The sequence below is a fragment of the Cololabis saira genome, chromosome 10 (assembly GCF_033807715.1).
Source record: "Cololabis saira isolate AMF1-May2022 chromosome 10, fColSai1.1, whole genome shotgun sequence".
Lineage (NCBI taxonomy): Eukaryota > Metazoa > Chordata > Actinopteri > Beloniformes > Belonidae > Cololabis > Cololabis saira.
In genome coordinates, this window is record NC_084596.1 from 1,825,326 (window position 1) to 1,888,669 (window position 63,344).

At 43.9% G+C, this 63,344-nt stretch overlaps 2 protein-coding genes and 8 non-coding genes across 10 annotated transcripts; 5 read left to right on the plus strand and 5 right to left on the minus strand.

Moving 5' to 3' along the window:
- Positions 1-7,892: 7,892 nt before the first annotated feature.
- trnap-ugg (transfer RNA proline (anticodon UGG)) lies at positions 7,893-7,964 on the minus strand. Its single transcript has one exon. It is a non-coding gene; the product is annotated as a tRNA-Pro (tRNA).
- A 603-nt stretch (positions 7,965-8,567) lies between these two features.
- On the plus strand, positions 8,568-8,649 carry trnas-uga (transfer RNA serine (anticodon UGA)). Its single transcript has one exon. It is a non-coding gene; the product is annotated as a tRNA-Ser (tRNA).
- Positions 8,650-18,956: 10,307 nt separating this feature from the next.
- trnap-ugg (transfer RNA proline (anticodon UGG)) lies at positions 18,957-19,028 on the minus strand. The gene has a single exon. It is a non-coding gene; the product is annotated as a tRNA-Pro (tRNA).
- A 602-nt stretch (positions 19,029-19,630) lies between these two features.
- On the plus strand, positions 19,631-19,712 carry trnas-uga (transfer RNA serine (anticodon UGA)). The gene has a single exon. It is a non-coding gene; the product is annotated as a tRNA-Ser (tRNA).
- Positions 19,713-20,979: 1,267 nt separating this feature from the next.
- LOC133452300 (NLR family CARD domain-containing protein 3-like) lies at positions 20,980-30,875 on the minus strand. Its single transcript, XM_061731534.1, has 5 exons — positions 29,392-30,875; positions 28,925-29,098; positions 25,896-26,066; positions 24,257-24,303; positions 20,980-24,153 (listed from the first exon to the last, which is right to left on the minus strand). Exons 1-5 carry the CDS (start codon positions 30,783-30,785, stop codon positions 23,603-23,605), a joined length of 2,337 nt encoding a protein of 778 aa, XP_061587518.1. The 5' UTR covers positions 30,786-30,875; the 3' UTR covers positions 20,980-23,602.
- Positions 30,876-31,625: 750 nt separating this feature from the next.
- LOC133452302 (uncharacterized) lies at positions 31,626-45,143 on the minus strand. Its single transcript, XM_061731538.1, has 7 exons — positions 44,947-45,143; positions 44,109-44,241; positions 42,249-42,476; positions 42,003-42,119; positions 41,259-41,337; positions 34,533-34,743; positions 31,626-32,101 (listed from the first exon to the last, which is right to left on the minus strand). Exons 2-7 carry the CDS (start codon positions 44,195-44,197, stop codon positions 31,701-31,703), a joined length of 1,125 nt encoding a protein of 374 aa, XP_061587522.1. The 5' UTR covers positions 44,198-44,241; positions 44,947-45,143; the 3' UTR covers positions 31,626-31,700.
- A 2,060-nt stretch (positions 45,144-47,203) lies between these two features.
- trnag-acc (transfer RNA glycine (anticodon ACC)) lies at positions 47,204-47,279 on the plus strand. Its single transcript has one exon. It is a non-coding gene; the product is annotated as a tRNA-Gly (tRNA).
- A 680-nt stretch (positions 47,280-47,959) lies between these two features.
- On the minus strand, positions 47,960-48,032 carry trnak-uuu (transfer RNA lysine (anticodon UUU)). Its single transcript has one exon. It is a non-coding gene; the product is annotated as a tRNA-Lys (tRNA).
- Positions 48,033-53,749: 5,717 nt separating this feature from the next.
- Positions 53,750-53,831, plus strand: trnas-uga (transfer RNA serine (anticodon UGA)). Its single transcript has one exon. It is a non-coding gene; the product is annotated as a tRNA-Ser (tRNA).
- A 403-nt stretch (positions 53,832-54,234) lies between these two features.
- On the plus strand, positions 54,235-54,307 carry trnak-uuu (transfer RNA lysine (anticodon UUU)). The gene has a single exon. It is a non-coding gene; the product is annotated as a tRNA-Lys (tRNA).
- The last annotated feature ends 9,037 nt before the right edge of the window (positions 54,308-63,344 follow it).

Genomic DNA, 63,344 nt, shown 5'->3' on the forward strand with positions numbered 1-63,344 from the left:
GCCCCAAGGTCAGAAAGGTTAAGAACCCCTGCTATAGTGGACATATAAGTTACTGCATTTAAATGCATTTTTTTGCCCTCTCGTGGACATAATAATTACTGCATTAAAATTACTTATTTGCCCTGTAGTGGACATATAAGTTACTACAATTAAATGCATTTATTTGCCCTCTAGTGGACATAAAAATACTGCATTTAAATACATGTATTTGCCCTCTAATGGACACATAAATTACTGCATTTAAATGACTTTATTTTGCCTCTAGTGGATATATAAGTTACTGCATTTAAATGCATTTATTTGCCCTCTAGTGGACACATGAATTACTGCATTTAAATATATTTATGTTCCCTCTAGTGGACATACAAGTTACTGCATTTAAATGCATTTATTTGCCCTCTAGTGGACATATAAATTATTGCATTAGAATTACTTATTTTCCCTCTAGTACAGTGGTCCCCAACCTTTTCTGAACCGCGGACCGGTTTAATGTCTGACAATTTTTTCACGGCCCAATCTAAAGGTGTAGTTGATAAAAACTAAATAAAATCACAAGATCAGCATTAAAAACTGTGGTATTTTCTCTATAGTAATAATAATAATGAATAATAATAAAACATAATTTTCGAAAAAATAGAATAAAATAATGGAAATTGTAAATTACCTTTAATATGAGTATTTCTATAAATGTGTTTTTATGTTTTTATGTCTCATTAACGTTATTTAAAGCCAGGCTTTTATTTTATTTATTAAGGAGACCGATATTTAGTGCTTTTATTTTGAAGGCGCCTCGCCGAGACCTTGTAAACATCCGGCGCTTCAGACTTTAATGGTAAAAGTTTAACGGCAGTAGAAAGTGTGTCTGAAAGACTAAACTAGTGTCGGGAAGGCTGAAGTGGAGCCTAACTGACACAAAAAGCACCTTCTGATAAGGATTTGTTTTCTTTGCAAATGTTATGCCGTATTTATGTACATATCTAGTTTGGCTGTCATGGTTATTCATGTATTGTGGTTAGCGGTAGGCCTGATTTATGGTACCGTGTTAAATCGACGGCGTAGCCTACGGCGTAGGCCCTGTGTAGGTGTAACGCGGAACCATAAATCAGCCTGTAGCTGTTATTACCGAGCGAGCGAGCAGCTGTGTCGGTCTGTATTTAAGTTAAATGAAACTTATATGAATGTAGAAAGACTAACTCTATTTTATTTTATTCCTTTATAGCTCTTACGGTGTGTTTGCAGTGTATTTATTGTACATCCAAGGAATAAAAACATCGTGAACCATCAGTTTGAGAGTCATCCATCATCAGGGGATGCTACAGAAATTATTTTTCCTCTCTGTGCGGCCCGGTACCAGATGACCCACGGCCCGGTACCGGGCCGGGTTCCGGGGGTTGGGTAGTGGACACATGAATTACTGAATTTAAATGCATTTATTTGCCTTCTAGCCCCGTGATTCCCAACCCCCGGTCCCCGGACCGGTACCGGGCCGCAGAGCTGTTACTACCGGGCCGTGAAATGGCTTGTGTTCCGATCATAATTAGGGCTGCAACAAAAATAAAAAATTCAGATTTCTATGACTTCTGCAACAGTGTTTCCTCTAAAACGTTCTGGCTGGTTAGGAGGGTGTAGAAACCTCTAGCTCTGAGAGCCTCCTGACTAATGGAACAGGGCCTATTTTGTGTCTTTTTTTGCATAGTTCACTAATGCCTTTAGTTAGGAGTCTGAATTTTTTATATGTTGTTCGGGGGCATCCCCTGATCAGACAGACGTTAGTTTGGTGCAGATCAGACCTGTACTTTTCGATGGGCGGGGCTTTGAAACGTCACCTTTTCCAACATTCGAACGGACACCGTTGCCACAATATTTGACCAAACCAAGTAAAACTTTACCTGTGGCCTCCATATGGGGCTTAAATTGGGCTTACCAAGTCTCAACTCTGTAAACCCTCTGCAATGCCAACTAGCTCTGTGGAAGTCGTACAGCCACAAGACCAAAAGATCCTAGCAAAGGGCCTTCTGCATTGCAACATAGTCAAAAATCAGCCTCCCAGCTCAAAGCGTTAGTGAATTATTCAAAAAACACACAAAAAAGGCCCGAAAAAGGCACCACACACGGTGACCTTTGGCACTTCCGAAGGTCGCACGGGTCTGGACCTCGGCACAGTGGATGAGAGTCACCCCCTGATACAGAGTCTAAAATTTCAGCTTCCTAGCTCAAAGCGTTAGTTAACTATGCAAAAAAAGACACAAAATAGTCTTAGCAGGCCGAAAAGCAACAGACGCGGTGACCTTTGACACTTCCGAAGGTCACAGAGATCTGAAAATCCGCACAGTGGATGAAAGTCACCTCTTGATACAGAGTCTAGAATTTCAGCTTCCTAGCTCAAAGCGTTAGTGAACTGTTCAAAAATAGACACGAAATAGGCCTCATAACAATACATAACAAACCTCCTGTTGTCACGATTAGTTAAACTGGCGGACCCAAAAGCAGAACACAACAAAGTCAAAGTCCAAGGGTGTTTATTAAAAAAAGGCAGGAAAAAAGCAATCCGGAGGGCAGCGGGATTCTAGTGTGCCGATGAGCAGGCTGAGGCTGAGTGGCAGGTAGGCAGGCAGGCAGGCAAGGCAAACGGCTGGCGGAGATTCTCTGAGGATGAGAAGGACAGGAATCAAAAATCACGAGAAGCATAAAATCTGCACTCACTAACTAAAGTTTCCAAAAATGCAAAACTAGGGAATATACTGGACAGGTAGACTAGAAGCGTTACCACACACTAGGGTTGTGAAACGATCTGGCATCGGCGCCGCAGGATCTCCAAACATTTGTAGACTGGGGATGATTAGCTGACGCCATGCAGGTGAGGAGACGAGGGAACTGGAACCAGGTGTGCCAAGGTGAGAGCTGGAGCCAAGCCTATATGCCCACAGAACACACACAAACAAATAGACAAGACACAGACACTGACAGACTGTGACACCTGTGTCTACTGAGCATTAATAACATCTCATAATCGAAGGAGAACTAATTAAAACGGATGTCCTTAACATGAACCTATTGTATTATTGAATTATCAAGGACCCTTTCGTGTTTTTGTGTTTAGAAATGTTAAAATAGTTATATATAAATTAAAGCTGCAAGCAGCGATGAACGGGACCTCGCACGTGCAATTTGACTTGACTGATGATGATGATGATGATGGTGATGGTGATGATGGTGGTAGCGATGATGATGATGATGGTGATGACGATGATGAGGATGATGATGATGATGATGATGATGATGATGATGATGATGGTGATGATGATGATGATGATGATGATGATGATGATGATGATGATGATGATCACATATCGGCCAATCAGCTACTAGTATCACTTCCGCCGTAGGCTCTGCGTTGGTGTAACGCGGAACCATAAATCAGCCTGGAAGTTACACGTGTCATTTGTTGATGTTTTTTCCAGGATTCTGATTGGCTGGCATGATGCTCTCAGCGTGAAACAACTCTTTTTTTTCTCACAATCGAAGGGAAAAACATGAAAATTGGTTTGCTGGAAATTAACCCACTAATGTTGTGTAATTAACAATGATACAGTGGTGTTTCTGCCTTAAGAAATGTTGCAGATATCATTGTGAAAATCGCCGTTAACGTCAAAACGGACAGTTCAACAGTGTGTGTGTGTGTGTGTGTGTGTGTGTGTGTGTGTGTGTGTGTGTGTGTGTGTGTGTGTTTTTTTTCTCTCGCACCGGAGCCACTCATCGTCTGCGCTCCGGGACCTCCCACTTTAGAAATTAAGCACTGGGCCTGGCATATATTTTAATAACGGGGCCATGCAAGAGAATTGGTGGTTTTATTACTCAAAGGAAGTAAAACAAGCACATGGTTCATACATTTCCGTCAATAAGATCCATTAAATGAGGGTAAAATAACCAAAATATATTTCTTGCTATGAATATGATAAAATCTGCTTTTCATGGCGCAACTATCTTAAAATATTGCAATTTAGACCGAGAATCAAAGAAATGGCAGCAATTTTATTTTTCCTTAAATGTAACAGTTATACATTTCAAGGGCTAGAAAAATGTAACAGTTATACATTTCAAGGGCTAATATTGTAACCCCTCTACGTTTTTGCATTTGGACCAACGTAGCCAGGGTATTCTGACGAGATCTGAAAAACCTTGCAACCAGAGCAAGCAAGAGATTATGTACATTTATTGAGTGAATATTATGAAAGTGAAATATGTATTGCTAGAAATGTAATCAAAACGCATTTCTATGCAGAAACTAACTCAAAATATTGATTTTTTCCACAGCGTGTCCAGCAACCAAAAATGTAACCATTTCACGTTATTAAAACGTTCCAGTTTTACATTATTCTGACGAGATCTGAAAAAACCTTGCAACCACGAGCAAGCAAGAGATTATATACATTTACTGAGTGGATATTATGAAAGTGAAATATGTATTGCTAGAAATGTAATCAAAACGCATTTCTATGCAGAAACTAACTCAAAATATTGATTTTCTTCACAGCGTGTACAGCAACCAAAAATGTAACCATTTCACGTTTTTAAAACGTTCCAGATTTACATTATTCTGACGAGATCTGAAAAAACCTTGCAACCACGAGCAAGCAAGAGATTATATACATTTACTGAGTGAATATTATGAAAGTGAAATATGTATTGCTAGAAATGTAATCAAAACGCATTTCTATGCAGAAACTAACTCAAAATATTGATTTTCTTCACAGCGTGTACAGCAACCAAAAATGTAACCATTTCACGTTTTTAAAACGTTCCAGATTTACATTATTCTGACGAGATCTGAAAAAACCTTGCAACCATGAGCAAGCAAGAGATTATATACATTTACTGAGTGAATATTATGAAAGTGAAATATGTATTGCTAGAAATGTAATCAAAACGCATTTCTATGCAGAAACTAACTCAAAATATTGATTTTCTTCACAGCGTGTACAGCAACCAAAAATGTAACCATTTCACGTTTTTAAAACGTTCCAGATTTACATTATTCTGACGAGATCTGAAAAAACCTTGCAACCACGAGCAAGCAAGAGATTATATACATTTACTGAGTGAATATTATGAAAGTGAAATATGTATTGCTAGAAATGTAATCAAAACGCATTTCTATGCAGAAACTAACTCAAAATATTGATTTTCTTCACAGCGTGTACAGCAACCAAAAATGTAACCATTTCACGTTTTTAAAACGTTCCAGATTTACATTATTCTGACGAGATCTGAAAAAACCTTGCAACCACGAGCAAGCAAGAGATTATATACATTTACTGAGTGAATATTATGAAAGTGAAATATGCATTGCTAGAAATGTAATCAAAACGCATTTCTATGCATAAACTAACTCAAAATATTGATTTTCTTCACAGCGTGTACAGCAACCAAAAATGTAACCATTTCACGTTTTTAAAACGTTCCAGATTTACATTATTCCGACGAGATCTGAAAAAACCTTGCAACCACGAGCAAGCAAGAGATTATATACATTTACTGAGTGAATATTATGAAAGTGAAATATGTATTGCTAGAAATGTAATCAAAACGCATTTCTATGCAGAAACTAACTCAAAATATTGATTTTCTTCACAGCGTGTACAGCAACCAAAAATGTAACCATTTCACGTTTTTAAAACGTTCCAGATTTACATTATTCTGACGAGATCTGAAAAAACCTTGCAACCACGAGCAAGCAAGAGATTATATACATTTACTGAGTGAATATTATGAAAGTGAAATATGTATTGCTAGAAATGTAATCAAAACGCATTTCTATGCAGAAACTAACTCAAAATATTGATTTTCTTCACTCAAAAATGAAAAATGTCCACCGTGTTTGTTGGTATCACGGCCAGAATCTTAAAAGTCACGTGACTTGGGCGCAAAACGAATCGGCAGAAAAATGTAACAGTTATACGTTTTAAGGGCTAAAAAAAAACGTAACAGTTATACATTTCAAGGGCTAATATTGTAGCCCCTCTACGTTTTTGCACTTTGGACCAACGTAGGCAGGGTACGTTTTTGTGTGAGACTGGGTTGAGTTTCCAGAAGGGGAGAGGGACACCATCCTCTTCAAGGCCACTAAGGACATTGCTGTGGATGAAGAGATCTTTTTTCACTATGGTGTGAGTAGGATGTCTAACACTGGAGAAGGAACTGGAGTGGTTGGATGACTGATCCAGCATACATGGGCCACACATTGGACTTTTCTGGTCTCCTCTGTCTTTGGGAAAAGAAAGCAAGTGTACCTTAGAGTGGAGACAGTTTGGATTATGTTTCAGGGAGAATTTTACTAAAAAACACCCCTGAGCCCCTCAAACACCCACTCCAGGTAGAAGAGGAACATTACATTCACAATTTGTACAATTGAATAAAGTTGTTTACAGTCAAAAACAATGTCTGTTTCACAGATGTGAACTCTGAAGTCTGAACCTTTGGAATTCATGTTTGTTGGAATGCAATTAGAATTTATTCAAGTTCAGGACTGCCTTTTTATTTGTACAGTAGACACAATTTGTAAATATTTCTGCATTAAAGTGGTTTTAATTTTAACTGCCTTAGTGTCTATGATCTTCCAAGAAATCAGGTCTAATGTAAGTTTTTAAGTGAATCCCACTGCCTGCAGCCTTGTGTCAAACTTTCGCAGTGTAGTAAGTGCTTCCTGTTGGTCCATAATAACATTATCTAAGCATTAAAAAGCAGACTGAAACAGTCGTTGGCTGACCGTCACTGCCAGGGTTCTTGAGAAAGCTTTGATCCAGTCAGGAGTGGGTACAAAGAGAGATCCCTGTTCATTCAAATGTCAATGACAGTTGTCATTATCAAACCTCTCCAAGTCTATGGTCTCTTTCTAAGAGAATGTTGTAATGCAATGGATGACAACACATGTCTAACTGGATATACCTGCAAACATGCAGCTTATACAACAAGAAGTTGATGTATAAGCTAAGGGACAAATGGAGGTAAGTAGCTTGTGATATTGAAGAAACCATCATCAAAGAGTTACTTTCCAATTCAATTTCAATTCAATTTTATTTATATAGCGTCTAATACAACAGAGTTGTCTCTAGACGCTTTCCAGAGACCCATACCCAGAACATGACCCTGACCCTGACCCTGACTTTCCCTGACATGACTGCTCACCTTCTCATGTGGCTGGAAAACTGTGACGTCTCATTCAGCTGTTTCAGGTACTTTCCTGCAGCGTTGGTGGTATAGCAGTCAACATGGCTGCTTGCCAAGCAGTTGACCAGTTTGATTCCCAGCCAATGCAAGAAACATGAGGTCTTCAGAAGTGTAATGCTTTTTGTTTGGGAAGAATATGTTTTGGACATTCAGACGCATATGTGCAAGAAGACAGGTAACATGTATCTTTATGTGGCGGCACGTTCACTATTATTTAAGTTTGGGATCTGAAGATCTTTTTCTGTTTACCGACAACACCACCTTTGATTAAGGCCCAAGGACCCATACTAAAGGTCCATTATCACCTCTACAAAAGGACACGAAGGTTCCTTCACTCAGGGAGGGAGATAGGGGACAGAGTTCAATAATACAAACAATATTTTATTATTTAAAAAAGGCACATTGGTTGGGGCAATAAAACAAAAAAGGAGCCCAATTAAAGAAAGGGGAAAGGGTTTACGGACTACTTATTTTAAACATTGCCACGCTAGATGGGACTCAAAACCACAATCTCTGGCTTAGGAGGCCAGTGCCTTATCCATTAGGCCACTAGAGTTTCAGCATTCACACATCATGCCAATGTTGGTTTTCAGGTAAAGCATTGTACTACAGACTTGAAACTTTGCTACTTGGAGGAGAAAAAACACATATTACATAAATCTCTGGGGCTCGTCCGGGAATTGAACCCGGGACCTCTCGCACCCAAAGCGAGAATCATACTACTAGACCAACGAGCCACAAAACACATATCTGGCAAACAAAAAATCACGGTCACATCATACCTGTCTAGATGGTTTTTTATAACATTAAGGTGGAATAGAAATAGAAACTGAAAGATGATCAATAACCCGTTGCACAGTTTCTGTAGTTTAGTGGCTATCGTGTTTGTCTCACATGAAAAAGGTCCCTTGTCTGGCTGAACTTCTGGATCAGGACCTATCAGTGAACAGAGGATATCATCCACTGGAAGATTTACAGCAATGTTTTGTATCAGAAGAACTTCATCAATGACAGCTTTTTTAGCAGGAAAAGCACAACTGCCTATGGTGTGTGGAAGAGTGATTTTTATCTTATTGACCATTGTTCATATGTATCAGTCATGCATATCCAAAACAGGCTTTCTCCCCGTCGGGGAATCAAACCCCGGTCTTCTGCGTGACAGGCAGAGATACTGTCCACTATACTAACGAGGACATCTGATAATCTGTGATCAATATTTCACAACAAAATTGGTCCCGGCAGGTTAGCTGTGAGATAAGTACGGGAACAAACCTCAGACTAATGTTTCTGATTCAAACAAACACACATTTATTTCAGCCAAATGTTCAAGCATGTGACAAGTTGTTGTGGCAGAGTGGTTAAGGCGATGGACTTGAAATCCATTGGGGATTCCCCGCGCAGGTTCAAATCCTGCCAACAACAGTTAATGTTTGAACATGCAAGAAGACATGCAGTTGTTAACCATAGACTAAAATATCTTTCAAAACTAATCAGTGGGGTTTTTTTGTGTTATCCCCAGCATGCATTAATAGGTAACATCAGCCTACATTAAGTTAGTTTTACATTTCTTTCCAAGCAGTCGGCCCAGGTTCGGTTCCTGGCTATCGTGACTGTGAACGTCTTTACATCTTACCAAACTTAATAGACGGCCTTCTAATGGCCCGCCTGCTGAATAACAGAAGAGTGGTTCTTCATGATCACACCTCCTAATAAAGTGCCTTACACTGCTATTACATTACTATTATTATTATTATTTTGTGTAGACTTATGATACTTCATTTGTTTTTTTGTTTGTTTTTTTGTATATTCTATTCTGTTAAAAGGTGGGCAAGATAAGCTTTATGCTTCAAGCCCAGACCTTTTTGGTCAAATAATCACAATGTTGACCAGGGAAAAACCTGTGTTATCTTGTTCGTTGATTTTTGTTTGTGATTGACCGAAATAAATATTTACTACTACTACTAAACTGCCTTACACTGCCTTACAAGGTAAAGTCTACCTTAAATACTTAAATCCTTTCTTGTTGATGTCACCAGAGTTTCATGCTAATCTAAACTGACAAGTGTAATGTTTGATCAATTGTGTCATTTACATGATGAATTTAAATAAAAAAGACCTACCAAAGAACGTGTTAGTCAGTTCTTCAAAGTGTCAGTTCTTCTCTTCAAACATATAAGTTCATCAGTGGACTCTGAAGTTGAAAACCAGCTCATCTTGGATGAATTGGAGCAATCCAGGATTTCCTTTGTACATGTGCCATCAAGTACTTTCTCTGACAAAACTCAAACATTAAACAAAAGTGTCCATAAAGTGGAAGTACATCAGTTATCCTTTCTTTAAATCTGAAATAAATATGTTTGTTTGATTGAATCACAAACATTAGTCAACAAAATGTAGCAATACAACCCCTTTAAGAGAGCATAACGTGTTTCCCTGGAGGTCTAGTGGGCAGGATTTGCTGCTTTCACTACCATGGCCCAGGTTCAATTTACATTCAGTGTAGAAATATGATCAGTTTCTTCTTCTATTGTATATATGTTTGTGCTTCTGTCTGATTGTTGCGTTGGCTGCCTAACCTCTTCGTAATTATGACCAATTCAACCTTGAGGCGCATGGGCCTCCGCAGCAGAAGTGGCTAAAAGTGAATAAACTTATATTTTAAGTAAGTAAGTAAGCAAGTAAGTAAGTAAGTAAGTTGGTAAGTACATTTTATTTGTACAGCGCCTGAAGTGGCAAAAACAGTGAAAGATGGTTTGTCCATTAACCCCTCTTCTTTCCTTTGTCTGAAATGTTTGCCACATGGAACACAGGTACCGACTTCTAACTGACTCGCAGCATTTCAGCAATAAACCAATGATGACGTATCCATTCCTTGCGGTGTAACAATGATTTATTTTACAAAAACAAATTTTAACACTGGGCTTTATGCCAAAATAATGAATTTGCTGAGCTGAGCATGGCTGAGGTCAATAATGGTGTCCGCCTGGCACCTGCTTCCTCCACCAAGCCCAAGGACAACCCCTATATGGGAGTCAGTGCACCGCACCAGGTCACCTGCAGAGGGTGCACACTGACAAAAGGGATTAGACACTCAAAAAATACAGGGTGAACAGAAAACTTCATTATGGCTCTAACACCCCGGCCCCTAATTGCTCTCCAAAGAGCCAATTACCCAATGAATGTAAATGAAATAGGAGCCATATTAAAAATGGAAAAGTAAAAAATAAAGTATATACATTACTGACAGGCTGGGTGAAGACCAGTCACTCAGTTTCTAGCATGGGGCACAACTTTGTAATGGGCCTCTCCAGGATGGAGGTCTTTGTTTTGAGCCTCACTGAGCGGACCAACCCCTTTGCGTCTGGCCTTGTCTCCAACACCCTACCCAACGGCCAGGATCCCCGTGGAGCCGTGGGGTCCACCACCAGAACTATATCTCCAACATTTAGGTTCCTCTTCACCATACCCCATTTCTTTCTCTCCTGTAGTAGCAAAAGGTACTCTTTTGTCCATCTTTGCCAGAACAAATCAGCCATATACTGGATCTGTTTCCAGCGGCGTCTGGCGTAGAGATCAGATTTCTGAAATGATCCTGGGGGTAGGACGGGTTGTGTTCTAAGTTGGAGTAGGTGGTTTGGGGTTAGCGGCTCTACATCATGAGGATCGGAAGAGACAGTGGAGAGGGGGCGGTTGTTGAGGGTTGCCTCTACCTCACAGAAGATGGTTTGTAGGCCCTCATCATCCATAGTCTGCTCTTTGAGAGTGGAGTTGAGCACCTGGCGGACGGAACGTATCAGTCTTTCCCAGACTCCGCCATGGTGGGATGCCGCTGGGGGATTAAAGCTCCATTGAATCATGTTGGGTAGCAGAGCATTTTGGATTTTCTCTCCATCCAGGGATTTTAAGGCAGTCTTTAGCTCAGCCTGGGCACCCACCAGATTTGTGCCTCGGTCCGAACGAAAGTGGCGTGCCTGTCCTCTCCTGCAACAAAATCTCCTTATAGCATTAATGCAGGAGTCTGTGTCAAGCGAGTATGCAACTTCCAAGTGTACGGCTCTGGTAACCATACATGTGAACAAGACTCCATACCTTTTGACCCTTTTTCTTCCTCTCCTCACCTCTATCGGGCCAAAGTAGTCCACGCCGACATTGGTGAAGGGTGGTAAGTCAGGTAGAATTCGTTCCAGAGGCAAATCTGCCATTTTTTGTTCTCCTGTTTTGCCTCTTACTCGTCGACAAACAACACACTTTGAAATAATTCTCCGTGCTGCTGCGTTTCCTTTTATCATCCAGTAGTGCTTCCGGAGCTCTGAAAGCATGTGGTTTCTGCCACTATGTCCGGAGCGCTGATGAATGTCTCTTAGAATGAGAATTGAGGCATGTGCATCTTTGGGGAGGATGCAAGGATGTTTACTTTCAGCAGGCATAGCGGATCTGTGTAGTCGGCCGCCTACTCTTATGACACCGTCCTCCAAGATTGGGTCTAGCCTCCAGATCTTGCTATTTTTTGGCACACTGGGCGGAGTTGCTGCCAGTGTTTCCATTTCCACTGGGAAATGCTGTTTCTGAACGTAGGCAATGACTGACCTTTCTGACTGCGTCATATCCTCCACTGAAATGGACTGTCCACCAAATGTAGCCTTAAAGGTGTCAAGCTCTGTGTTCAGTTTCCGGTTGACTGAGCGGGTGGGGGCGTGGCCTGTGAAAATCTCTCTACGGTTTTTGGAGATAAGCAACAAAATTTTCATTAGCTTGAGGTACCATGCCACTCCTTTCACCAGCCTTTTCCAGTCAGAGTAGTGGGAAATCAGTTGGTGTGTGGGGGTTTCTTTCACCACTGTGGTGAACACTGAAGTGGTTTTTCTGACCTCTGGGTCATCTTGTAATGACTTACAGACCAAGGCCTTCTCCTCAGGCCAGCTGTCCTCAGGTTTACACAAAAAATCAGGGCCGTAGATCCATCTCCTCTGCACCATGAATTTGACTGCATTTAGCCCCCTGGAGGCATCATCCGCAGGATTTTCCTTTGTGCCTACAAACCTCCATTGGGATAGCTCTGTGTTGTCATGGATTAGTGAAACCCTGTTGGCTACATATGTTTTAAACCTGGCATGATCATTTCCGATGTATTTGAGTACTGTTTGACTATCTGTCCAGAAGACTGAGGGATGTAATTCCAGGTGAACTTCTCTCCTCAGCATCTTATCCACTTTTACTGCTAGTGCTGCAGCTGCTAGCTCTAGTCGTGGCACTGTCATGTGTTTGAGGGGGAGGACTCTGGACTTTCCGAGGGCAAAAGTGACATGAATAAGGCCTTGAGCATTAACTTGCCTTATATAGCTCACCGAGCCATAGCCGCTTTCACTGGCGTCCGCGAAGTGATGTAGCTGGACATGTGTTGGTGCTCCATAGCCTGCGGGCTTCATACAGCGTGCAACCTTAAAGTGCCGCACCTGCTCCAGACTGTCCAGCCATTCCTTCCACTGTAGTGATGCAGCTTTTGGTAGAGGTTCATCCCATCCAAGACCTATCTGGCAAAGCTCCTGTAGCAATTGCTTGGCTGGGAGAATGAGTGGGGCAAAAAAGCCAAGTGGGTCGAAAATTGAACTCATGATGCTGAGAATGCCCCTGCGTGTCTGAGGCTTTTGTGGAAGGTTGATGTTGAACTGGAAGTTGTCATTTTCCACATTCCACTGTAGCCCCAGAGCCCGTTCGATTGGGAGGCTGTCACTGTCCAGATCCAATGACCTCACTTCTTTAGCCCTATGCTCTTGGGGGATGGAGGCCAAAACAGCACGGCTGTTACTCACCCACTGTGTGATTTGGAAACCACCTTTGTGGCACAGTGAGGTTAGGTCCTTGATTAGGTGGATTGCTTCAGACTCTGTGGCTACTGACTTTACACAGTCATCGACGTAAAAGTTGTGCCGTATCGTTTCTGCAGCCTGAGGGAAAAAGCTTTTTTTGTTATCATCAGCCGTTTTTCTGAGTGTGAAATTTGCGCAGGTTGGGGAGGACACAGCACCAAAGATGTGCACCAGCATACGATACTCTTTTGGACTTTGGCTGGTGTCCCCCTGTGGCCACCACAGGAAGCGCAAGTAGTCCACATCAGACCTGTCCACTCTGACCTGATGGAACATGGACTTAATGTCACCCATGATTCCAATGGGTTCATGTCGAAATCGTAAAAGAACCCCTACAAGGGAGTTGGTCAAATCGGGGCCTTGTAATAGCTCACTGTTCAGGGATTTGCCTCGGTATGAGGCTGCACAATCAAAAACAACCCTGAGTTTTTTCTTTTTTGGGTGACGCACGCCATGGTGCGGTAGGTACCAAGTCTTGCCTGGTGACTGTTTCAGTTCATTCTGTGGGACCTCCTCTGCATAGTCATTCTCGAAAATGTCCGTCATGAATGCAACATATTCCTCCTTATAGTTTGGGTCCTTTTCCATTTTCTTTTTAAGACTCTGCAGCCGGTGCTCTGCCATCTGGCGGTTGCAGGGCATCTCACTGCTGTCATTCCTGAAAGGTAGCTTTAGATTGTAGTGTCCATTTTTAAAGACAGCCCCATTGGCAATCTCTACAAATTTTTTGTCTTCCCTTGACATCTCTGTTTTTTCCTGCGATGCTACCTCACTAAAATCCTGGTTGTACTGGGCCTTTAACAGCTCCTCCAGGTTAGCCACTGAGATTCTGTTTGCAGTAACTTTCAGCATACAGTCATCATTGCTCTTTAAAGGGCCACTTACAACCCATCCCAGGAGGGTTTTAACAGCATAGGGACCCCCCTTCTGGCTATTTACAACCTCCCACGGTTCCAATAGATTTGGAGCATTAGTTCCTATTAATAGCTCCACCTTTGCATTGATGTGGGGAAGTTTGACATGGCTTAGATACGCCCATTGCGTTAAGTCATTTTGCCTTGGGATGCTGACTGCAGTGACAGGCATTTCACTCTGGGTTAGGACAGCAGGTAGGGGTAAGAAAGTGTCGCTGTCCAGTGTTGAAATCTCAATTCCTGACACCACCTGAGTTTCAACAGTTTTCTCCTCATTAATTGTGCGTAGCAGGACCTGTTTCTTCCTGCCTCTCAGGCCTAGTTGGGATGTGAGCTTCTCAGAGCAGAATGTGGCTGTGGATCCGGGGTCTAGGAGAGCATACACCTGTATTATCTTGTCACCTTTGGCTGCTTTAACCTTGACTGGAACTATGGACAGCCCACTCTCCTGCTCTATGGCCCCTATGTGGGCACATAACTCTGTTTCGGCACCCCTTGTGGGCGCTGAAGGCTTTACAGCTTGCTTAGCCATTGTAGGGCCAACATCAACTGAGACAGTGGATCCCACACTATTCTGGTTCCCGGCCCCTTTATGGGCATTTGACTCGACAGCACCCCCTATGGGTGCTGCAGGCTCATCATCATTCTTGGCCATCTTTGCTTTGTAGTCTATGTGCAGGGGAGTGGGATGAGAAAACTTGCATATCTTACAGGTGAGTCTATTCTTACATTGTTTACTCATATGATTTGAGCCAAAACAACCATAACACAATGTTTTTGACTTTAAGAAATTAAGTCTATCTTTATGTGTTTTCTTTAGGAACTGTCTACACACCTCCAATGTGTGTTGCTGACTACAAAATATACATGGAGGTTCAGGCTTTGCATTTTGAGTCATAGTAATGCTAGTGGCAAAACTACTACTGGATGACTTATACGGATATGACTTAGTAGGGGGCTTAGCTTTTCCTCTGCCTATTACCTCATCTGCCTTTCCTCTGGCTGTTGGCTTCTCGGAATGGAGGTCACCAAAGACGGGGTCAGCGGCAACACGGGCCTGCTTCTCAATGAAACTAACAAGGTCCAGGATTCGAACCCGTGCGCCTCTGCTTTGGTGCAGCTCATAGGCCTGGAGGCGCCATCTTTCTTTGAGTTTGAATGGTAGTTTCAGTACAAGGTTTCTGATGTTGGATACTGAATCCAACTCCTCCATGTAGTCCATCTGTTGCATGGCATTGCAACAGGACCTGAGAAACATTGCATACTCCTGCAGAGCTCTTGCATCCTCAGGTTTGATTTGGGGCCAGGAGAGGGCCTTGTCCAGGTATGCACATGAAATCTTGTACTCGTTTCCAAAGTTTTCTTTGAGTAACATTTTGGCCTTAGAGTAGCCAGTGTCCGCAGTCATGTATTCACAACTTTTAACAAGCTTCTGAGCCTGGCCTTTAGTATACTGGATCAGAAACTGTAACCGGTCTTTATTATTATCTGTTTTACTTTCAACCATGTTTTCAAATGAATTTATAAATGATTGATACTCTAATACCTGACCATCAAACACTGGGATGGTGCCTTGTGGGAGCGTGGAAAGGAGTTGCTGTTTTATCAGAATCTTTGTTAACTCGTTTTGGCTCTCCAGAATTCTGGTATAGTTAGGATCCTGAACAGAGCCAGGTGAAAGTGGCCATTGTGGCGGGCTTGACTGTGTGCCAAGTGGCTGGGAAACACGAGCAACAGTAGGAGTAGGTCTACCATGGGCCAGGGTCTGTAGCTGTGAATGAACAATAGGGGCTGCAGTAGAAAAAGCACTTGTTGTTTGCTGTAGTTGTGACACCTGGGCACTAGGGGGAGCCAAAGGTGGCTGTGACTGAGCAATGGGAATAAACAAAGGGGGAATATTCTGGTATTGTTTATCTGAACCAGGCCAGGGAAACTGGATCTGAACTCCATCTTTTGGCCTTACTACCTGAGAATCAGATGTAAACAGTGGTGCCGATGCAGACAATACATCAACATTCTCTGATCCCTCAGCCTCAGTTAAATAGTCAATCTTTGCAATAGCCGCCTGTAGCTCAGTGTCAATTTCCAGTTTTTCTCTTCTTTTTCTCAGCTCTTGTTCCTGCTTCTCAATGGCGTGCCTTTCCTTCAATTTTGCAGCTTTGACCATTAAGGCAGCCCTTTCTGCCTCTGCACTGATGCGTAGACTATGCCGTGAGGATGATGATGATGATTTTGTGGAGACTTTGGAGGATGATGATGTGGAGGATCCCTTTTTCTGCCTCCACTCAGCAGCTGGGCCCGGGAGGGTAAAGGACTCCCCCTGGACACCTACTAGTCCTCTCTGTCCATCAGTGTCAATATCACCAGGCTTATCCTGGCTATGGGCTATGTCTCCAGGCTTATCATGGATGGGGCTTAATTCTCCAGGCTTATCCTGGGTATTGCCTATTTCAGGCCTATCTTTACCAATTAAAAGTGAAGCTTCAGGAGTTACCATCTGGGCTTTCTCCAATCTGGCTCCATCCATAGATTTTTCCACCATAGACATCCATTTATTTACATTACTTTGGAAAGCGCCCAATTGCTTGATTCTGGGTTGAAACCATTGTTCATCATCTTCTTTCTTTAAGTCATCATCAAGCATTTCTACATAGGAAGAATTCACTTCATTGAAACTGTCCAGTAACTCATGAAACTTAGTGAGGTTGCCTTTTACTTCCTCTAAGAATTCCTGGCCTGTCATGAGGTTGTTTATAATGTTCATTCTCCTTGTTAAATGAGACATTTTCCCTGCACGGGATGAGCGTAAACGTGCAAGTTCCTGACCTGCATCCATGTTAGCAGGCATATCCTGTTCCTCCAGGCTCTCCAATTCCTCCATTTTGTCACTCATGATTCATGAAAACAGAAAAAAGAGAAAAATGCTCAAAGAATTTGTTTTCCAGTTGCCTTCAAAATGTATTCAGAGCAAAAAGTTTGGTTGAATCATTGCATCAAAAATGTTTGTTTGAAAAGGACTGAAAAATGAACGTACCTCAATCAGTCCGACACACAGTTCAATATATGTGTAGAAAGCGCATCCATGCGAGCTCTTTGATTTCAAACTAAATCCTTAGAGCGCTCACTTTAATTCCACTCCATTCGTGGATCCATGGCGTCATTATTGACATTTGAAGTGGCAAAAACAGTGAAAGATGGTTTGTCCATTAACCCCTCTTCTTTCCTTTGTCTGAAATGTTTGCCACATGGAACACAGGTACCGACTTCTAACTGACTCGCAGCATTTCAGCAATAAACCAATGATGACGTATCCATTCCTTGCGGTGTAACAATGATTTATTTTACAAAAACAAATTTTAACACTGGGCTTTATGCCAAAATAATGAATTTGCTGAGCTGAGCATGGCTGAGGTCAATAATGGTGTCCGCCTGGCACCTGCTTCCTCCACCAAGCCCAAGGACAACCCCTATATGGGAGTCAGTGCACCGCACCAGGTCACCTGCAGAGGGTGCACACTGACAAAAGGGATTAGACACTCAAAAAATACAGGGTGAACAGAAAACTTCATTATGGCTCTAACAGCGCCCTTCACAGACCATGGTCTCAGAGCGCTTTACAGTTACAATAAAAACACAGTTAAAAGATACATACAAATTTAAGTTTAAAAGGCAAAGACAACCCATTGACGATCATTACAGCCCCAACAATTACTAGCTGGGATGTCTACATCGTCCTTTGTTCCTCCAGGTCTGGCAGGAACCCTGCTGGGTTTGTGGGGGCTATACTGCGCCTGACCCCCCTCCTAGGTGTCGTAAACTTACTATCTCGAGCTAGGCCGTGGGGGTCGTAAACGGACTATCTCGGCCGAGATCACCAGGAGGCACATTGCAGCCGGTTTTCAGCTGAGCAGTTTCAAAGTTTCAAATATACACATTCACAAAAATGTTCATACACATTTATAAGTCCAGAGTTCACATGGGCGACGCCCAACAATGGAGACACTGAGGAACCAGAACCAGAGTCCAAGTCCAGGATCCAACAGAGACAGTTTCTCTGACAGGAGACTCTGGAGACTAAACTGGACACAGAGACACTGAGGAACCAGGACTGGACGTGAACCCAGACCTGGACCAGGAGCAGAGTCCAAATCCAGCACAGAGAGGTTCAGTGAAGCTGGTGATGAAGGTGTGGAGGTGGATCAGTCTGTCAGAGACAGAGACTTCATAGAAGGACAGAGTTCCAGCAGGAACGTCCACGTACACTGCTGCTCTGCCAGAGAATGAAGATGGAGATGAGGAGGTGATGGATGTTTCTCTGTTATTGTGACGGACACGGTACTGATCACCTGGATAACAGTCCAGACTCCAGGAATGATCGTTTCCTCCAAACCTACAGTCACCAGACTTTCCTTTCCTGCTGATTCTTCTGTAACTCACTGATACACAAACTGTTCCGCTCCACTGGACCTCCCAGTAACAGCTACCCGTCAGAACTTCTCTACACAGCAGCTGAGGACGATCAAACCTGTCTGGATGATCAGGATATGACTGATCCTCCCCCACAAACATCATCTTCCTTTTGTCATCAGACAGTTTGATGTATTTGTGGACTGTGTTTGTGTCGAAGGTGAGTTGACAGGAATCTGATGGAGAGAACAAACAAGCAGCTGCAGTTATTATTGATCAGTTATTGATCACTGATTGACTCATGAACGAGTGGGGAAGAAAGGGGAAAGGGTTTACGGACTACTTATTTTAAACATTGCCACGCTAGATGGGACTCAAAACCACAATCTCTGGCTTAGGAGGCCAGTGCCTTATCCATTAGGCCACTAGAGTTTCAGCATTCACACATCATGCCAATGTTGGTTTTCAGGTAAAGCATTGTACTACAGACTTGAAACTTTGCTACTTGGAGGAGAAAAAACACATATTACATAAATCTCTGGGGCTCGTCCGGGAATTGAACCCGGGACCTCTCGCACCCAAAGCGAGAATCATACTACTAGACCAACGAGCCACAAAACACATATCTGGCAAACAAAAAATCACGGTCACATCATACCTGTCTAGATGGTTTTTTATAACATTAAGGGGGAATAGAAATAGAAACTGAAAGATGATCAATAACCCGTTGCACAGTTTCTGTAGTTTAGTGGCTATCGTGTTTGTCTCACATGAAAAAGGTCCTTGTCTGGCTGAACTTCTGGATCAGGACCTATCAGTGAACAGAGGATATCATCCACTGGAAGATTTACAGCAATGTTTTGTATCAGAAGAACTTCATCAATGACAGCTTTTTTAGCAGGAAAAGCACAACTGCCTATGGTGTGTGGAAGAGTGATTTTTATCTTATCGACCATTGTTCATATGTATCAGTCATGCATATCCAAAACAGGCTTTCTCCCCGTCGGGGAATCAAACCCCGGTCTTCTGCGTGACAGGCAGAGATACTGTCCACTATACTAACGAGGACATCTGATAATCTGTGATCAATATTTCACACTGAAATTGGTCCCGACAGGTTAGCTGTGAGATAAGTACGGGAACAAACCTCAGACTAATGTTTCTGATTCAAACAAACACACATTTATTTCAGCCAAATGTTCAAGCATGTGACAAGTTGTTGTGGCAGAGTGGTTAAGGCGATGGACTTGAAATCCATTGGGGATTCCCCGCGCAGGTTCAAATCCTGCCAACAACAGTTAATGTTTGAACATGCAAGAAGACATGCAGTTGTTAACCATAGACTAAAATGTCTTTCAAAACTAATCAGTGGGGTTTTTGTGTTATCCCCAGCATGCATTAATAGGTAACATCAGCCTACATTAAGTTAGTTTTACATTTCTTTCCAAGCAGTCGGCCCAGGTTCGGTTCCTGGCTATCGTGACTGTGAACGTCTTTATATCTTACCAAACTTAATAGACGGCCTTCTAATGGCCCGCCTGCTGAATAACAGAAGAGTGGTTCTTCATGATCACACCTCCTAATAAAGTGCCTTACACTGCTATTACATTACTATTATTATTATTATTTTGTGTAGACTTATGATACTTCATTTGTTTTTTTGTTTGTTTTTTTGTATATTCTATTCTGTTAAAAGGTGGGCAAGATAAGCTTTATGCTTCAAGCCCAGACCTTTTTGGTCAAATAATCACAATGTTGACCAGGGAAAAACCTGTGTTATCTTGTTTGTTGATTTTTGTTTGTGATTGACCGAAATAAATATTTACTACTACTACTAAACTGCCTTACACTGCCTTACAAGGTAAAGTCTACCTTAAATACTTCAATACTTTCTTGTTGATGTCACCAGAGTTCCATGCTAATCTAAACTGACAAGTGTAATGTTTGATCAATTGTGTCATTTACATGATGAATTTAAATAAAAAAGACCTATCAAAGAACGTGTTAGTCAGTTCTTCAAAGTGTCAGTTCTTCTCTTCAAACATATAAGTTCATCAGTGGACTCTGAAGTTGAAAACCAGCTCATCCTGGATGAATTGGAGCAATCCAGGATTTCCTTTGTACATGTGCCATCAAGTACTTTCTCTGACAAAACTCAAACATTAAACAAAAGTGTCCATAAAGTGGAAGTACATCAGTTATCCTTTCTTTAAATCTGAAATAAATATGTTTGTTTGATTGAATCACAAACATTAGTCAACAAAATGTAGCAATACAACCCCTTTAAGAGAGCATAACGTGTTTCCCTGGAGGTCTAGTGGGCAGGATTTGCTGCTTTCACTACCATGGCCCAGGTTCAATTTACATTCAGTGTAGAAATATGATCAGTTTCTTCTTCTATTGTATATATGTTTGTGCTTCTGTCTGATTGTTGCGTTGGCTGCCTAACCTCTTCGTAATTATGACCAATTCAACCTTGAGGCGCATGGGCCTCCGCAGCAGAAGTGGCTAAAAGTGAATAAACTTATATTTTAAGTAAGTAAGTAAGCAAGTAAGTAAGTAAGTAAGTTGGTAAGTACATTTTATTTGTACAGCGCCCTTCACAGACCATGGTCTCAGAGCGCTTTACAGTTACAATAAAAACACAGTTAAAAGATACATACAAATTTAAGTTTAAAAGGCAAAGACAACCCATTGACGATCATTACAGCCCCAAGACAAATAAACAAATGGACAAATAAAAAGGTCGTAAGTTTCCTTTTGAAGGAGTCAACAGACTCCATGGAACGCAGAGAGAGCGGAAGATCGTTCCAAAGCCTGGGAGCAACGGCCTGGAAGGATCGGTCTCCTCTGGTCCGGAAACAAGTACGAGGTACCATCAGCACGTTCTGGTCCACAGACCTCAGAGCCCGAGCTGGGGTGTAGCTGGGATGTCTACATCAGCAACATGTAGACATGTTGCTGATGTTTTTACATGTTGGATGTTGCATGAATATTTCCATCTTCTCACTTAATTTTTTACATCAACCACTTTGAAAACTGAACGAATAAAATTAAAACAATCAGATGAAACAATCAAATATTATACAAACTGGAAAGGTTGAACGTAAGATGGAAATGTTTAGATTTGAAGCTCAAACTTTCTTTCAGGGAAGAAAGACTTTAAGAATCTAAACATGAAGTTAAACATGAAAACATCTAGAGACAGAATCAAGAATAAAACAAGAATAATGAGATAAAAATCTAATTTATGATCAAACATCAACAATCCAGTAAATTATTTAATATTTAAATGTGGAAAAAGATCAAATAAAAATACAATAAACCAAAAAACTAAAGATAAACAGTGATCATCTCCTTCTTCTTCATCATCATCATCATCATCATCATCATCATCATCATCATGGTGTTGTGCCACTCGGGTAGCTTGGCTGATTAGTTATCGAAGGGTTATTAATAATTTTATTAATAATTATTAATAATTAATAAAGTTGACTATTTATCAAATTGAATGACCAATATGATAAAATCCTCGGGGCACCACCCTGTTCCTTAAGCAGGGAAATGATAACTTTTACAGCAGAATATCAGTCTCAGAAATTAAGGTTTATGCCTAGTATACAGTAATTGAAGGGTGAAATTCGAGCACTAGGCTCTGCTTAAACAAATCAATTTGTGACCAAATCTTGCATGAAATAACAACAACCACTCGTTAAAAAAAATCAATCAGGATTTATTCACATACGGGTATCAAAAGATGGTAAATAAATACCCAATAAATCCCGATGGCAAAACTACCTTATTACAAAACCATTACCTAACTAGAAAAACAACAATCAATAAAATGCAACATAAACGTTAAATGCATGGAATGAAAAGAAAAGAATCAAATGTAATAATAATAAAGATGATAAAGAACACAATAATGATAACGTACAGTAATACGCATACAGTAATCTCATTAAACATAAGTTCAGCTTTACACCGTTCTAACTGACTGATCGCCCAAACGCCACCTCACGTCTCCTCTGGATTCTGGATCTGCGGGCTCTGTCGGTGGTGACCGGGTTCCTGCCGGGGTTCCCGGTGTCGGAGAGGTCCGGTTCAGCTTTGACCCCACCGCCGATCGCTTCTGGCGGGGATGCTCCGATAGCGAGCGGTCCCTCAGTCTCTGTCCTGCTCCTACTTCAAAGAGAAAAGGGCAACAGTTGCTGCAGCGGCGCCTCACGCCGGCTCTCTGGTCCTGACCGCGGCCTCAACACCGGCCTCGTTGCGACGGGGGGGCCGGTTCCTCCCTCGGAACGTCGGCTCACGTCCCTTGTGTGTCGCAGGGCTGCGGGAGGGGTTCGCGGGTCCAAGGCTGGAGCTTCTACAGCGGGTTCTGGCGGAGCAATCTTCCTGGACGCACGGTCCCTGGTGTGGAGAAAGTGCTCAAAGGAAGAAAGGAGTTAGCAGACAGAAAGAGTTGAGAGCGCCGTGCTCTGGTATCGGATTTTACGCCCGGCCTGTTAATGCAGGTCCGGAACGGCTCCCCCCCCACCCCAGGCTCTCGGGGAGTAGATGCGGCAGCGGCTGCACCGTCGGCAGGCACGTCTTGTCCGGTCCGCTGGCTGAGGGAGAGAGAGTGAGCACTGGGCAGGACGGGAGTTTGAGTTCCGCGGGCTGCGTGATGTCACCAGCCCCTGACAAGTGATTGGGTGCTTCCCGCTTTTGGGCTTGGGGCGGTTTTACTGAGAGGGACAGTCCCCCCCTTCAGGGCTCGCTTCCTGGGGCTCCATTTAGTCTGAACCCCCCCTGGTGTCGTCACCCCAGGGAGTCTGTTCCTGGTCCCTTTGCGTTGTCTTTTCCTTTGTTCCTCCAGGTCTGGCAGGAACCCTGCTGGGTTTGTGGGGGCTATACTGCGCCTGACCCCCCTCCTAGGTGTCGTAAACTTACTATCTCGAGCTAGGCCGTGGGGGTCGTAAACGGACTATCTCGGCCGAGATCACCAGGAGGCACATTGCAGCCGGTTTTCAGCTGAGCAGTTTCAAAGTTTCAAATATACACATTCACAAAAATGTTCATACACATTTATAAGTCCAGAGTTCACATGGGCGACGCCCAACAATGGAGACACTGAGGAACCAGAACCAGAGTCCAAGTCCAGGATCCAACAGAGACAGTTTCTCTGACAGGAGACTCTGGAGACTAAACTGGACACAGAGACGCTGAGGAACCAGACCTGGACCAGGCCCAGAATCCAAATCCAGCACAGAGAGGTTCAGTGAAGCTGGTGTTGAAGGTGTGGAGGTGGATCAGTCTGTCAGAGACAGAGACTTCATAGAAGGACAGAGTTCCAGCAGGAACGTCCACGTACACTGCTGCTCTGCCAGAGAATGAAGATGGAGATGAGGAGGTGATGGATGTTTCTCTGTTATTGTGACGGACACGGTACTGATCACCTGGATAACAGTCCAGACTCCAGGAATGATCGTTTCCTCCAAACCTACAGTCACCAGACTTTCCTTTCCTGCTGATTCTTCTGTAACTCACTGATACACAAACTGTTCCGCTCCACTGGACCTCCCAGTAACAGCTACCCGTCAGAACTTCTCTACACAGCAGCTGAGGACGATCAAACCTGTCTGGATGATCAGGATATGACTGATCCTCCCCCACAAACATCATCTTCCTGTTGTCATCAGACAGTTTGATGTATTTGTGGACTGTGTTTGTGTCGAAGGTGAGTTGACAGGAATCTGATGGAGAGAACAAACAAGCAGCTGCAGTTATTATTGATCAGTTATTGATCACTGATTGACTCATGAACGAGTGAAGATGGTTGAATAAAAACACACTTACACTTCCTCGGACCTGGTGTCAGAAATCGTTGTCCAGCAGGATCCACCCTGGAAGGAGGAGGAGGATCAGACCAGCTCAGTCTCTCTCAGAGGAAGCAGAGATGTCAGAGCCCCCCCCCCATCACCTGTTGGACACTCCTGTATCCACTACACCCCCCCCCCCCCCATCACCTGTTGGACACTCCTGTATCCACTACATCCCCCATCACCTGTTGGACACTCCTGTATCCACTACACCCCCCCATTACCTGTTGGACACTCCTGTGTCCACTACACACACCCCCCCCCCCATCACCTGTTGGACACTCCTGTATCCACTACACCCCCCCATTACCTGTTGGACACTCCTGTATCCACTACACCCCCCCATTACCTGTTGGACACTCCCGTATCCACTACACCCCCCCCCCCCCCCATCACCTGTTGGACACTCCTGTATCCACTACACCCCCCCATCACCTGTTGGACACTCCCGTATCCACTACACCCCCCCCCCCCCCCCCCATCACCTGTTGGACACTCCCGTATCCGCTACACCCCCCCATCACCGTATCCACTACACCCCCCCATTACCTGTTGGACACTCCTGTATCCACTACACCCCCCCATCACCTGTTGGACACTCCCGTATCCACTACACCCCCCCCCCCCCCCCCCATCATCTGTTGGACACTCCCGTATCCGCTACACCCCCCCCCATCACCTGTTGGACACTCCCGCATCCGCTACACCCCCCCCCCCCCATTACCTGTTGGACACTCCTGTATCCACTACACCCCCCATCACCTGTTGGACACTCCCGTATCCACTACACCCCCCCCCCCCATCACCTGTTGGACACTCCTGTATCCACTACACCCCCCATCACCTGTTGGACACTCCTGTATCCACTACACCCCCCCATCACCTGTTGGACACTCCTGTATCCACTACACCCCCCATCACCTGTTGGACACTCCTGTATCCACTACACCCCCCCCCCCCCATCACCTGTTGGACACTCCTGTATCCACTACACCCCCCCCATCACCTGTTGGACACTCCTGTATCCACTACACCCCCCATCACCTGTTGGACACTCCTGTATCCACTACACCCCCCCCATCACCTGTTGGACACTCCCGTATCCACTACACCCCCCCATCACCGTATCCACTACACCCCCCCCATCACCTGTTGGACACTCCTGTATCCACTACACCCCCCCCCCCCCCCCATCACCTGTTGGACACTCCTGTATCCACTACACCCCCCCATCACCTGTTGGACACTCCTGTATCCACTACACCCCCCATCACCTGTTGGACACTCCCGTATCCACTACACCCCCATCACCTGTCGGACACTCCCGTATCCACTACACCCCCCATCACCTGTTGGACACTCCTGTATCCACTACACCCCCCCCTCCACCCAGTAGTGTGTCCTACCTGAGAGTGTCCTACCTGAGAGTGTCCTACCTGAGTATGTCCTACCTGATAGTGTCCTACCTGAGAGTGTCCTACCTGAGGGTGTCCTACCTGAGAGTGTCCTACCTGAGAGTGTCCTACCTGAGTGTGTCCTACCTGAGAGTGTCCTACCTGAGTGTGTCCTACCTGAGAGTGTCCTACCTGAGAGTGTCCTACCTGAGAGTGTCCTACCTGAGAGTGTCCAGTCTCCAGCGGGGATCCTCCAGTCTAGACAGAAGCTTCCCTGCTGACTCCCCTGGATGGTTGTAGCTCAGGTCCAGCTCTCTCAGGTGGGAGGGGTTGGAGCTCAGAGCTGAGACTAGAGAAGAACTTCCTTCCTCTGAGATCAGACAGCCTGACAGCCTGCAGACACACAACACAACACACATGCATGACCTCTCACCACTATTTTCCTTGGCACCAACATGGAAATGGTATAATTCCGTCTGAGCACCACGGATATTGTACTATGCGAAGTCAATGGTCTCCGTTGTCGTGATATATACACGGATTATTACATTATTATTATGTATATATTATATTTTATTTTAGTGGCTAAGTTAGGAGTTTTTGACGCGCAAGTTACTGTTTGTTTGTAAAAACATTTTTTAAAGCTGTTTTAACAGTGTTTTAATGGTGTTTTTATGATTTTTAATGGTATTTTGATGGCGAGTATTAAACCGTGTTTTCTAGTATTTAACGTAAATTCGAGTATTTAACCATGTTGTTTGCTGTCGCCATGACGATGCAGGTGGCGTAAGTGATGTGAAATTATTATTTTTAGCAAAAACCACAAGCGTTTCTTACTTCTAACCAATCACAAGTGGTGCATTAACCTAACCTAACCTAACCTAACCAGACCTTAGCCAGAGCATCGTCCAGCCACAAAATATCATTTTTAATTGCTTTTGAACCAGGAAGTGGAGACAGGCGATATTTAAATTCATTGCTCAAACGGAATTATACCATTTCCAGAGCCCCCCCACCTCCAGCAGACCCCGTCCTTCGTCACACACGTTACCTGTTTAAGTTGAAGTCCATTCAACTTAAACAGGTAACGTGCCACGGAAAATAGTGGTGAGAGGTCGTGGGCATTTCACAGATTTTTGTGAGATCAGGTTGAGTTTTGCTGAATGGGGGTGTTAAAACGTGAAAAGCACAAGATTATTTGTTCTATCTCACACTGTCCAGAAATTTGTTGTGTTGTTAAAACATGGAAAATACTTTTTATTCTTTTTAAATTGAGCTATTCATTTGATTTTTCTTAATATCTTCTTTGAAAGTATGATGAGAAAATGTAAATCATGACTTTAAAAAGAGGAAATGTAGTGAGAATGCCATTGTGCTGATTATAATGTTATTTTTTGTACTTTGAGCAGGTGTCCTAGTCTCTGTTGTCTTGAGTTGTGAGCATTTTGTTTATGTAGCTTATCAGCAGCACAAGCCTGCGCTATCGTGACGGGGATTGAGGAACTCAGATAGAAGCAGCTAGCAGAAGCTAATTAGCAGCAAGATGCCTCACTTTTCCTTTTCAATGGATGATTACCACAAACTGCTCCAGAAGATAGCAGTACTGGAAACAAAAATTCACAGGCTCGAAGTGAATGGGGAGATAAATGGACAATATGGGAATTAATCTACTCTGGCGACTTCCCAAAACAGTGAAATGGAGCAAGCTAACAGAAAGCTAACTAACACCACCAAGACGCAACAGGAGCTGGGAACAAATGGCAATAAATCAACAAGTCCTCCCTGGAACTCTCTTGGTGCGAAGCCAAAGCACTACAAATCGCCTCCCTCAGATCTGAGAAGACGGTTATCAGGCAGAACCCAGCACCTGGTGACCTTGGACGACATTGACTGGCCTGCATTACCATCGCACAGGAATGACTCTTCAACCCCAGTACCCGGCAAGAGGAGGAAGGCTACAACAAAAGCTAAGAGCAAATCGCCCCAAGACACAGGGATTCTACTGGAGAACAGATTTACTCCACTATCTCAAACTCCAGACTCCCTGGGAGAAGGCTCATCTTCTAGCTCCAGAGAAAGGTAACAGGTAACCTTGCTAAAGGGCTACAGGCAGAGCTAATGACTGGGCTTTGTATGCTGATAGTGGGCGACGGAGCTGTGAATGAGATAAAATCATTCTGCAGCAAAAACACAAAAGTACTCTGTTTTACCAACGACATGGTGTCTGATATCACAAAGAAGATTCGGAGCATTGCTGCAGCTAAAGCTGTCGTCATACACACAGGAGCCCTTGATGTTATGAAACAACAATCGGAGATATTAAAGCAAGACTTTACTGATCTGATGAGCACAGTTGCACACCTTTTATCCGATACCACGCACCAATACTTTATTGTTGTTGTATTTACTGGTTAGTGCAGCTAGGGGGAGGCGTTGAGCCGCCCCGCTCATTGTGTAACGGTATTCACCAAATCAATGAGTGGATGTGCCAGAATTTTCTCCAGCTAAATGCAGAAAAGACAGAGGTGATCATTTTTGGACCTAAAACTGAAAGGGAAAAGATCAGCGCTCACCTTGGCTCCATGTCATTGACAGCTACAAATCAAGGCAGAAATCTTGGTGTAATTATTGACTCAGACCTGAACTTAAGGGCCAGAGGAAATGTAAAGTCATAATTCCATTGTGCTGATTATAATGTTATTTTTTGTACTTTAAGCAGGTTTCCTAGTGTCTGTTGTCTCTGAGTTGTGAACATGTATGTTTATGTATTGAATTAATGTCACGGTTTGGTTATTTAGCCCCTGTTTTATTTTGAAACCTGTGTCTTTGTGTTTCAGTTCTGTCTTGACTTCCCTTGTTCCCATCTGCCCTCATTGTCGTCACCTGTGTCTCGTCAACCCTTCTGTATATCTGGTCTCTTCTTTCCATTGGTCCCTGCTGGTCCTGACTATTTCCTCCCTCCATGTTTCTGGTCAGGTTTGTCACGTTTATATTCTGGTTCTTGGATCCTGCTCAGCAGCACTTTTTGTTAATAAATCACTATTTTTGGAATTCCTGTCTCCTGGTCCCCTGCATCTGGGTCCTATCCACCCCACCTCGTGACAATTAATGATAATATTGTAACTAAGCTGATGATTCTGATGAGACCCCAGAGAAACTGCTGTGAAAGGTCAGCAGCTAACGGGGATCTAATAAAACAACCAGACAAACAGTTGTAACGGTCACCAGTTCAACACTTGGTGGATTCTGACCTGAGAGACTCCAGTTTACAGTGTGGACTCTCCAGTCCAGGACACAGCTGCTCCAGTCCTGAATCCTGCAGGTGGTTGTTGCTCAGGTCCAGTTCTGTCAGACTGGAGGACTGAGTGCTGAGAACTGAGGACAGAAGTGGACAGATGTCCTCTGAGAGGTTACAGCCACTCAGTCTGCAGAGGAGATTAAAGAGAGATCATGAGGTCATTTAAAAGTTGATAGTGTCATTTAACAAAGAAATACATTATATATCAATGAATGCTGATTATTTCAACTAATAATAAGTATTGATCATTTTGATAGCTCCACTTCTCTTCTCTACATGTGAAGTTTCCTGAGATTAATCATTGAGAAGAACTGGTCCCACATGAACCTGAACTTAGTTGAACAGTGAATTTAACTGGTTTCCTCCATGAACACAAGATGTGATTGTAACTAAAACAGATGTGTCCGTGTTCGTCCTTACACAACTTTCTTGGAGGCTTTGACCACCGGCAGCAGCCTCAGTAGAACCTCCTCTGAAGCTGAGAACTTCTTCAGGTCAAACTCCTCCAGATCTTCTGATGACAGTAAGATGAAGACCAGAGCCGACCACTGAGCAGGAGACAGTTTATCTGTGGAGAGACGTCCTGACCTCAGGGACCGTTGGACTTGATTCACCAGAGAACGATCGTTCAGTTCATTCAGACAGTGGAACAGGTTGATGCTTCTCTCTGCAGACAGATCCTCACTGATCTTCTCCTTGATGTGTTTGATAGTTTCCTGATTGTTCTGTGAACTTCTTTGTTTTGATTTCATCAGACCTCGTAGAAGGTTCTGATTGGTCTCCACTGAAAGACCCAGGAGGAAGCGGAAGAACAAGTCCAGGTGTCCGTTTGGACTCTGTAAGGCCTTATCTACAGCCCTCTGATAGAAGTCAGTCACGGCTCTGGTTTTAAACCACGTGGAGGTGTTTCTTTGTTCCTCCAGCAGGTTGACTCCGGACTTGATGAAGGTCAGATGGACATGAAGAGCAGCCAGAAACTCCTGGACACTCAGATGGATGAAGCAGAAGACCTGGTCCTGGTACAGGCCGCTCTCCTCTCTAAAGATCTGGGTGAACACTCCTGAGTACACTGAAGCCTCTCTGACATCGATGCCACACTCTCTCAGGTCTGGTTCATAGAAGATCAGGTTTCCTTTCTGCAGCTGCTCAAAAGCCAGTTTTCCCAGAGACTCCACCATCTTCCTGCTCTCTGGACTCCAGTGTGGATCCGTCTCAGCTCCTCCGTCATACTTGGCCTTCTTCAGTTTGGCCTGGACCACCAGGAAGTGGATGTACATCTCAGTCAGGGTCTTGGGCAGCTTCCCTCCCTCTCTGGTTTCCAGGACGTTCTCCAGGACGTTCTCCAGGACCGTAGCAGTGATCCAGCAGAACACTGGGATGTGGCACATGATGTGGAGGCTCCGTGATGTCTTGATGTGGGAGATGATCCTGCTGGTCTGCTCCTCATCTCTAAACCTCTTCCTGAAGTATTCCTCCTTCTGTGGGTTAGTGAACCCTCTGACCTCCGTCACCATGGAGACACACTCAGGAGGGATCTGATTGGCTGCTGCGGGTCGTGTGGTGATCCAGAGACGAGCAGAAGGAAGCAGGTTCCCCCTGATGAGGTTTGTCAGCAGCACATCCACTGAGGTGGACTCTGTAACATCAGTCAGGACCTCATTGTTGTGGAAGTCCAGAGGAAGTCGACTCTCATCCAGACCGTCAAAGATGAACACGACCTGGAACTCTTCAAAGCTGCAGATTCCTCTGGTTTCAGTGAAGAAGTGATGAACTAGTTCCACCAAGCTGAACTTCTCCTCTCTCAGCACATTCATCTGTCTGAAGGTGAATGGAAGCAGGAACTGGATGTCCTGGTTGGTTCTGCCTTCAGCCCAGTCCAGAGTGAACTTCTGTGTTAGGACTGTTTTCCCGATGCCGGCCACTCCCTTCGTCATCACCGTTCAAATCAAATCAAATCAAACTTTATTTATATAGCACTTTTTCTACAAATAATGAAACACAAAGTGCTTAACAGGAAAAAAAAAAAAAAAAAAAAAAAAAAAACAAGAAAAAACAAATAAACATAAAACTTATTAATGCCCCCCCCCTCCCCCTCCCCGCAGACAAAAGCACACTACAATTCACCTAAATTCCTAAATTACACACACAGACACGCACGCAGACACATGGTGTAGACATGGCTAGGCACAGAGGATCCAGGTGAGGAAACGGTAACAGGGAGCTGTCCACGCCAGGAGGTCTCATAACCCGCAGCTACAAGGGGGGGGGGGCCACAGAGACCATCCCGGCCCGGACGGAAAGAGGAGTCCACACCACAGTGGTGAAGCCGTGGTGCAGAGCTCCACAACCATCCAGGCCAGAACGACCCCCAGGACGACCCCCTGCAGGCCAGAGTCACTCCCAGCATGGAGGCTCCCTATGAGGAAACACTGGAGATAAACGCTACAAGAAAACAGGATAAAATACACTAAAGGAGTTTATAAAAAACATAAAACATACAAACATAAAATCCTAAAAGTATGTCTAGAAAGTAAGACATTAAAAACTAAAATAATAAAACAGTAAAATGTATAAAATAGACCATAAATAACAACTAAAATGTTTAGATAAAACATTGAGATTAAACAAAAATAAAATACGATAAGAAAGGATAAACTAAATATAAAACAGAGCAGTAAGATTCAATAAAAATAAGGGTGAGCATAAGAAATGTAGAAGAGTTAAATGAGTCAGTTGAAAGCCTGATTAAAGAGATGGGTCTTGAGCCTCTTTTTAAAAACATCAACAGTCTCTGCGGCCCTGAGGTTCTCCGGGAGGCTGTTCCACAATCGGGGACCATAAAAACCAATCACCGTTCTGATTGGTCCTCCTCTTCCAGGTGGGGGTTTAAAGATGTCTTCCTGTCTGATGGTTGTTTCTGCTCTGTGTGGTTTCCTGGAAGCAGCTTCAATCTGTCTGACTTCATGTTCATCGTTGACCTCTCCAGTCCCTCCCTCTGTGATGTAGAGCTCTGTGTAGATCTGCTTCAGAAGGGTTGGGTTTCCTGCTTTAACAATTCCCTCAAACACACACTGGCTCTTCTTCTTCAGCTTAGACTTCAGCCGCTTTTTACAAACTGCAGCAGAAAAATCTGAATACACATGAAAAAAAAACCAATTAGGGGTAAATCCACAAAGAACAGATTGCGCCCGCAAATAGCGCTGTGAATTGCGCTGCATTAGCGCCCGCAATTTGCCCTGCTTTAAGGTCCTATTCACAAAAGATTTTGCTCTAATGATATACCGGAGCAAACACGCCCATAAAGTTTTGCGGCTGAGTGCAATTTGCACTTGTCTGAGTGAGCGGAGCTGTTTCCAGTGTTCTCCATATTTCAGCACACAGATTGGTCCATAATGAAAACTGCAGAGAGCACAATAGACTCAACTTTCACGTATTTGTACTAGTATTTCGCATAGATAGATAGATAGATAGATAGATAGATAGATAGATAGATAGATAGATAGATAGATAGATAGATAGATAGATAGATAGATAGATAGATAGATAGATAGATAGATAGATAGATAGATAGATAGATAGATAGATAGATAGATAGATAGATAGATGGAAAAGACATCAGTGTCTGTATGACATAAGCTAATGAAATGTCAAATGTTAAGAGGCTGTGCGCATTTACGCACAAGGCACAGCACCGGTACTGGATCGGGATCAGATCAGGATCTAATGGTAATTCATGTTCTTTGTTTTGCTACACGTATGAAAGCTGTATGTGTACACTGTATGAAAGCGATACGAAAACGGCCCCGCAGCCCCGCTTCACCCCCCGCTCCCCCTCCTCCCCTCCCGTCTCCCCTCAGAGCTGCTCAGGGCGAGTTTATGGTTCTGCGTTCCTTTAACGCAGAGCCTACGGCGTAGGTGCGCGTCGCCGCGTACCCTACGCCGTAGGCTCTGCGTCGTTTTAACGCGGGACCCTAATTTAGGCACCATACACCTGCACGTAAAGGTTTCACGCGCGAGTAAAACTCATATATATGAAAAAAAATCTGAGTCCCTTTAGGGGCTCCGTGGGGCTCCCTAAACGCAGCCCCTCATTTGTTCTGTCCTAAAGCGGTGGGTGAAGAAGAGGCTGCAGCTGCAGCAGCACCAGAGTCCTGACTGACTGAGCTTCACACAGAGGGACACGATCAGCGCTATTTTAATTTATTATTTTATTATTTTAAGTCTGATATATGTTGTGATATGTGATGACATTATTAAGCTGTTAAACACACACATTCTAGATTTATATGTTTATATGGTGGAATTGTTTGTAATAAAGCAGCCCCTACTGTATGGATGAATCCTGAACTCCGTCCTGTTATTTTTATTTTTAAATCCGAGATAAGTCCACAACCCCACTTGATCTGACTGTCTACAGTCATGTCTGAATGTAGATTTCACCCTTAATATCATTCAGTATCACACAGGCTTGAATGACATTGAGAGAGAGAAACAGAGAGACGGGGAGTGAAGAGTTTGCGCGCAGTTTAATACACGCTTTGAAAAGACGGTATTTGCTCCACTATTTTTGCGTGTGGCAAATAGCCCTGGCCTTTGTGAATTAGGCGCTTTTTGCAATGAGGCTTATTTGCATAGAAAGGGGGCAATTTTGCGCCGAATTACCTAATTTGCATGCATGCAAATGGTACCGGCGCAGACTGCCACTATTTGCTTGGCAGCGCAGTTTGTGGAGCAATTCGCCCTTTGCGGGTGCTTTGTGAATTGGACGCTCTCTTTTTGTCTCATTTGCACCGGTTTAGCGGCCGCAAAAGCCGCGCAATCCTTTTGTGGATTTGGCCCTTAGTGTTTAAGTTCAACTTAATTCTCCTAAAGAATCAGGATGTGAACCGACACTGATCGACTCTAACGTTATGATGAGCTGTCCAATATTGAGAAGAATCACTTTTACCATCAAAACACCTCTGAACATTCAGGACGTGGAAGTGACAAGAACATCTGGTGGTCCTGGAGTTTCTAGTACCAGATGTTAGCAGTACAGCCCTGATGGGTCGTGGGTTTGTGGGTTGTTGTGTTCTTGTTATTGTTGTGGTGTCTGTGAAGTGGATTTTCCAGGTTTAGGATTGGAAAACACCAGAAGATGATCTGATCCAATAATCTGTAGAACCATCAAGACAATCTGGAGTTCAGCAGGATTCCTGGAAGAGGAAAACCAGGACTAAAATCTTCCAGTTATCTTGTGGTGTTGGTCGGTTAAACATGTTTATTGAGGTCCACTGCTGTCCTGTACAGGGAGGGTGCTACTGTAGGGGGTACTGGGACCATGTGGGGGCAACTGGTCTGCAGAAATGTTTAGCTGGGTGTCAACGGTCAAGACAACCTTCATGTGGATCAAGAATGCAGATTTGATTCCAGCAGAACTTTGTTGGAACAAGATGAGCAGAGTTCCTCCCTTCATCTCTCAGTGGTTTTAATGTTGTGGCTGATCTGTGAATGTTGTTCATCTCCTGAGGCATTCTGGGTCATTTATCCAGCAGCTTAAATGTTCAGAGAAATCCTCTTACTGCTCTGCAGACGCTCAGCCAGCTCCTCCTGCTTCATTCTCCTCAGGAAGTTCACTGTGATCTTCACAAACGCCTCTCTGCTGCTCCTCCTCTGCTCTTCATCCTCACCCTGCAACAGATGCTCTAGGGATTCTGGGTAATCTGGACTCAGAACCCTCTGGATCTTCTTCAGCTCGTCCTTCACAAACAGGACAATGTTGTCCTCCAGCAGCTGGAACAGAAGACACATGAAGGACACAATCAGACTGAAACCATGGAGACAAACATCAGACCCATGTTGGACAGACTGACAAACTGCAGGCTGACTATAAGATCTATAAAGATATGCTCAGCACTTATAACAAAGAAATAAAACAATCTAGACAGCAGTACTTCTCTCAAATCATCACTGTCAATTCACATAACGCTAAGTTTCTCTTTAGCACAATTGACAAACTTATTAATCCTCCGAGACCAATACCCACTGAGTTCCACTCCTCTGATAAATGTAATGAATTTGCATTATACTTCAAATCTAAAATCCTGAACATTAGGAACAATATTGCGACTTCCTCTGCTGGTGGACGTGACCACTCTCCCTCTGCTCAGCACCGTAGCGCCAGCACTCTTTCCAACTTCACCCTTACTCAGTGCAGTGACATACAGGAAGTAGTGCAACAGCTGAGCTCTGCGACCTGCTCGCTTGATCTTATGCCCACTAAACTGTTCAAAGATGTTTTTAACTGTATTGGTGATGATGTACTCAAAATTGTAAATACCTCCCTACAGTCTGGAATCTTTCCCTCAGGTCTCAAACATGCTATTATAACACTATTGATAAAAAAGAGTAACCTTGATCCATTCACTGTTGAGAACTACAGGCCCATTTCAAACCTTCCATTCCTGGGGAAAATTCTGGAGAAGGTTGTCTACCAACAATTATACAGGTATCTGTCATATAATAGCCTGTTTGATGTTTACCAGTCTGGTTTTAGAAAAAATCACAGTACAGAAACTGCCCTGGTCAGAGTTATCAATGATCTGAAAATTAACACAGACAACCACAAAGTCTCTATTCTGTTACTGCTCGACCTTAGTGCATCTTTTGATACTGTAGACCATGTCATTTACTTCAGCGCCTTGAACAGTGTTTGGGCCTCAGAGGCCTCAGTTCTTAACTGGTTTTCTTCATATCTAAGTGGTAGATCTTTCTCTGTTTCGGTCGGCAGCTATGAATCTGATAATGTCAGCATTGAATATGGAGTCCCACAAGGGTCAATTCTAGGTCCCCTACTTTTCAATTTGTATATGTTACCACTTGAGTCCATCATTCGGCATCATAATATTCAATATCATTCTTATGCTGATGACACACAATTATATGTATCTGTTACTGCCAATGATTTGAGCCCAGTCAATGACCTCATTCAATGTATTACAGATATCAAGTATTGGATGGCAACGAACTTTTTACAGCTAAATGAAGAAAAAACAGAGATTATTTTAATTGGTCCAAGTGCTCTGAGGCAACATATTCTCCCTCTATTAACTCCTCTGTCAGTAAAACCGTGTGAGCTTGTCAAAAACTTGGGTGTTATTTTAGATGCTGATTTTAACTTCCAGAAACACATAGCTAATGTCTCCAGGACTGCTTTATATCGCCTCAGAAATGTATCTAAAGTAAGATGCTTTCTGTCACAATCAGATTCTGAAAAACTGGTTCATGCCTTTTTTCTCTAGTAGATTAGATTATTGCAATGCACCTTTTGCAGGACTAACAAAGCAAGTGTTACATAAACTCCAGCTTATTCAAAATGCTGCAGCCAGAATTCTAACAAAAACCAAGAGGTATGAACAGGGGTTAAATCACCTCTCGATTTTGGCCTCCCTGTGTTCCGGGACTTATTTGGGCAGATCCGGCACCTCTCGTATATATATAAAACAATAATAATATAAAAAAGTGTAACTTTTTAAATAACTGCGTTATTTTGGGGTTGATGCAGCCGCGTCTTTCTGCCTGCAGTCACTGCACTGTGTCCAGCAATGACCCGCCCACAGCACCATCTGATTGGTTACACACAGAGACACGCACGGGAAACAGCCAATCAGTGGTGAAGGCTGTGCATGCTCTGTGCTCACACAAACAGAGGAGCGGAGAATAAGTTTAGCCGGGTAGAGAAGCTCCGGAGAGGATATCTATGTTTCCAAGATAAGTTAAGGCAGCAGACACCCTTTTATTGTTATTCTAGCTTTCCAAAGTGCACCAGATTGATGCATTTAAATGCATTATGCTCAAAAAATTTCCTGGGGGGGAGCGCACCCCACCGCAAAGAGTAGATTTTAAAGTACTTCTTTTCGTCTTTAAATCTATGAATGGCTTAGCTCCCTCCTACATAGTTGACATGCTGACTGAATACATTCCGAACAGATCCCTTAGATCATCAGAGTCTTCTAATCATTCCTAGAATCCACACTAGATCTGCTCATGGTGCTTTCAGTCACTACTACACTCTCTGGAATTCCTTGCCACAGGAACTAAGGTCTGCTCCAAAAGTGCCCACTTTCAAAAGCAGACTAAGGGTGCGTCCCAATACTCCCCCTCGCCCTCCTTTTCTTCCCTAACCCTAACTTTTGCGCGTTCCCGTGAAGGTAGTGGTGTCCCAATTCCTCTTTTCACCTAGGGGGAGGGGGCATAACGAGGGCTAGGGGCTGAGAATAGCCCCTTCAAATCGAGGGATTTCAGATGCTGACTTGGCGAGCGAGGGGGTATGAAAAAAAGAGGCTCTGCGTCGATTTGACTCGCCGACCGAAGGCAAACAGGCAGACTGGTCTCAGAGAAATAGAGAGAAATAATCCTGTGACTCGTCAGATTTGTTTTGTTTCTGATATAATAGTCTTCAGAAACCACAAAGTAATCCAGCTGTTATCTGGGTAATTTACACACTTTCAGATAAAGTTGCGGAAGATCACGCCAGAATAAAGGGATTTATGGTTCCGCGTTACACCAACGCAGATCCTACGGCGGAGGTTACGCAACCTACGCCGTAGGCTCTGCGTCGATTTAACGCGGACCCAAGCTCCGGACCCGGCAGACAGAAATCTCTAAATTTCGGAGCAAATTTCTTAACAGGCGTAGCTACAACTGTTAGATTTCATCTATTAAACCAACATATTCCTAAATGATTTATTTCAGCCGGCGTGATTCTCAACAGAGCTGCGTCCCGGGAGAGAGTGTCTCTCCCGGGGCTGACGGAGCAGCCTGACCCGGCGGAGACGTCTCTTCTCGGGCTGTGAGCTGAGGCTGCTCCCCGGGGCCGGCGGCTCTTCTCATCTCCGAAAACATCGGGTCAAATTTCTTAACAGGCGTTATTTGGATAAACTGAGCCCCGGTTGGGGATCTTAAGGTTACCATTATACCTGAAAAAATATTAAAACTTAATAAAGTGCCATATTAACAGCGCTACAGCTGAAATTAAAACAGCTTTTGGCTCTCAGCTTCCTGATCAGGGAAGGGATGAAAACGAGGGGTAGGGGGAGAATTGGGACAGGCACCTGGGCCAAGTGCCCTAGATCTCAAGTGCCCTAAAATCTCCCCCTTCTTTTTTAGGGCTTAGGGAAGAAAAGAAGTGCGAGTGGAGAAAAGAAGGGCGAGTGAAGGAGAATTGGGATTGGGCCTAAAAACTTACCTTTTTGCACAGGCGTTTGAGTAAACTCATGGTTGGCTGGGTGATCGCACTTTTGTTAAAATGGAATTATGGTTGTTATTGTTTGTTCTCTTGTCATACTCGTTATCTATTTCTGTTATTGTAAACTTGTAATTTTGTTTATTTGTTTGTTTATGTCATGGTACGGTTTTCTAGGACCCAAGTGCAGGAAACAGAGAGAGGCTGGGGGCAGGAGTTCTCAAAAACAAAAAGGATTTAATCCACAAAAAAGGCAAAACAAGGCGCTGCAGAGCAGGATTAACAAAAAACCAGGATCATGAAAAAGGTACGAGGAGACGTGGAGGAAGACACAGTACGGACCGACAGGGAACCAAGGAATGACAAGACAAGATATACTGAGGGGATAACGAGACATGACGAGACACAGGTGCAGACACAATCAGGGCAGATGGGACACAGGCGGGGCAAAACAGAAACTGAAAGTCAAACAGGAGGCTGGGGGAATGTCAACCTTGACAGAACCCCCCCCTCAAGGGACAGATCCCAGATGTCCCACTCGGCCTACCACCCAGGGCGGGCGGAGGGGGCCCGGAGGAGGGCCAATGCCAACACACGGCCAACGTTCCGGGGGCCGTCCTGGGGACCGGGCAGACCGGCGAGAACGCTCGGGGGGACGTCCATGAGGCCTAGGCCTGGGTCTTGACGCGGGTCTTGGCGTGGGGCTTGGCAGGCTCGGCGGTCTTGGCGTGGGGGTTGGCGGTCTTGGCGTGGGGGTTGGCGTAGGGCTAGGCGGTCTTGGCGGTCTTGGCGTGGGGCTTGGCGTAGGGCTAGGCGGTCTTGGCGTGGGGCTTGGTGGTCTTGGCGGTCTTGGCGTGAGGCTAGGCGTGGGGCTAGGCGGTCTTGGCGTGGGGCTTGGCGGTCTTGGCGGTCTTGGCGTGGGGCTTGGCGGTCTTGGCGTGGGGCTTGGCGTGGGGCTTGGCGTGGGGCTTGGCGTGGGGCTTGGCGTGACGGGAACGTGACATGGCTCTGGAACGTGACATGGCTCTGGAACGTGACATGGCTCTGGAACGTGACATGGCTCTGGAACGTGACATGGCTCTGGAACGTGACATGGCTCAGGAACGTGACATGGCTCAGGAACGTGACATGGCTCAGGAACGTGACATGGCTCAGGAACGTGACATGGCTCAGGAACGTGACATGGCTCAGGAACGTGACATGGCTCTGGAACGTGACATGGCTCTGGAACGTGACATGGCTCTGGAACGTGACATGGCTCTGGAACGTGACATGGCTCTGGAACGTGACATGGCTCTGGAACTTGACATGGCTCTGGAACTTGACATGGTTGCGGGGGTACCCGGGTCCGAGGCGCCGGCTGCGGGGGTACCCGGGTCCGGGGCGCCGGCTGCGGGGGTACGCGGGTCCGGGGCGCCGGCTGCATGGGGCTTGGCGGTCTTGGCGTGGGGCTTGGCGTGGGGCTTGGCGTGACGGGAACGTGACATGGCTCTGGAACGTGACATGGCTCTGGAACGTGACATGGCTCTGGAACGTGACATGGCTCAGGAACGTGACATGGCTCAGGAACGTGACATGGCTCAGGAACGTGACATGGCTCAGGAACGTGACATGGCTCAGGAACGTGACATGGCTCAGGAACGTGACATGGCTCAGGAACGTGACATGGCTCAGGAACGTGACATGGCTCTGGAACTTGACATGGTTGCGGGGGTACCCGGGTCCGGGGCGCCGGCTGCGGGGGGTACCCGGGTCCGGGGCGCCGGCTGCGGGGGTACGCGGGTCCGGGGCGCCGGCTGCGGGGGTACGCGGGTCCGTGGTGCTGGCCCCCCCTCAAGGGGCGCCGGCCCCCCCTCCAGGGACAGATTCCAGATGTCCCCAGAGTCCACATCCAGGGCGGGCTGGGGGGGGACACGGGTCCTCGGAGCCGGCTGGGGGGGGACACGAGTCCTCGGAGCCGGCTGGGGGGGGACACGAGTCCTCGGAGCCGGCTGGGGGGGGACACGAGTCCTCGGAGCCGGCTGGGGGGGGACACGGGTTCTCGGAGCCGGAACAGCCTGGGGCTGGCGCTGACGCCGTCGCCGTCGCCTCTGCAGGCTCCTGGGTCCACCCAGAGCCAGGCGTGTTCCCCAAAAGGGGTCACAATAATCCTCCTCGGCCCAGTGCAAACTTTTAGCCGCTTCATGGCAGAGAAAGTCCAACATGGTGAGGTAGTCTCCCGCTGGGTCCACCTGGTCGGTCCGTTCTGTCATGGTACGGTTTTCTAGGACCCAAGTGCAGGAGACAGAGGGAGGCTGGAGGCAGGAGTTCTCAAAAACAAAAAGGATTTAATCCACAAAAAGGCAAAACAAGGCGCTGCAGAGCAGGATTAACAAAAAACCAGGATCATGAAAAAGGTACGAGGAGACGTGGAGGAAGACACAGTACGGACCGACAGGGAACCAAGGAATGACAAGACAAGATATACTGAGGGGATAACGAGACATGACGAGACACAGGTGCAGACACAATCAGGGCAGATGGGACACAGGCGGGGCAAGACAGACACTGAAAGTCAAATAGGAGGCTGGGGGAATGTCAACCTTGACAGTTTTTGTATTTTTGAGCACATTGAGTCCATGCTTGTAATGTGAAATGTGCTTTATAAATAAAATTGACTTGACTTGACTTGACAGTCCACTGGTCTCCAGAGACCAGCATGGAGACAAAAATTAGACCCATGTTGGACAGACCCATGTTGGACAGACTGACAGTCCACTGGTCTCCAGAGACCAGCATGGAGACAAACATCAGGTCCATGATGGACAGACTGACAGTCCACTGGTCTCCAGAGACCAGCATGGAGACAAACATCAGGTCCATGATGGACAGACTGACAGTCCACTGGTCTCCAGTGACCAGCATGGAGACAAACATCAGGTCCATGATGGACATACTGACAGTCCACTGGTCTCCAGAGACCAGCATGGAGACAAACATCAGGTCCATGATGGACAGACTGACAGTCCACTGGTCTCCAGAGACCAGCATGGAGACAAACATCAGTTGTTGTTCATGTACAGACCTGAAAGATGGAGTCCAGCTGGGTCTGATGCTGCTGGACAGACGGACCACTGGGGGACTCTGAGATCTGCTGGTCAACTCTGTGGGGGAACCAGGAAGAATTAGCTCACATCATGTCTGTCCTCACAGAGACAAACACCAGCTGAAGGTCCATGAAGTCCTGTTGGGATGAGGACAGTCCACCAGAGGACTGGTGGTGCTGAAGGTTTACTAGTCCTGCTGATCCAACGAGAACATGTGACCTCAGTGAAAAGTTACAACAAGATCAGGAACATGGACAACTGATGGAGACATGAAGCAGCTGAGGAACTCTGGATCATCATCAGGATCAGTAAGAGGAACTCTGGATCATCATCAGGATCAGTAGGAACTCTGGACCATCATCAGGATTAGTAAGAGGAACTCTGGATCATCATCAGGATCAGTAGGAACTCTGGACCATCATCAGGATTAGTAAGAGGAACTCTGGATCATCATCAGGATCAGTAAGAGGAACTCTGGATCATCATCAGGATCAGTAAGAGGAACTCAGTCCTCAGGAAGGTGAGACCTCCAGATGTGTCGACCAGAGGAAAAAGCTCCTGACAGGAGATGAAGATCTATGAGGAGGAAGCTCAGATCACCATCAGGTGATGGAGGACCACAGGGGTCCAGGACCACACGATCTACTCAGGAAGAAACATGTGGACATTTCCTAACACGAGGACTGATTTAAATACATTTAATGTGTTTAAATACATCTCACCTCTCTGAAGAAGACTGTTGGTCTCCTTTAAATTCAATTAATCTCGGATTTGACTGGTCGCTCTTCAAGGACAAACAGCTGGGTTCATGTTCAAGAGAGTTTCCTTTCTGATGGACCCTGATAGAAGACAAAAGTTCAAAATGTAAATATTCTATTTATATGAAAAATAAGTTACTCAGATAAAAATATTCAGTCTATTTAAAACGTATTAAACATAAATCATCGGCAGCATTTAGATACACTCACCTCTTTACAGTAGAACCTTGGACTCCTTTAAAGTCAAATATCAACCCTTTTGACCGGTCACTCTTCAAGGAAACACAGCTGGGTCCAGGTCCAGGTTCAGCTCCAGGTCCAGGTCCAGGTCCAGGTCCAGGTTCAGGTTCAGGTCCAGGTCCAGGTCCAGGTCCAGGTCCAGGTCCAGGTCCAGGTCCAGGTTCAGGACCAGGTCCAGGTCCAGGTCCAGGTTGATTCCTGTAATAATGATGTTTGGTAGGGGTGTCACGGTACACACAAGTCACGGTTCGGTACGTACCTCGGTACAGGGGTCACGGTTCGGTACGGGTTCGGTACAACGGGAAAAAAAATACAAAAAGTCCCAAATGTATAAGACGAGTTTTTTCTTCCTTTATTTTGATCATAGCATTTGAAAGTTAAAGTTTGTTCAATTGGCTACAAAACTAAAAAGCATCTCTTATTAAAGTGTAAAATAAATAGAATAAAACATTTAACTTGTGCATTAGTGTTTTTAATTTTACCACGGACTGGTTTATGTGAGCGCGGGATGGGACATTGTAACGAGGCTCGAGCACTTTTAATAAATACTTGAACCCGGGCTCCTCTACTGCTGCATATGGGCAGAGCCGTCTGGGGGCGGAGCATTCTCCATGGGCCCTTATGATAGTCATTTTAACGTTCAACAACATCATCCTACCCATCAAACTACATTTATTCTCACTTTTATTGAGCCAAGCCTATAGGCCTATGCTGCAGAAAGCAGAGTAAAGTCACAAACTTGTTCAGAAGAACACACACACACACACACACACACACACACACACACACACACACACACACACACACACACACACACACACACACACACACACACACACACACACACACATACACACACACACACACACACACACACACAGGCCTGACAGCTGTCAATCACATGGCTCTGAAAACTCAGGTAGTCACGGACTGACTCAGTTCATTCTTTGATACAATTTAAATACAAAAAAAACATACAAATTACACAATCTATTTAGATAGATATAGACACAGCGGTCTATAACATAATTTCTGAGCTCTATGAGAATAGACTCGGCGGTCTCGTTCACAACAACACAAGCTCATTCAAATAGGCAGCTGGTCAAGAAACTGATAAATAAATTATTTATGAAGGTTACACTCACTCACCAACGGTAGTTGACTCTTCCATAACCCAAAATAATCCAAGTAACGTGGAAAACGGGGTAACATTCAAAACTCAAAACTAAAACAAATTTAGTCCTCTTTTAAACTTTAGCGCTAATCTCCTTCACTGTGACTGTTAAGGCTGATTTATGGTACCGCGTTACACCAACGCAGCGCCTACGGCGAAGGTTGCGCGTCGCCGCATAACCTCGCCGTAGATGCGCCGTACCCTACGGCGTATGCTCTGCGTCGATTTAACGCAGAACCATAAATCAGGCTTTACAGCAAATCCGTGTTGGCTCACAGCCCTGATGCGTTCAGGACAGTTGTAAATTAAGAATTAGAACATTTTATCGTTATTATAGCCTACAATTTATGATGATATATGAATTGCACATATATTTATTGATATGCACAGACTAGCACACATTTAGGTCTGTAATGGAACGTGACTGTTGATATTTATAAGGGGGAAAAAAACGATGATTGATTTTTTTTTTTTTTTTTTTTTTTTTAACTCAGTCAGACGTATTCGCCGTATGACTGCGTGAACCGAACCGTGACCCCCGTACCGTCACGGGACGGGACGAATACAAATACCGTTACACCCCTAATGTTTGGTGATGTGAGTCTTGAGCTCTGACATGCAGAAGAGTCAGGGACAGTTAGAGATTCTCATCTCACCTCTGAGCTTTGCTCCGACTCTCATGTTCCCCACACAGAGAGGTTTTAGAGGGAGGGACTCCGTCCTCTCCGTCCTCACACTGGTCCATTCTGCTGAATTCACGTCCACATCAGCTCACACACACACCTTGATCTGCAGAGGAAACACACATCAGCTCACACACACACCTTGATCTGCAGAGGAAACACACACCACTGGTGTTGGACAGAGATCAGCTGAGCCTGCTCTGGTTTGCTCCTCTCTTTAGTGTTTGTCACTAGAATGCAGTCAGAAACCAGTGGGAGGTGGAGGAAGTCACTGATACAGACGTATCTGCTGATCCGAGCTGCTCTGAAGCTTTCTCTCAGAGCTATCTCATTTTCTGTGTCTAAAATTAAGAACATTAACCTCTATGAACAACAGAGTTTTACTGCAGGAACAGGAAGTTGAAAATCTTGAACAAGCAGAAAGAGACTGGGCCTATCCGTGAGTCTGGTTCCTGTAAATGTGAAGAAGCTCAGAGGTGAAACTGTCCTGCAGAGACATGTGTCCTCCTCCTTCACAGCCTCATCACTCACTTACACAAGCAGCAAACAACTTCCTACAGGAACAACGCTTTATTTTGAAAGGCTCGACAGGAAACAGCAGTCTGACTTTAAATCTGGAGACGACAGCTTCATTCCAGGAAATAAAAACACCAAAGTTTGATCGATGAAGAAAACTGGCAGATCATCACGGTGTTTCTCATCAATAATAAAACCAATAAAAATGTTGTCATTAACAATCATGTAGATTTATCTTCAGACACAAGAATGATCAAAGTTTGCAGGTAAATCAGAAGTGAGAACGAGTTCCTACCTTCACCTGTTTGAGTCAAAAGACAAAGTTCAGGAGTGAAATAAACTTTTAAGTATTGATCCGGTTATCAGCAGTTGTTCTTCCTCGGGTCACCTCACCGGGCGCGTTTAACGCCTGTTCTTCCAGATGTGTTACGGCAGATTTACTTCTAGTTTGACCGAGAATTCCATCGCGTCCACAGCAGCTGCTTGTGAGCGTTTCCTGGTTCAGTGCGATCAGGAGTGACGGTTACGGGTGGAGTGAAAACTTGTTTAACAGGACGAGGGAGAAAAGAATGCAAGAGGAAGGACGGGAGGAAAACAGGTTTAATCACTGAGATGAATCTGACGCGGCCACTGTGGCGTAAACTTTTGATCCCGATTTTAGCTCAAGCTCAAAGCAGGAAACTTCTGGGCTAATTTTGGGACGGATGCCAGCAAGATGTGAGCAGTGAAAATCCAGCCTAACCTCTGCTTTACTGGCATGTCTTCACAAGAATGCGCATGTGTGTGTGTTGAGCATCTGTACGTTTACCACCAGTGAGGACACAAGGCCTTCAGCAGAGTCTGATCTCAACCACGGCCTCCTCTAGGACCGTCTTCTGTCCTGCCTCCATGTCTGCTGACGAGACCCTTTATACAGTACTAAAACTATGTTTCCCATGAACTCAGCAACACGCCTTTAGAGAAATCCTTTAAGTCATTAAATCATGTCATATCTGTATGTTTGTTTGTGAGTGAGAATGTTAGAATAATAAGTTATCAAAGGTATGGGTTACCCTGCTGATGATGTAACATTACCTGGGGAAGTAATACATAAAATAAATGTATAAACTGCAAAAAAACAGTCAAAGTGAAGTGAACAACTGACATCGTAATTTATCCAAGAAAGGGATTGAGAATTGAAAATGACCTCATGTGGAAGTTCAAATGGGCCTAAAAGGTCCTCCAAACGGCCCAGAAAGGTGTTGAAGCGTCTAGTTGTTTCTAAGACTGGATAGCTGAAGGAATGAAAAGTCACCTTATTTACACTAATGGCACATGTTTAATCCAGTCAACTAGTACATGAAGCATACAAAATTACTTTAAAGTAGAGCTGACTATTCAGTGACTTATTTTCCCCCGATATTCGTTATCTCTGCAAGTAAAATTCACATTTATTGACTAATAACTTCTTAATGTGTTGGTTTTTTGTTGAGAAACATCCAAATACACATTCTTAACTTCCCTACAGCTCTGTCTGAGGTGTTGGTCTGTGAGTTAGTGACGTCACTCCAGCCTGAAACGGCAGCTCGAGCAGAAGACGACAGTTTTAACCACATGTACCATCATGAAGCAAGTCAGGGCCCACATATTTTACAGTTTATACAAATATTAAAAACATGCAAACTGAAGCAGTAATTTAGATACTTATGACCACCTATCAGAATTAAAAAAGAAAAGGAAAATACACTTTTAAACCCAGTTTTATATGTTTACAACTCTTCAAATATGTTAATGGTAATAATATTTAGAGATGGAAACATTTTTGTTAGTGATGAGGCATTGTGACACCTTGGCTGACCTGTTGATTGATCAGAGTGAAAAATTGATCACATACTGGCAGAATTGAAGCCAGAATTATAATTCTGGTAAAATCAGACCAGCTTAAAGTCTTGAGTTATTCAAATCTAATGACAACATCAGATCTTTGCTGGAACACACAAGACCTGCTTTAACTGAACCCTTTTCAGGGCAGGTAACCATATATGGTAAGTATAAAAGTTACCATCCTTCATAGCTCTGTTACTTCACATAAAGCCAGGACAGTAGTGGAACAGGTTTGTGTACTAAATACATCACAGTGAGTGACAGTAGAAAGCAGACTGAACTCATCACATTTACCAGCCCTCATGAATATTGAGGTGATTATTGGTCGTCAGTGAACAGTCGTTGGCTGACCGTCACTGCCAGGGTTCTTGAGAAAGCTTTGATCCAGTCAGGAGTGGGTACAAAGAGAGAGATCTGTTCATTCAAATGTCAATGACAAACCTCTCCAAGTCTGTGGTCTCTTTCTAAGAGGATGCTGTTTCCACATGTCTAACTGAATATACCTGCAAACATGAAGACAGTAATCTAGAAGTTGATGTATAAGCTGAGGGACAAATGGAGGTAAGTATCTTGTGATATTGGAGAAACATCATCAGATAGTTACTTTCCCTGACATGGAGACTGCTCATCTGGTCGTAATGCTGGAAAACTGTGACGTCTCATTCAGCAGTTTCAGGTACTTTCCTGCAGCGTTGGTGGTGTAGTGGTCACTCAGCATTGCTGCTTACCAAGCAGTTGACCTGGGTTTGATTCCCAGCCATCGCAGCAAACATGAGGGTGTTAAGAGTTCTCTTAACGCTGGGGGAAAGTTAGCAGTCTTTATGAACATGAACTCAAACATCAACACGTATGTCTACATGGACAACAATACTCTGATCAGAATCACATAAAAGGTGTTTCTGTTTTGTTGAAGTGGAGATAGCAGCTGGGTTTCAGCTAAACATGCGGTGAAGTACCAGGAGAATGCTAGAGACAGACAGGTGGGAGGTGGACGGGTCCAGCATCTCCTGGTGCCGGAGGAGACGATGATGGAGCAGTAGCAAAACCATGAATGAGGTGGAAGATGAGACCTCCATCTATCTGGATCTCCTTCTGCCTGAAGCCTGTTCTTCTTCCTCCCTGATCGGACATCTCTCACATTGTTCTGCTGCAGCTTGTTCTCCGGCTTCCTCCTCCTTATCTTTAATCTGGACTTTCACTAGTTTTTGTCCTGGCTCAGAGTGAACAAGTCCCACTTTGCTGCCATTAACATTGTTACATTATTGTTTGGAAACATGCAGGTCCCTCGGATTAAGAGTCTGATGCTCGACATCTGAGATACCGAGGTCTCGCATGAGAACTTTGTTTCTGTCTTTCCTCCATTTGTTTTTTTAATAGTTTAAGATGGATATTTAAAATGACCATGTCATTACTTAACAGTCAGAAACAGCTGTCAGCAGTTAATCCACCTGAACAGGGACTTGAACCCTGGACCCTCAGATTAAAAGTCTGATGCTCTTCCAGCTGAGCTACTCAGGTCACGTTTGGAGTGTTTTGTTTCTTCTTTTTCTTCATGTTTTTTCAAATACAAGGCATTTCAGAGGTTTTGAAAAGTCCTGGAGGAACTTTCAGTGGTTGTTCCTCTTAAACATGACAGGAAATGCTGCTCAATTCTGCTTTAAACTTTGCAGGTTTTTCTTCCATTGAAGTCTTTCTGTCTGGCAAAAGTCAGTCTTCAGTTTTCCAGTATTTTAACTTAATAACTGTGTATCAATGTCATTGGAAAGTCAGTGTCCATCTCATTTTAAACCTTTATATCGGTGCAGGGGATGTTAAAGACGACCCTCAACCCTCACAGATCAGTAACTTTAGAATCAGGCCAGACAGCCATGACTGAAGGAGAATCTTCTGAATCCCAATTCACGCCTTTGTTTTTATTGCTAGAACTAGCCTAGGGTAGATGACACTTTACCTTCAGGTTTTGTTTTATTTGAACCCAGCCAGTGGAGAGATGAAATCTGTGAGAACAATTTATAATCTTCTTACCAGGAACAAGTCTCTCCATCACCTCGTCTGGATTTTTCAGATTTTCAGATCAGATTTCAGATCGGTCAGTTGAGCAGATTTACGTTCTTTTTTTTCATTTGTTTTGTTTGTCTGTTTCACCCACTATCCGCCGCTTTTTATAAAATTATTTCTCTGCGATGCGACCTGTGTTTTTGCACCCCGACATGGCGCCGCGGCTCAAATATACCGGAGACTTCCTCATCCAGCTGCGGCCGCAGGCTGAACTCCAGACTTTCCGCTCCGCCTCGACGGACTACTTTCCTGAGGAAATACTCCGTGGACACCCCACTAAGCAGCACAACTCAGACTGCAAAACTTTACCCAAGGTAAACAGGAGGGGATCAAAGAAGGGTGGAGTGAGAGCCAGACTCAAACGGGAGACACGCAAACAAAGAGCGCTCCCGTCCATTATCCTGGCCAACATGCGGTCTCTCTGCAACAAACTAGACAAGCTACAGGCATGTATCAACCACCTGCACGAGTTCAGAACTGCTTCTGTTCTGGCATTCACGGAATCATGGCTAAATAACAACGACCACGACGGCATGCTGCACATAGACGGCTTTTCAGCACCCGTTCGACTGGACAGAGACAATGAGCGCACCGGGAAACAACATGGCGGCGGCGTGTGTCTGTATGTAAATAACAACTGGTGCTCTACAGTCACTGTGAGGGAGAAGCTGTGCACCGCAGACATTGAGCTTCTGGCTGTTTCCCTGCGCCCCCTACTACCTCCCCTGAGAATTCCCTCAGCTCTTCATCTTCCTGGTCTACATCCACCCCAGAGCTAACGCAGCTAAAGCAACCGAGCATCTCAACGGCACTCTGCACAACCTGGAACACTTATCCCCGGACTCTCCCAAATTCATCCTTGGTGACTTCAACCACTGTTCCCCCGACAAGTCCCTTAAAGGCTTTCAACAATATATTACATGCAACATTCGACAGGGTTAGACTCTGGATAAATGCTATGGTACTTTACCAGACGCGTTCAAACCACCCCCACCCTCGGCTCAGCAGACCACCACACCATCCTGCTGGCCCCGGCTTACACTCCAGTCATCAGGAGGATTAAGAGGACCACCAAAAACATCAAGCAGTGGACAGTGGAAAGTATCCTCACCCTGCAAGGATGTTTTGAAGCCACTGACTGGGACAGCCTCCTCTCTCCCTCTGATGACATCAATGAACAGGTCGACACCATACATCTTCTTCTGCATGGACAGTATTATTCCCTCAAAAACAGTCACCATCTACCCCAACAATAAACCCTGGATCACTAAGGAGCTCAAGGAAATCCTCAACAAAAAGAAGAGGATTTTCTTCACCGGCTCTGCACTGGAAAAAAATGAGGTGAACAGAGAGGTCAAGAGGGCCATTAAAACTGCCAAGCTGGAGTATAAAAACAAAGTGGAGGAAAAATTCACCACAGGGGACCTCCGCTCAGCCTGGCAGGGCCTCAAAACCATGGCTTCTGTGAACACTGCCTCCACCTCCCCTAGAACCATCCAGGTGGAGTGCAGCACCCCCTCCTCCCAACGCCTTCTATTCCAGGTTTGAGTCGGACAACTCCACCCAGCTAGAGGAGTCCAGATCTTCACTCAAACCTGGCAGCTCTGCACTCTCCTTCAGGACTGAGGACGTGGTGAGCGCCCTCAGGAGGACCAGAGAACCTTCAGGACTGAGGACGTGGTGAGTGCCCTCAGGAGGACCAGAGAGAGGAGCTCACCCGGTCCCGATAACATCAGCGGCCGACTCCTGAGACACTGTGCAGGGCAACTAGGGAGTGTGTTCCGGACTCTTTTTCAATACTCCCTCGACAGTCACACCGTTCCACAGCTGTGGAAACACTCCACAGTCATCCCTATCCCCCCAAAAAATAAGCCAAAGACTCTGAATGATCTCCGTCCTGTGGCCCATAGATCATAAAACAGCACATCATCAGAGCAACTGACTCCCACTCCAGGACCCACTCCAGTTTGCCTATCGAAGGCAGAAGCGTTAATGATGCAAAAATCTTCATCATGGACTCTAAATAAAATTGATTATTATTATTATTAGATGTATTTGTCCATTACGGTGGATCCTAGGAAACCTCTGGACCCCTAAATGGACTGTCTCAGGGACATGGATGAAAATTCATGAAAACAAGACTGGAGCTATTTGGTTTGGGAGGTTTGATCTACTTCCAAATCATGGTTCTATACCAGGGGTCGGCGACACACGGCTCTTTAGCACCGCCCTAGTGGCTCCTGGAGCTTTTTCAAAAATGTTTGAAAATGGAAATAGATGGGGAGGCAAATATATTTCTGGCTTTAACGTGGAGTATCAGGGCCATGCAGGAGAAAAAATATTTGAGAGGGGAACATTTTCTTTATTGTGCACTTTGAGAAAAAAGTCGAAATGTCGACAAAAAATTTGAAATGTCAAGATTAATGTTAAAATACAATGTCAAGAATAAAGTCGAAACTTTGCCTTTTTTCTCAACATTTCAACTTTTTTCTCAACATTTCAACTTTTTTCTCGAAATTGTACTTCAATATTAATCTCGACATTTCGACTTTTTTCTCAAAGTGCATAATGAAAAAAAAATCTTCCTCCTCTAAAATATTATTTTTATTTCTTTCCTGCCTGGCTCTAATACTCTTCCATAGATTAGTGTAACAAAAAGAGTCATATGGAAAGACATTAGCTACATTTGCAGCCGAGGACCCAGTTCTAACTAACATAGATACATGCAGCATGTGTTGTCTTCATTCTAAGGTTTATACAAGACTTTTCATTTTTTGCGGCTCCAGACATATTTGTTTTTTGTGTTTTTGGTCCAATGTGGCTCTAAAACATTTTGGCAGTTCTGAAGGCAAAATGGGGTCCAACAGGGTACTACCAAGGTGTATTTGATAAAGTGGGTGGTGAATGTATCATTTCAATTAATTAAATTTTGTATGGCTTGTTGGTCTAGTAGTATGATTCTCGCTTCGGGTGCGAGAGGTCCCGGGTTCAATTCACAGACGAGCCCCAGTGAATTATGCAATTTGTGTGTGTGAAATTTGTTTTCACCTCCTAATGCTCAAGTCTACCAAAAATCAAAGAGTGTAGTATAATGCAATGCTTTACCTGACGAAAAACATCGGCATGATTTGTAAAAATTGCTGAAAACCTACTTGCTTCTCTTTCATGCCAAGACATCAGCCGGTATGGTCTAGTCCGTAAACCCTTTTCCCTTTTTTTAGTTGGGCTACCTTAAATACTTAAATACTTTCTTGTTGATGTCACCAGAGTTTCATGCTAATCTAAACTGACAAGTGTAATGTTTGATCAATTGTGTCATTTACATCCATCCATCCATTATCTATACCCGCTTTATCCCTTGCGGGGTCACGGGGGTCTGCTGGAGCCTATCCCAGCTATTTTCAGGCGAGAGGCAGGGGTTACACCCTGGACAGGTCACCAGTCCATCACAGGAACACATATATACACAAAAACCATGCTCACACCTACAGGCAATTTAGAATCTCCAATTAACCTGTGGGAGGAAGCCGGAGTACCCGGAGAAAACCCACGCAAGCACGGGGAGAACATGCAAACTCCACACAGAAAGGCCCCTGCCGGGCCTGTGAGGCAACAGTGCTAACCACTAAACCACCGTGCTAGTGTCATTTACATGATGAATTTAAATAAAAAAGACCTACCAAAGCACATCAGTTATCCTTTCTTTAAATCTGAAATAAATATGTTTGTTTGATTGAATCAGAAACATTAGTCAACTAAATGTAGTAATACAACCCCTTTAAGAGAGCATAACGTGTTTTCCTGGAGGTCTAGTGGGCAGGATTTGCTGCTTTCACTACCATGGCCCAGGTTCAATTTACATTCAGTGTAGAAATATGATCAGTTTCTTCTTCTATTGTATGTATGTTTGTGCTTCTGTCTGATTGTTGCGTTGGCTGCCTAACCTCTTCGTAATTATGAACAATTCCACTGTGCCCATGTCTTCATCAAACTGGACATCATTTCAGCAGTTGAATGTCCACCTGTTCTTCAAGAAAACATATATGTGCAAGAAGACAGGTAACATGTATCTTTATGTGGCGGCACGTTCACTATTATTTAAGTTTGGGATCTGAAGATGTTTTTCTGTTTACCGACAACACCACCTTTGATTAGGGCCCAAGGACCCGTACTAAAGGTCAATCATCACCTCTACAAAAGGACACGAAGGTTCGTTCACTCAGGGAGGGAGATAGGGGACAGAGTTCAATAATACAAACAATATTTTATTATTTAAAAAAGGCACATTGGTTGGGGCAATAAGACAAAAAAGGAGCCCAATTAAAGAAAGGGGAAAGGGTTTACGGACTACGCCTTACCGGCTGACCTCTTGGCATGAAAGAGAAGCAAGATGTAGGTTTTCAGCATTCACACATGATGCCAATGTTGGTCTTCAGGTAAAGCATTGTACTACAGTCTTGAAACTTTGCTACTTGGAGGAGAAAAACCACAAATTGCATAAATCTCTGGGGCTCGTCCAGGAATTGAACCTGGGACCTCTCGCACCCAAAGCTAGAATCATAGTACTAGACCAACGAGCCACAAAACACATATCTGCCAAACAAAAAATCACGGTCACATCATACCTGTCTAGAAGTTTTTTTTATAACATTAAGAGGGAATAGAAATAGAAACTGAATGATGATCAATAACCTGTTGCACAGTTTCTGTAGTTTAGTGGCTATCGTGTTTGTCTCACATGAAAAAGGTCCTTGTCTGGCTGAACTTCTGGACCTCTCAGTGAACAGAGCATATCATCCACTGGAAGATTTACAGCACTGTTTTGTATTAGAAGAACTTCATCAATGACAGCTTTTTTAGCAGAAAAACCACAACTGCCTATGGTGTGTGGAAGAGTGATTTTTATCTTATTGACCATTGTTCATATGTATCAGTCATGCATATCCAAAACAGGCTTTCTCCCCATCGGGGAATCGAACCCCGGTCTTCTGCGTGACAGGCAGAGATACTGTCCACTATACTAACGAGGACATCTGATAATCTGTGATCGATAGTTCACAACAAAATTGGTCCCGGCGGGTTAGCTGTGAGATAAGTACGGGAACAAACCTCAGACTAATGTTTCTGATTCAAACAAATACACATTTATTTCAGCCAAATGTTCAAGCATGTGACAAGTTGTTGTGGCCGAGTGGTTAAGGTGATGGACTTGAAATCCATTGGGGATTCCCCGCGCAGGTTCAAATCCTGCCAACAACGGTTAATGTTTGAACATGCAAGAAGGCTTGCAGTTGTTAACCGTAGACTAAAATGTCTTTCAAAATTTATCAGTGGGCTTTTTTTTTTGTCGGCCAACAACGGTTAATGTTTGAACATGCAAGAAGACTTGCAGTTGTTAACCGTAGACTAATATGTCTTTCAAAATTGTACTTCAACATTAATCTCCACATTTCGACTTTTTTCTCGAAGTGCATTATGAAAAAAAAATCTTCCTCCTCTAAAACATTATTCGTATTATTCTCCTGCCTGGCCCTGGTGACCCTGCCTGACTTTAATGATTGCTATCTATAACCGCATGAGCACTATTCCTTGTGACATCATCAATGACATCACATGTATCTAAAGACATGAAGAAAAGAAGAAAGAAAACATTCCAAATATGACCTGAGTAGCTCAGCTGGAAGAGCATCAGACTTTTAATCTGAGGGTCCAGGGTTCAAGTCCCTGTTCAGGTGATTATCTGATGACCACAGTTCCTGACTGTAAAGAAACAACCTGGGGGGTATTAAGAAAGAGTTTTATTGGCTAAACTGGGTATGTTAACCCAGGGTAAATGGTGAACCTGGGTTTTCCGTTCCAAAACGGTCAGGTTAAGTAAGTCACCATGGTAACATAGGCTCTGAACATAACCTGGTAGGGGGTAGGTTTTATACCGGTTTTGTTCAGATAACCCAGCTATGGGTATTTAAGCGCAAGTTCAGGAGGACTGCCCAAATTGTCCGTGTAATTCACCGTGAGAGGGTGATAAGACCACGATGTGACATTTTATCTTTCCCCGATGAGTTTTCAGCGCTACCGTTTTTCAGCAGAATCCCTGATTTATTTGAGTAACCTTCTCCATTCATACACTGTAAACCCTAATAAGTTGTAACTGATTACCCAAAAATATTTTAGTGATATTTTTAAATGTTTTAAGTTTATATAAAATAAAAATTACACTTACAGTTGCCTTAAATTATCTTAATATTATCTTTAAAAAAGACAAGGGGGTGGGGGGGGTTTGGTACAGATAAACTTTAAGAATGATGGTGCCTTTAGCGTCAGTTCAGGCCAGCTCTAAAAGAAGAATAAGTCAAATGAAATAAGAAGCATGTGACCAACACAACAGGTCATATTATTATTACATTATTCTCAACTGTCATTTTCATTATCTTTGAGGATTGCTGTTGCCTTTTCCATTGATAATAAATCCAAAAAGTCCTTCCAATTGTATTTGTGAAAGCAGTTTGGTTTGCGAATCTTCCAGTTCATAAGTATTAACCTCTTCACACACAGAAAAGCTAAGGCAATGATACGTTGCATAATCTTCCCATGCATGTTCTCCACTGCACTCCCCAATAAACACACAACAGGACATTGAGGAATATGAATATTCAAAATAGCTTCCAAAATTTCAATGACCTCAGACCAGAATTGTTACCCTGGGAGGACGCAGTGGATGAGGCTTATGAGCGAAAACATCTACGCTATGCTGATCTCGCTGCTGAAGCACAACATCGTGGCTGGAACACTGAAGTCTGCCCAGTGGAGGTGGGGTGCAGAGGGTTTGTGGCAAAATCTACCACCAGACTTTTTCCAGACCTGGGAGTCAGAGGCCAAAGCCTGCGTTCAGCCATCAAAGCTTTATCGGAAGCAGCCGAAAGAAGCAGACAGTGGCTGTTTATGCGGAGGAAAGATCCCAGCTGGGCCCCAAAGTAGCCAACCAGAAGGTATGCGGTCAGCCTAGGCCTGACTCAGGGAAAAGGACGCCCCTGCCATGCAGAGTCCCTTGAGATGTCAGTCACTCTCAGGGCGAGTTTGGACTGACGCAAGTTTAGGGCTGATCACCCTGAGCTGGCCACCTCTGGAGAGGGTGTATAGTGTGGCCGAAACACCCTATGACCTGGAGGAACACTACTGACGATGCGTCCTAAATTAAAACCTCACCCCACCAACAATCATCAGTGCAACAATCACTCACCATCAACACGACACACACACACTCTCACGCTTGTGCCTGCACAAAGGAATTTTACATCTTTTCCTGTGTTTCATAAAACAAAAACTTGGACCACTGGGCAGAACCATAGCAGATGTATAAATGTACCAATCTCACCACAGCCATGCCAGCACAGTTCAGAGACATTTGGGTCCATTTTTTTTACAGTTTTTCTCAATTGGTTTGGTACATTTCTCACATCAGAATTGAAATTCTCAAAAGTTCTTGATCAGTTTTCACATCATCATGCCATTTGTGCAGATGAAAAAGGCAGTTTCTCATTGCATTGAACAAATTGCAAATGCTTTTGTCCATCCATGCAAATGATTGTGTACAATTCTCAGTTTTTTCGTACATTATCAATTGCTTTTGTCATGCTAATCAAAATGCTTTGTTATAGGAATCTATCAAATAGTCTCTTTCCCCAAAACATTTAGGCTATAGTTCATCATATAAGTCTTCACATGCAAAATGATTTACCAAGCCATCATAACATGTCAAGCATATATACATTTCCATAAGACATTTGTCTGTAAATATGATCTAAATTGGTAAATTCCTCCCAGGTGAATCTAGACTTTCTCTAATGAAAAGAGTTGATCAACCAATGATCGACAGTTTTCTGAATGAGCTCAAGGGAGCATCTCATGAACAATCTACTGGGGAGTATATAGGTAACCAGAGCACAATAGAAAGTTACAATGTCTGACAATGGAAGGACAACAGCCAAGAAGAAGGAGAGGAAGAGGGGTGAGGCTGCGTGGTGGAGGAGTAGGAAGAGGAAGAGGCAGAAGAGGCGGACACATGCATGTTCCTGATGAAATCAAAGCAACACTTGTAGACCATGTTTTGAATCATGGGCTGACTATGGCTGAAGCGGGGAGAAGGGTGCAGCCAAATGTTGGCAGAACAACTGTGTCCTCAATTATTCAAACTTTCCGCAGAGAGAACAGGTGTGTAATCTAACAGTATGTGCTGAATTACATGGAGTTTACTGTATTTACATGTCAATACAGTAATGCCCCATACAAAATTACAGTAGCCTATTCCACTGATGCTCTATACAATGCCATTGTGTCTTCCTCAAATTTGTTTTGGTTTACATTTCTATTTCCCACATAGGACTGCAAGACAAGTACACAGGGGTGGTAGAGGGCGGATTTTCACACCACACCAGGAGATGGCTATCTGCAACATTGTTGTTGAAAACAACGCCATTACACTGAGAGAGATAAAGACTACTATTTTGCAGGACAATGACACACTTGCAAACATCCAAACAGTCAGTATCTCTACCATTGACAGAGTGCTAAAAAAACAACACATGCGCATGAAACAGCTATACACTGTCCCATTTGAAAGAAATGGTGAGAGGGTGAAGGAGCTGCGCTACCACTTTGTCCAGGTACAACTTTTATTCCAAAACCACATATAGATATGTCCTCGTTTGTAAGTCGCTTTGGGTTTACAGTAAAAGGTGTCTGCCAAATGCAATGTAATGTAAAGATGTACACTACACTACTGTAAGTGTGGCATTTGCACATATGCTATGGCTGTAGAAAAGAAGATGCAATATGTCATATACGTTTGATCTAACTTCTTTTGCAAATGCATGTAATGCAGTAATTCCAAAAATAACATTTTGTCTTCTGTATTTAGCGCATGATGGAACTGGAAGCTAGTGATCCACCCTGTCACTTCATTTACATGGACGAGGCTGGCTTCAATCTGACAAAGCGCAGAAGACGGGGTCGAAACCTTATTGGACATCGAGCCACCATTGATGTGCCAGGCCAAAGGGGTGGCAACATAACTATGTGTGCCGCAATATCAGATAACGGTGTGCTGACACACATTCCACTGATGGGTCCATACAACTCTGAACGTCTAATAGCATTCCTAGACACTTTGTACAGGGATCATATCCTAGGTGGCCCAGCCGAGAATATGGCCCAGCCCAAATATGCCATAATATGGGACAATGTAAGCTTCCACAAGTCAAAACTAGTAAGGCAGTGGTACGCAAACCATAACAGAATGGTGATGGAGTTCTTACCACCATACTCCCCATTCCTCAACCCCATTGAGGAATTTTTCTCAGCCTGGAGGTGGAAGGTGTATGACCGAGAGCCACACACACAAGTGACCCTTCTGGCTGCAATGGATGCAGCATGCCAAGACATTACTGCAGATTCCTGCATGGAGCATGGATTAGGCATGCAAGAAGATACTATCCACGCTGCCTTGCACGGGAGGACATCAGGTGTGACGTGGATGAGAATTTGTGGCCTAACAGACAGGAACGGGAAGAAGCTGAAGATCAGGATTGAGATTAGAATTTGGGGAGTTGTTCATATTTTTTTGTTTACCTACTGTATGACCTATGTTTATATTTTTGACCTATGTTTACACTTACGTATTGTATTTCACCTTTGTTATGTGCAGTGCTGTCTTTTTTTTTTCTTTACGGACTGCAATGTCAATGTTTGCCAATGAAGAAGTCATTCTGCAAATGTGAATCTTGTCTTTTCCAATCAATCTTACACGTATACATTATATGAGGTCAAATGTACAACACTTGTCATCACACCTAAACCAAATTTTACATCAACAAGTCCCTTCAAAGTGCCTTCAATTGCCAACATGACTAATGAATTTGACTGTCTTATCTGTACACAATGACACAATGATTAAACATTCTGATGGCACTGACAAGTATATTGACACAAAAACTTGCTTTTGAGGGATGGACTAAGGATTTTGAGCAAGAGACTGGCTTTTGCAGGTGATCCACAGTGTTTTGCTATTTGTTCAAACTGTTTTGAGAAATGCACTTGATCTTCTGCAAATTGCAAGGATGATTGGAAAAATGTACCAAAGTGATTGAGAAAAACTGTAACTTGTATGGTGTGATATAAGCGCAATGTATAATTTTAAATTGTATAATTTTATATCTCACACTACTGCAAATATATATTGACTTTAATATTAGGTTCAACTGATCTGAAGCAAGAGATGAACAAATGTCCCTTTTCCCATTGTGATTTGGTGGAGGTCGTGCTGTCAGGCAGAGATGAGCATAGTCATTTATAAATAACTGAAACTGTTCCTCGTCCAGTGGAAGCAGCTCTTAATTTACTATCAAGGACAGTATTAGTTCCCATCTTGATTCCTTCCTTGATAGGGCCCCGCGATCCGATAGGGGCCCCGTTTTGCGCAAATGATGCGCATATGCACAGCCGTGGTGCACGCTACTAGATCAGCTGTCAGCGCGAGGCAGGAGAAGAGGGAGAAGACCTTTTTTTTTTTTTTTGTAATCTGACACCGCACGCGCCGTCACTGCAATGATTGACAGCAATCGATCTGACCAATCACTGGTCAGATGCGCTGCAGGCACTTGTCAAGCAGCTGCAGGTGAAGACGTGATGGCTTCGAAAAGAACCTACGAGTCAGGCGCGAGCAAGAGGAAACAAAAAGCAAAACACGAGGAAACTCGTGCTTCTCTCGAAGGTGGGTATTTGTTGAAGTTAGTGCTCCAGCACTAGTAAAAATGTAAAACTTTGTGGCATAAGCAAGCACTAATCCTCCATGCTCAGCACTGCTGCTGCTGCAGGTAGGAGGAGAGATGCTGCTAGCCTCCAGTAGATGTGGACTGTGGTCTGGAGATGAAAGTAATTTTCCAGCGGCCCTTACCATTTATTAAATGTCTTGTTAACACCTTTGTCTGCATATGCATTCACCTCTGTTGAAAGGCAGTGGTAAATTTATCAGTTGTTGGTCGTATTTTCGGCTAAACTTTATAATCTATTTTATCACCACACAAGGATTTGGCTAATTATTTTAATGGGTGTAAAATGTCGCCATCTGTTGGTGAATTTAATCTATGAGAGGCAGTTTTGGAGGAGATATTAGAGATAAATATAGATAGAAATGAGTGTATTTGATACTTCAGTTGACAGAAGGAACTAAATTTGAATGAAGCTACATTTTGAAATGTCAGTCAGTTTGGTACTGAATTAGTATGTTTTATTATATATTATATTATTATATATTTATTAGGATTGTAGTTGTAGCCTATATAATAATAATACTGCTAATAATAATGATGATAATAATGACAATAATAGTAATAATAGATTTTTTAATTAATATTAGTATGAGTATAGAAGTAGTAGTACTGCCAGTATTAGTGGTTGTAGTTTGCATTATAACCGATTATAGTAGATACTACTAATATAGTATACATATATTAGTATTATATTTGTAACAGTTTTAAATCAGTGATTATTATTTGTTGTTGTAGTATTTGCATTAATTGCGTTTTAATCTTTTTCAGACTAGTATTTACTTGAATTTCATTCTGTAGTTTACCATTAAGAACAGAAAATATCTTCATGATCTGCTTGTATGATGGATTTCTTGTCTGAATTTCTTGTCATAACAGGGTCAATGCTGAAATTTGTGACCAAGGGAGACTCAGGGACAGCATCAGCAGCAGACACAGAGGAAGCACCCAGTGATGCAGGGCCATCAAGCAGCACGACAGGTACTGATGCAGCAGCACCAAGTGCATCACCAGGGCCATCAAGCAGCACAACTACAGGTACTGATGCAGCAGCACCAAGTGCATCACCAGGACCATCAAGCAGCTTCTCTTCAGCCACAGATACTACCATCACTACTCCAAGTGCACAACCAGTTGATCCTGCTCTTTGGCCAGCACACTTACCAGATGCCGAACGGGTTGAATTTGTGCGCAGAGGGCCTTTTAGGGTTGTGTCAGATTTCACTTTCCCTAAGACAGATGGAAGAGGTTTTCACAGTGCACTGTCCTACCGGTCACTTGCAAATGGAGACAAGGTAACAAGAAGTTGGCTTGTGCATTCAAAGCACAACAACTCTGTGTTTTGTTTTGCTTGCAAACTTTTTAGTGCCCAAGATATAAAGTTGACTACCCGGGGACATAATGATTGGTCTAATATTAATGCTGCTCTCAAGAGTCATGATAATAACCAAGAACACACAAAGTCAATGCTCAAATGGAGGGAACTTGAGCTTCGTCTGAGGAAGGGCCAGACGATTGACCAGCAGGAACTGACTCTACTAGAGGAAGAGAGGAAAAGATGGAGAAATGTCCTCGCACGTCTCATTGGTATCACCCTGTCACTTGCATCAAGAAATCTGGCTTTCAGGGGCACTTCACAACACCTTTATGAGCCAGATAATGGCAACTTCCTGAAGGAAGTTGAGCTGCTTGCCAAGTTCGATCCTGTGATGGAAAATCACCTTATGAGAATAAGAGATGACAACACCCGCACTCACTATCTCGGACCGACAATACAAAATGAACTAATACAGACAGTTGGTGACAAAGTCCAGCAAAACATTGTCTCCTGTGTGCAAGCAGCAAAATATTATTCCATTATCCTTGACTGCACCCCTGATGTAAGTCACAAAGAACAAATGTCAGTTGTACTGCGCAGTGTGACATTGAACCCCAAGCCAGAAGTGAAGGAATACTTCTTGGGCTATTTGGTAGTTGAGGAAACTACTGGCCTCAACCTATCAAATGTAATACTGGACAAACTGGAAGAGCTGCATATTCCCTTTGAAAATTGCAGGGGACAGGCCTATGACAATGGGGCAAACATGAAAGGAAAGAAGCAGGGTGTACAAGCAAGATTGCTCAACAAAAACCCAAGAGCCCTCTTTGTGCCTTGTGGTGCACATACCATGAATCTTGTTATTGCAGATTCAGCAAAGTCCTCCAAGGATGCTGTGGGTTATTTTGGCTATTTACAGAAGCTCTTTACTTTTTTCTCAGGAGCCACACAAAGATGGAGCATCTTGACAAAGCATGTAAACGTGACACTGAAGTCCTGGAGTGATGTTAGATGGGAAAGCAGACTTCAGAGCATTGCAGCTGTCAGACACCAAACCAAAGAAATCCAGGATGCTCTCCTTGAGGCAAGGCAAACTGTTAATGATCCAGTTGCAAAAGTAGAGGCCCAGGCTCTGGCAGAGGAAGTGGCTTCCTACAGGTTTTTGATCTGCTCCATTGTGTGGTTTGACATTCTGACCACCACCAACCAGGTGAACAAGCTGCTTCAGTCAAGTTCAATGCAACTTGACATTGCTGTAAAACTCATTGAACAAGCAAAAACCTCTCTCTCTGAGTACAGAAAGACTGGGTTTGCTGATGCTCAGTCAACCGCCAAGGAACTCTGCGAGGGCCTTAACATAGAGCCAGAACTCAAGAAGAAGAGACTGAGGAGTACCAAAAGGCATTTTGCCTATGAAGCTGCAGATGAGCCCATGGATGATGCTTTGAAGAAGCTTGAGGTGGAATTTTTCAACACTGTTGTGGACTCTGCTGTCACATCACTGGAAGACAGATTTGAGACATTCACTCAGGTGAAGGAAAAATTTGGTGGCCTGCTTGATTTCAGCCAGCTTAAAGGGATGCCCAAAGACACCTTGCAGGAACACTGCACCAAGGTGGAGAAAACATTGACTGCAGCAGGAGAGTCTGACATTGATGGTGCAGAGATGGCCCAGGAAATCATGACCCTTCCAGAACTGCCAACACAAACAACTGCTCTGGAGATGCTGTCATTTCTCCATGAAAATAATTTGCAGGAACTGTATCCAAATCTCTGGATTGCCCTCCGCATTGCATTAACTCTCCCTGTCACATTTGCCTCTGCTGAGCGAAGCTTTTCAAAACTGAAGCTCATTAAAACATACCTCCGCTCATCAATGGCACAAGAACGTTTAAGTGGCCTGGCTATCATAAGCATCAATTCAGAATTGGCGCAGCAGCTGTCATATGACGACCTCATTGATGACTTTGCATCCAGGAAATGCAGACGTGTGCATCTGTAAAAGGCACACATGCTTGTTTTGCACTCTTTCAGTGCCTGAAAGACTCAATGGTCTGACTGTTTTTTGAAGACCCAAGTTGAAGTTACTGTTAATATTTAATTGTTCTTTGTGACTCAGATTTATTTATTTTATTCAGTGTTAAGTTATTTTTCCTGCCTGTTCATTTACTTTGAAGTTACTTTTACATTTTACTCACTCTTTGTGAGTCCGCTTTATTTATTTTATTTATTTATTTAATTCAGTGTGAATTTAGGTTTATAATTTTGTTCTTTGTTCTTACTAATAAAGGTTGTCAAGTTCAATGGCATTTCATTATACTGTCGTTTTGTACCTGGGGGGGGGGGGGGGGGGGGGGGCCCGAAGAAATCTTTCCGCTTAGGGCCCCATTTTGGTCAGGGACAGCCCTACATCCATCCATTATCTATACCCGCTTTATCCCTTGCGGGGTCACGGGGAACCTTCAGACCAGTGTTACATATTTGATTATTAGTACAAATGTGGGAATTTTGAAGTTCTGATTATTTTTATACCTGATCATTTCTACAAATGTGGGACTTCATGATTTGCTAAAAGTGTTATGGTGGAGTTTCCTTTAAATGGGACTTGATTTCAAGATGTTCATGATTTGC

Excerpts from the sequence above, each read along its gene's own strand:
- LOC133452300 (XM_061731534.1), bottom strand. The coding sequence starts at position 30,785 with ATGAATGTGCTGAGAGAGGAGAAGTTCAGCTTGGTGGAACTAGTTCAT. Across the intron at positions 29,099-29,391 it reads AAAGCCTCCAAGAAAGTTGT|ACTGAGTGGCTGTAACCTCT; the intron begins GTAAGGACGAAC and ends TCTCCTCTGCAG. Across the intron at positions 24,304-25,895 it reads TGGAGACTGGACACTCTCAG|GGTGGATCCTGCTGGACAAC; the intron begins GTAGGACACTCT and ends TCCTCCTTCCAG.
- LOC133452302 (XM_061731538.1), bottom strand. The coding sequence starts at position 44,197 with ATGGACCAGTGTGAGGACGGAGAGGACGGAGTCCCTCCCTCTAAAACC. Across the intron at positions 42,477-44,108 it reads AGTCGGAGCAAAGCTCAGAG|GAATCAACCTGGACCTGGAC; the intron begins GTGAGATGAGAA and ends TCATTATTACAG. Across the intron at positions 41,338-42,002 it reads CAACAGTCTTCTTCAGAGAG|AGTTGACCAGCAGATCTCAG; the intron begins GTGAGATGTATT and ends GTTCCCCCACAG.